This window comes from Anolis sagrei, chromosome 3 (genome assembly GCF_037176765.1).
Source record: "Anolis sagrei isolate rAnoSag1 chromosome 3, rAnoSag1.mat, whole genome shotgun sequence".
Taxonomy (NCBI): Eukaryota; Metazoa; Chordata; class Lepidosauria; order Squamata; family Dactyloidae; genus Anolis; species Anolis sagrei.
Window position 1 is genome coordinate 23,433,269 of NC_090023.1, and position 69,784 is coordinate 23,503,052.

General features: G+C 39.3%; 3 protein-coding genes across 3 annotated transcripts in view; all 3 read right to left on the reverse strand.

Annotated features, from left to right (window-relative positions):
• Positions 1-8,288: 8,288 nt before the first annotated feature.
• On the reverse strand, positions 8,289-19,867 carry LOC132772197 (stromelysin-1-like). The gene is made up of 10 exons (XM_060771045.2): positions 19,756-19,867; positions 18,114-18,352; positions 16,819-16,967; positions 16,603-16,722; positions 14,567-14,728; positions 13,641-13,782; positions 12,651-12,784; positions 10,078-10,237; positions 9,198-9,301; positions 8,289-8,506 (listed from the first exon to the last, which is right to left on the reverse strand). The coding sequence occupies exons 1-10, from the start codon at positions 19,861-19,863 to the stop codon at positions 8,373-8,375; spliced, it is 1,452 nt and encodes a 483-aa protein (XP_060627028.2). The 5' UTR covers positions 19,864-19,867; the 3' UTR covers positions 8,289-8,372.
• A 6,898-nt stretch (positions 19,868-26,765) lies between these two features.
• LOC132770077 (stromelysin-2-like) lies at positions 26,766-38,615 on the reverse strand. The gene is made up of 10 exons (XM_060766962.2): positions 38,485-38,615; positions 37,411-37,649; positions 34,735-34,883; positions 34,520-34,639; positions 33,606-33,767; positions 31,557-31,695; positions 31,284-31,417; positions 29,987-30,146; positions 28,639-28,736; positions 26,766-27,020 (listed from the first exon to the last, which is right to left on the reverse strand). Exons 1-10 carry the CDS (start codon positions 38,590-38,592, stop codon positions 26,917-26,919), a joined length of 1,413 nt encoding a protein of 470 aa, XP_060622945.2. The 5' UTR covers positions 38,593-38,615; the 3' UTR covers positions 26,766-26,916.
• Positions 38,616-68,378: 29,763 nt separating this feature from the next.
• LOC132772195 (collagenase 3-like) overlaps positions 68,379-69,784 on the reverse strand; it is a 10,218-nt gene continuing 8,812 nt past the window's right edge. Inside the window, exon 10 of the mRNA XM_060771043.2 lies at positions 68,379-69,784. This exon is cut by the window's right edge and continues 148 nt beyond it. The gene's annotated coding sequence lies outside the window, so the exon portion shown is untranslated.

The window sequence follows — 69,784 nt, forward strand, 5'->3', positions numbered from 1 at the left end:
AATTTGTTTATATCTGTATGTATATGTGATAAAGGCATCGAATTGTGCCTTCCTCTGTAAGCCGCCCTGAGGTCCCCCCCCCCCCCGGGGATGAGAAGGGCGGGGTAAAAGTGATGGAAATAAATAAATAAATAAATAAATAAATAAATAAAATATTGCTCAAAATATTTGAAAGGCATAATGTTTAAGAGATTTAAGGATCCATGATGCAACTAAGAGGGTTTGGGACTGATAATTAACTGGATGGGACACTACTTTGGAATACAACAGCCTGAACATAGAATTGTAAAGTTGTAAGAAACAGGGTGATCCAATCTCTATTTAAAACCTTCCAGAAAGGGAGACTCCAGCACAATCCAAGGCAGCATGTTCCACTGCCAAACAGTTTTTACTATCAGGAAGTTATTCCTGATATTTAAGTGGAATCTCTTTTTCTTTAATTTAAACCTGGTGCTCCATGTCTTGCATCCTCATCAGTTGGGAAAAATACCCTGTACTACAACACTTAGACTTCACTTGAGCCACGGAGCCTGCTGGCTCCCATCACACAATGTCGATCTACTTTTGGTGGGGCTCCATGCTGAAGTGAAGTCAAAGTGTCATAAGAGGTAATGCCAGCAACATGGGAGGCTTCCCGTGTTGCATGGGAAACAAGTGGGGGGAGCCAGACAGAATGCTTCCGCCATAGAATAAGATGAGGGGCAACCTAAGCGATGTGGGGTGCCAAGTTCCTCACACACCCACACCAGATTTACCATGATTCATGGCAAATGGGGACCTCCATGTGATGAGGTCTTTAGTCTCTTGAGCAGCAGAACACAAATTTACTCCTCAGTATGACATCTTTTCAAATATTTAAACACGGCTATTATTTCACCTATTATGTCACTAGGCTAAACATAACCAGTTCCCTAAGACTTCTCTGCACACTTTCCAGCTTGTCAATATCTTTCTTGAATTGTAGTTCCCAGAACTGGACACCACATTCCAGGTAAGATCTGACCAAATCAAAATAGAGTAGTACTATTACTTCACTCAGTGTTGATGCTATACTCTTTTGAATGCAACCTGGAATCACATTGGTTTTTTTTATCTGCCACATCACACTGATGACTCATGTTTAGCTTGTGGTCTACTAAAGCTCCTAGATCCCCCCCCCCCACCTATATTCTTATCAAGCCAAGTGTCACCCATCCTAAATCTCTGCATTTCACTTTTTCTGTCTAAGAGTGGAACCCTACATTTCTTACTGTTAAAATACATTTTTTGAAGATTTGGTCCAGTTATTTAAACTTTTAAGGTCATTTTGGATTCTGGTACTGTTTTCTGGAATAATTTGGCGCCATCTGCAAATTTGATGCGCCTGCTAAAAGTCATTGCTAAAAATGTTGAATAGCACTGGCCCCAAACAGAACACTCTGCATTCCACTAGACCAGTGGTTCTCAACCTGTGGGTCCCCAGGTGTTTTGGCCTACAACTCCCAGAAATCCCAGCTAGTTAACCAGCTGTTAGGATTTCTGGGAGTTGAAGGCCAAAACATCTGGGGACCCACAGGTTGAGAACCACTGCACTAGACATTTCTCTCCTGGATGAAGTAGCATTGACAGGCACCAAAATGAGACTTCACAACCTATTTGGATGCAACCCTATGGTCTCAATACTTTTGACTTGGAGTCAAAAGATTTTGACCTGGAGTCAAAAGATTTTGACCTGGAGTCAAAATGAAGTGGACGGCACTGTGAAATAGGTCTCCAAAGAAAAGGCATGGCATTGCATAGAATGCATTACAGTTTTTACATAGTGTATTCACAACTCCCAACTATTTTGCTGCTTTTGAAATGTCTCCGTTTCTTCTTTTTTTTTTCTACTTTCCTCAGTTATTTATGACTATTTTATTACATTTTCTATGGATGCTATTAAAATAGCATTAAGTTATAGTTTTAACTTATCTTGTTACCTGCTTTGGGCATTTGAGGAAAGGCAGGGCATCAATGTTTATATGAATTTTTAGAGGAGACAGATTTGTTTTTGAAATAATATTATGAAGTAACATTCGATAGGTTGATATTTCCAGAGCAATAGAAGTGGCTTGTATCACATCATCTCTTCCTCACTCATGTCCCATCCCCATGTCTTCATATGAGAAAGAGGAAATTTGTGGTTTACAAAATGACATTTCACTAAATGAGTTGTTTTGAGGACATTTTTCTTAGAAAGACATTTAAGGACATCATTCCTCTCTTGGAAACTGATGTCATCATATCATTTTGCGGTTGTTGCTCATAATCTTCAAAGCTCTTGTTACGGTTAAGGACAACAAGTACATTTCTCATTTTTGTGCATTTTGGTTTGATCCCAAAGACCTTCTTTGAACTTGTATTTTGACTTCTATTTTGTGAAGAACAATGGAAATCTATAGGTGTTCTTTTCCTCTCTTTGGTGCACCCAGACAGCCCCTTTATTGCAAAAACTTCCACAATTAAAAGGGAGCTGTCCAGATGACGTTCTGGGCAACCTGAAATTAATTTGCCACAAACGCAAATTAATTAGATAGAGGATTTATTCCGCACCTTCTTGAAAGGTGAGACATAAACCCACTACTTCTGGTGTCTGGACTGCAGTTCAGACACCATTCCCACAGTTTTCTGGACTAATTTAGTCTGGAAAACCATGGAAATCTGAACCCCCTGCCCAAAGCCCTAAAACCCCCTTTAAAAGTAAGGAAAACTTACCCAGACTCCAGTAGAGTGTTGCTGGAGTTCTCCTGGCATGTAGAAATGATGTGCCATGGGCAACCCCACCCCCCGCTCTCCTGGCACATCATTTCTACACAATGGGAGAGCTCTGGCAACACTCTACTAGAGGCCAGGTAAGTTTTCCATTCTTTTAAAAGGGGTTTTAGGGCTTTAGGGAGGGGGGGGGGGTTGAGTCTCCAGGTGTTCTCTTGGGCCAGTGCAGAAGAACATCTGAACACCCACCACAGAAAGCATGTGCTTTCGGGGGGGGGGGGATAGGGGTCCAGGAACATCTTTTTTTAAAAAAAAACCCCGGATACTCCTGGGATAAAGGGCTGTGTGGAAGTGCCCTGAGTCTTCACATGAATTCTGTGATTAGGTAAAACCCAAAAACTGTTTGGGTTGGGGTAATGCCATGTGTCTCCTTGAAGGGAGGAAGTCCTGTATCATCTTGGCAATGCTCCTGCTGATTTCTGTTTTCATCAGAATAGTTGGTACCTTCCACCAGTCTTTGATTCTCTTGCCAAACCCTGAAGTCAGATAATGTGAACACACCTATCTACAATCATACATAGGATGGGAGTGGAGGGAATGGTATGTACCTCACTCTCTAGCATGTAGTTTAAAAGTACATATAAGCAAGATGCTACTTGTTTGTATGTGGAGCCAGTTGTCTTTTGGGACACATGGCCATATTGGTTTTAATATTTCATTAAAAAGATTTGGTTGGATTCAGTATTTGTCAACCATTGGCAAAATGTTAGTTTTGCCACCAGATCCATCCAATGTGAGGATATTCCTCCTGCAGTTTAAGAAAGGCTATTTAGAATTCTGTGCCAGAGAGCTCTTGTGCTTCACTAAACTAAAACTTCAGAACTCAATAGATTGCAGCCATGACCGTTAAAATGAAATCATCAGGTTATAACAGGCCAAGATTCTCTTGCTCTCTTGTTTTGCTCTGCATATAAGGATTAAGGATTAAATAGTCTCTTCAGAGAGTTAACATTGTTAAATATGAACATACAGCAGTGGAAGAAATGTTTTAGTAATATAAAATAAGCTTCCTTACAATCCCCTGTAAATAGAGAAAAACATTCATTTTTCTTATCAAAACAAAAACAAAAATAATAAAAATGGAAAAAAATGTGTTCTACACAGGAAACCCATTTGAGCCAACAGATTTTCTATGTAATCTATCTATTTACAAGAGTTTTCTCCAAATTATAATTTCTCTGGAAAATTTGGGTACACTGTTCATCTACCATTAGCAATTTCCAAGTAAGTGACAAACATAGGAAAACACAGAAATGTGAATCTTTCAGTAAGGTTTCCTACATGACAAAAGAGAAAATAGCTAGATAAGGATAAGCCCAGGCATGTAGCCGGGGGGGCTTGAGGGGCTTCAGCCCCCCCCCCCCCCGAAATTCTCATGGTGGTTCACGAAAAGGCCTTACTGGTGCATTATTTAAACTGTTATGCATGGGGGTATTGGGGTAATGATACAAAAGGTTTGCTAGGCTAGACCCTCTTTCACTCAGACTCAACCCCCCCCGAAACTCAGCCCCCCCAAAACCCCCCCTGAAAAAAATCAGCTCCCCCCCCCCCCCCCCGAAACGAAATCCTGGCCACGGGACTGGATAAGGCCAAGACATTTTGGTGCCTGAGAAGAAACAAAAAAAAGTCATATAATCTCTTGAGTGAAGATGAATAGAATTCAAAGTTAGGGAAGTTATTTTGACACGTGAGGCCAAAAATTTAAAGGGCACCTAACCCCACCCCTAGTGGTTAGAAAAATGCAATCACCAACAACACAACTAACAATTTGCTACTTTTCCATGACATCCAAAATTTGCTGCCTGTGGCAGTTGTCGTACACTCCCTAATGACAGGTTGATCCTGGTAATGATGATCTAATAGCTCTTAATTACATGAGCTAAGAGGTTCAGATCCACAATTCCTAAAGGGAAGACTCTGCCAGAAAGACACTCCTCTTTGTGGGAAAGGAGGATGCTTCAGGGCAAAAGAGATATTGCATCTCTTTTGGTGATTATCTCACATCCATAAAAAGGAACTTGGCTGTCTTCTGGTGTGATTGTTAACCATGGAATAATGCATATCTACAGAGAAAAAGTAGTAGAAGCTACTTCAGGAGCACCTGGAGGCAGGCCCGTAGCCAGGATTTCGTTTCGGGGGGAGGCTAGATTTTTTTCAGGGGGGGGGTTGGGGGGCTGAGTTTCAGGGGGGGGCTGACCAGTAAGGCCTTTTCGCGAACCACCATGAGAATTTCAGGGGGGCTCAAGCCCCTCAAGCCCCCCCCCCCCCGGCTACATGCCTGCCTGGAGGTCCTATTTGAGGAATATATAATTAATTGCCATGGCTCAATGCTATGTAAAGCTGAGATTTGTAGTTTGGTGAGGCATCAGCATTCTTTGGCAGCCCCCATGATCCTAAACTGTAGCTCCCATAGTAGTGAGCCAGGGCAGTTTAAGTGGATTCATTCTAGAGCATAGGTTGCTTAATACACCCTGGACCACAGGAAACAATCCATCAAATTGCCATAACCATCTCACAATGAACTGGGAGGCATGAGGGAACGCACAATAGAGTTGTGTCAGAACTCCTGGATCATTTTCTTGTTTCCCCTGATAAAATCAGGGCAATTAGTGTGATTGATTTCTTTCCCATTCCCCAATTGAGCGTCACTTTTGTGACACCTTAAAGCTCCTATTGTGTATCTTGGATTCACCCTATTGTGTCCACCAGAGCCACTCTACATTCTTCCCCCATTGTGCCTCTCTCAGGAACGGATCAGTAAATGGACAGACACTTCAAAATAATCCAATGATAGTTTATTGAAAACTTTTGCCCAAATTGAGAACCAACCAGCAATGATGTTAGAAGGAATCCCAAACCAGCTACTGAGAGGATCATAGTGGACACTTCTTGGATCAATAAGGAGCTAGCACAGAAGTCTTGAATAGCTGTCAAAATGTAATAAATATGCTGTATATTCACAATTGTGATATATCCATTCTTTGAAGTGCTTTCTCCACTGACATCTTTTCTGGCCATTGAGGACAAATCTCTGATTTTGCCCTCCTGTGTCTCATTGGGCTTTCTGGGGAGCTAGACACACCGGGCACCCAAACCCCTGGTTCTTGTGGATGCTGAAATCACATAACATGTCCAGCTGTTGGACCAAGGCACTGTGGAGCTGTGCTTGTTTCTTCTTTTTCCCCAGAGCAGTGGCAGAGCAAAATAAGCTGAAACATGGAAGATCAGGTAACTCCAGGTATTGGACCAACACACCATGAATCTAAGCCTGACTGTTTTTCTCATTCTCAAAGGTCTGAGCAACTAGGTGAGCAATGTACCATTTGCCCCCAATAGATCAGTCCCTCATGAGTAATACTGTATACAGTTCACTATACCTCAAAGAAGATGGAGGTTGAGAGGCTACATTGAAGTGTATAGAGAATTAAACTTTGTACACAAAACTCTGTACTTCTTCCTGTTCATCACAAGGGTGCTGCCACATCCATTTACTGATGTGGGAGGAAGAAGTAACCAGGGAACACCTGTCCCAGCTGTAGTTCTGTAATGGGAGGAAAGGAAATGAGGTTGGTTTCTGGGATTTCCAAAATGCTATATCTCCCCCATCCCTGCCAGTCTATCCAAAACTGCATCAGCACCCCTTGGGCTTAAAAGCTACCACAAGATGTTTGACATTGCACAATGAGCTTATGAATAGCTTACTGTGCAACATCCACCACTGGAAACATGCCCATGTAATGAACAAGAGTTGAATAATTGTAGATCTGTCGAGATATTGAAGAGTCCAAATGATCAAAGGATTTCAACACACACACACCATTTTCAGGTATTATGATGACTGACAACAAGACAGATTAAATTAGTACTTTGAAACTATGGGGAAAATTAATATGTACCAAAGTGAACTTGTACTAGGGTGACCATCTCACTTCAATAATTCTTCATAACAAAAGAATTATTATAATGGTGATGTGCAGCATCATCAAGTAAATCAAGCTGCCTCCGAAAAATCCTGCAAATCTCTTAGGAAGGCAGGCAGACAAATGCCAGTGTGCTGGAAGAAGCAAAGACCATCAGCATTGAAGTGATGCTCCTCTGCCATCAACTCCGCAGGTCTGGCCACGTTGTCTGAATGCCCGATCACCGTCTCCCAAAGCAGCTACTCTACTCTGAACTCAAGCAAAGTAAGTAAATCAAGTAAGCACCAAATATGCAGTCATGACAAACTAAAACATAGGAATGTCATTCAATTGTTAAAACAAAATTGATATCCTTAATTTAATTTACATGATGGTGCTTGCGGGTACTGAACATAGGTTGCTTCATATCTGCTTTCTGTATTTTGCAATTGCCCTAGGGTTACATTTACTGACCTTCTTTGGCTCAGTGACTAATCTCGAGACGAAGATGGAATGTTTATGCTTCAAGGCACCAATTGTCTCATAGAACATAGGAATTAAATTGAGGTAAAAAAACAAATGAATCTATTACTTGCAGTGATGAGATGTGCCTTTTTCTGTTGCATTTATTTTTGGCTCAAGACAGAATAGATGCAGTTTGACACCACTTTAGCTGCCATGGTGCAGTGTTATGGAATCATGGGAAGTTGTAGTTTGGTAAGGCAAATCTCAGGATTCCATAGCATTGAACCATGGTAGTGGTATCAAACTGTATTAATTCTATAGGGTAGATGATTCCAGAAACAAGTCACTAAAAGAAAGGCTGCCCATGCATATTAAAAATGAATGCATATATGCTCATATAGAAAATCTTGTTCATATCTTGAAGACCATAAGGAAGAGCCTCCATGTTTAGAAGTTGACCACTGAGCACTGGAGGATTTAGAGAGTTCTAGACAGAACATATTGATCAACTGTGAATAATCAAATCTGCAAAAGTTAATCCCATAAATGTGGAGAGCTGAATGTACATGCTTGTGGGGGAGACCAGAGTGAAAGTGGATGAAAAAGACCAATGACATACTGAAAATTGACCAAAATCATATATATGCATTACATAATGTCAATAAGCACAACACTTAGCAGTTTTAAAACAGCATCTAATGAATGGAGTTGATTAGATGGGCCTTCCCTCCATTCAGATAAATAATGGTAAGAACTTATGCTTTCATAGAAAGGATTAAACCATGACAACATTATAAAGAAAAATATGTTACTTTATTATTGCAACACACATTAACCATCAGTCTGCTGTAATAATATATTAATTTAAACCTTCTGAGTAATAACAATAATAAGTTAATAAATTGATAATTTAAGCCACTTTGAGTCCCAGTCTTGGGAAACAAATAATAATAATAATAATAATAATAATAATAATAATAATCTATACCCTGTTTTCTTATTTACTTAAACATTTTTACTACCTCTTTTCCTTTTCTTAGAGTGATGTTAAATAAAAATAAATATATATACGTTAAAACATTAATACAAACAAATAAAAACATTGTTTTAAAAACATTCTCAGTGGCACTAGTTTTCTCTGTGAGTCAAAAACACAGGACAGACTGATAAACGTCCAAGACAAAGGCATGTTTTTGGGATGAAGAAGCAGAGATTTCATTATTCTGGTCTCCTTTCATTCTTCTTCGGTCTCGTGCAGCCAAACCAACTGTTAGCCTTCTTTCTGCCAAGAAATCTTTTGGTTCTGCTGTCAAACTCATATTGCTTTGAGCTACTGAATAAGTAGAGACGTCCTAGGAAACAATAAGAATGGTTAGTGCTTTGAATGTGATTGATGTACAAAACCTTGCAGATCTCATAAATGTTTTATTATGTCTTTGATCCCAACATGGACTATGGCGAAGGGCTGTTCAAATTACTTAACTACATTATGTTCACAAATATTGTCAGATACTTAGTTTTCATGAGTATATCTATGTTTGGATGACAAAAGTATGATCTGAAAGCAACATGTTGCCTCTGTCTGGTCCCAAGTGGTCAATATTTTTGCAGGGTTTTTTAAAAAAAATGGTCTTAAAATAGTGTAAACAGTACTTCCATCATGTTTGGAGATCACTGGACAAAACCTCATAATTTTGAATGCCTCAAAATGCTCTTTGTAGTATGGGCACACTCTGTGTCAATGTAGGGTCAAGATAGGCTGATGATGTTCCTCCTGTTTCTCCTTCTCCAGTTCTTTCTTTTCCCTCTTCTCCTTCTTCAATAGGTGATTTCTACTAATTTCTGCTCCAGTTGCCTGCCCTCTTGTCTCATAGAAAGTATTTGGGTGGGGGGGGGTGTAGAATTGGTGTTTGGTCGGAGCATGTAGAACAGATGATGTCCTTAGAAAGAAGAGCTACTGCATCTTCTATCCCTATCTATGCAGTCATTCTGAGAAATGAGCTTTTAATATCCAAATATTCATAGAGATCACAAAATTTTTACCATCTTGTTGAAAGGCAGCATCCACTCCAGAATCAATGCTAGGGAAGTCAGCTGCTATTGACCTTGGATAACTCCTTTCCATGATATTCTTGGTCTCATCATATCTAAAAAAGAAATGGGTTCAACATTAATGCAGCTTCAAAGGTGTTGTTCTTAATGTGACAGGCATCATTGTTAGGATTATCTGAAATTAAAGTGTGGTTTGGAATACAAACTTGTTTCAAGGTTAGTTTCGCTGCAATAATAATTCTTTTATAGGTTCAAAGAAGAGTCAGCACAAACTATTTTACCACCTGGAACAAACATGTTTCAACAACAATCATGTACAAGTGGTCAGGGAAAGCAGTTGAAGTTTTTTAGCTCACATCTTCCCTCTGTTTCAACTTTGTGATTATTTGCTTTACTGCAAAGCATTTAAGGCAATGTGTTTCAGACTGTAACCTGTGTAAGTTTTAAAAATTTATATAAATCAAACATTAGTGAAAACTATTTTACAGATTAGTGATTATCATGTCATGAGATCATTACTAGCAACTCTAAATTGTTTTTTTGTTGTTGGGAACTATAGACCATGAGTGGACAATTTCAACAGAAAGGAAAAAACCATGAAAATGAACCAAATCTGGCAATAAGGAGCCACACCTCGAAAACTGCTAGGCCATTCACACCTAGCTCCAACAGATGATCGTTCTTTCTCCCACCCTGGACATTTCCACAGATATATAAACCCCATTTTCCTAGTTTCCAACAGACCTCACAAGCTCTGAGGATGCTTGACATAGATGCAGGCGAAACATCAGTAGAGAATGCTTCTGGAACATGGCCATACAGCCCAAAAACCTTACAACAACCCGATGTAAAAACAGTTCATTTTCCTTACCTCCAATACTTGTCACCTGAAAAGAAGTATGTTTTCTTGGAGTTTTCATCATAAGCAGCTGCATCAATTTTCTTAACAGTTTTTGGAAAGCCAAGCCTGTGAATGTTCTTTGGGAAACCTGGCTCAATAATATCGGCCCTTGCTGCCCAAAATTTAGTTCCTATTTTTAAAAAAGAAAGAAAAACGAATGAATGAATGAAATGGAAAGCGCTTTGGGTGGATGGAGATCAAACAAACCAGAATTTGAAGCTTGGAGATATATTTATTCTAAATTATATGCAAAAAGAAGTGCAAAATGGGTTGCTACAAATGCTATTACTGATCATGTTGGCTTGGGCCATGCTGGAGTATGTAGTCCAAATGGTATCTTTTCCAAGCTCTATTCTTTGAGTTTGAAAGTAGTATAAAAAGGTTGGATGAGTAAGACTAGCCCGAGGATCCAACGGAAAGACTAGAGGAATTACTATACTATAGGTGATCACTTGTGTCTGAATATGTCTTCCAAATACGCAGTAATTCTCAATGATTTTTTGTCTGTAGTTGATTTACTAAGTTGTGTGAAGGAAAGTTACACAACACCCTAAATACATTTGCTTGATTGGAGGATTGCCTTTTGGGAACTAGCCACCTTAAAATTGTATTGTCGAAGGCTTTCATGGCTGGAATCACTAGGTTCTTGTGAGTTTTTTTGGGCTATAGAGCCATGTTCTAGAGGCATTTCTCCTGACGTTTCGCCTGCATCTATGGCAAGCATCCTCAGAGATAGTGAGGTCTGTTGGAATTAGGACAATGGGTTTATATATCTGTGGAATGGCTGGGGTGGGGCAAGAAAGCAGGGAAGAGCTCCTTGCCCCACCCCAGCCATTCCACAGATATATACGTCAGGAGAAATGCCTCTAGAACATGGCTCTATAGCCCGAAAAAACCCACAAGAACCCACCTTAAAATTGCCTAGCAATGCCAATATTTCTTCTACAAGTTCTGCCTAGTTTATTTATATTTTGCCATGATAGGACTGAAGATGACTTTCAAACGAAAAAGAAATGCAAGGAAAAATACATGAAGCAAATAACCTTCAAAATACTGTAACAAAAAGGAAAGAGCCAAGAGTTTTTATTGCTTGGCTGATGATGTAGCAAATGGAGATCCCATGATAGCTGCAGGTAGGAACCATTGCAAGATCTACCCTCCTTGTGGGATTTTCTTGTCTCACAATATTTGGAAATCGCACAAGGGCCAGACTAATAATAATAATAATAATAATAATAATAATAATAATACTTTATTTGTACCCCACTACCATCTCCCCAAGGGACTCGGTGTGGCTTACATGAGGCCGAGCCCAAATACAACAATACAAGCAATTAAAATAAAAAACGGACAATACAATAATGCAACATGAACAATAAGACCACACAATTAAAAACTATGGGAAGGCCAAATGTAAAATTAAAATTGAAAATAATGCTGGAATATGGGCGAAAAAGTGATGGGGCGTTTGTGGAAAACATACAAGCAGACCTAAAAAAATGTAAAGTGCTTTGAAGGACAAAGTGCTATGGGATCATTATTCTGGGAAGGCACCCTCTCGCAACACTTCAAGAAGTCTTATAAAGTCTCTTTCATATGTCCCAGTTTCTTTCACCAGCCAAATGTAGTCATCATCATATATCATAGGCTATCACTCACGACTGAATATGATTGCCTTCAAGTGTAGGGTCTTTGTGGGGAGTCCGTAGGTGACTGTTGAAACCTATTCTTGATTTGCAAGTTCTTTCTCAGTGAGGACGTTGAGTTCCAGATGGAAGGTGGTTCCAACAAGGGTTGACTTGACATGCCTTCCTCTTGACATGTTCCTCCCTTTTGCCCTCTATTCCTGCCTCTTCGAATTCTACAGCACTGTTGATAACAGCTGACCTCCATTTAGAATGCTTGAGATCCAGGGCTTCCCAGTTTTCAATGTCTATGCCAATGTCTATGTTTTTAAGGTTAGCTTTAAGCCCATCTTTAAATCTCTGTTGCTGTCCAACATTCCATTTTCGGTTCTTGAGTTGAGAATACCTGCTTTAGGAGATGGTGATCAGACATTTGGACCATGTGGCCAGTCCAGCGAAGTTGATGGAGAAGGATCATCACTTCAATGCTGGTGGTCTTTGCTTCTTCCAGAATGCTGACATTTCTCCTCCTGTCTTCCTAAGAGATTTGCAGGATTTTTTTTGGAGGCAACACTGATGGAATCATTCCACAAGTTGAGTGTAACATCTGTAGATGATCCACATTTCGCAGGCGTATAGTGTCAATAAATTATCAAAATTTTGTTGAGATAGTGCTTGCAATTCTGAAGGAACTATATTTTTTGCTTCTCATAGACTTAGCATGGGGATTTGGTTAACCAGTTAAAATTCATGAGTAAACCAGGTTTTTTTTAAAACTGAAAATTTTAGGTGGGGCGGGTGGGATTGAACCCAGAGAGGGCCCTTACCTTTCACAACCCATTTTATTCAATAGTGAGTTATCTTCACCCCTTACCTGGTCATTCAAAATTAACTTATTTTTATGGACTTAAAATTTACCTTTTAAAAAATAGACCATATCCTTATCTTGAATTGCATAGGCAGCATCTATGCCACTTTTCAGAACTGGCCAGAAAGAGGAAACAGATGCATTTTCAACTTCTTGCTTAAGAGGATTCTTTCGCCATATGAAGCTGAGGGGGAAAAGTGACAGCAAAGTGTTTATTTACTTTATGTTAAAGCAAAAATTCTGCCTTCCTTCAGATACATGAAAATGTGGTTTTAATCCTATGGTATTTGGGAGCAGAGCTTGGAAAGGCTGTGTTTTGGACTACAGCTTCTAAAATGGTCCACCTAAGATAGGATTCTGAGCATGCAGTCCAAAAAAGGATTTTTCTGGGTTTTGTTCAGGAGGACACTCCAAGGATTTGTGTGTGTGTGTGTGTGTCCTCCCACATTTTCAACTGCTCTAAAATGTCCCAGTTTCTCTCTCCTTCTCCCATTTCTCCCCATACTTCTCAGTTTACTTCAGTTATTTCAAACTGAGTCCAAAGTACAAAAATAGTTTGTACTCAATTAAATCACTGTGGAGGGGGATGAGGAAGAAGCAAACCATTTCCCAATATGTTCAAGCAAAAGTAATTTGCTGCAGCCTTTCCCGGCTTGTATGTTCTCCCTCATTTTTTGCCCTCTTGACTATATTCTGATGTTGCATGGGCATGCATGTCTCAGTTTTGATCTTTGACTTGTTGAGAGGTATGGCAATATACAGGAACTCCACTGGTCCAGTTAGTCCCCAAAGATTTTCTTGATATGAGCAGAAATGTACAGCAGTCCCTGAGCTTTTATGGGTGATTTCACACTCATTGATGCTAATAGTAGGAAGACCAACAAAGAAGCAGAGGAGGGATGAGAAGAGAAAAGTTTCTTCCGGCTTTCCTTTCATCCTGTCCATGTAAACTGAGCAGAGCTCTAGATAAGGTGGTCCCTCTGCATTTTCTTACACAACTGGGAGGGTCTTTCTGTTAACTAACTAATATAATAATATACCTGTCTTTAAAGAATAAGGTCTCTCCTCGGAGTTTAGTCACAGCATCAAAAGCCAACTGAGGGTCACACAAGTCTGTTGAGGTTGCCTCTTGTAAAATATTTACTGGTGGTTTTCTTGAGTCAGTGTTGACTTCAGGTTTTCCTTGAAAAGAAATTAAAGGGGTGTAAAAATAAACAAGACATGGCCAAGAGACATTTAAAGGAGCCACCTCCTCACATAAGGAGGTGGTCTGACATAGGGTTCATCTATGTAGGCACTATAACCTGAACTCAACCTGAGTTGGTTCCTGGATTTCCCTATGGTGTTGTGTTTTTTTTTTTTCAGTTTTGGTAAGTATCTTAGGTTAAGCCACTTTAGCCACACAATAGTAAATGTTGTGGGAAGCTCCAGAGTTTGCTTGAAACTCCAAAGCATTCCTGTCTCCTTGAGGTAGTGTGGATAACCTGGACTGCATCTGGTTTAGACTGATCATTGCCCACACAGTGAAACATCAACACCCTCTTTTCCCTATTCTCATCAATACAGGGAAAAGTGGATAGATCATGTCCATGTGGCCATCATAACCACTCCCAGCCAGCTGAAGAGCTGTGTCTGAGCTACTGATGATTAAGGGGACACCATGCTGACATAGTGCCAGGGAGGAGGTAGGGATATCAGCCCGGGGAGCTCATATCATCAGGCCATTAAGCAGCTCTCTGGGAGTGATGACAATGACATGGGCTGTCCAGCAGAACCAACATGTTCTTGGCCCAGCTGTACCATGTGGATACCTACCTGCCACAACAGCAGGTTCTGAAGGACAAGGTGGCCACCCCCAAGGCTGATCCAAAAGATTCACCAGCCAGTGTAAACACAGTTAAACTTTTATGCTTTTTAAATGTCAAATGAAAAATATCTCCCAGTCCAGTTACCAATGCTAACTTACCATAAAGAAACTGGATGCCCTCAATGTCATCTTTATGAAGCTGTAGAGTTTCGGGGTCTGTAGCTGTGTACAATGCAAACATCAAAGCCTTCAGAAAACTAGAATGATAGAGACCCAGGGAGTGGCCAAATTCATGAGCAGCAACAATAAAAAAGTTGGTGCCTAAAAGAAAACAGGAAGGGCATCAATGCTTTCGAAATTACCTCCTTGTAAGAGCATGAGAAATTGCACATGAGTAAGGCTGTTTCAAAATCTTGTGAGAAACTATATAGTTTCCACCCAAAAGATTCCCCACCACCCTATGTTACTATGTGTAAATAAAAACATCTGATTGCTAAATCATGCAATTGTTTAGCTATAGAGAATGGAAGAAGAAACAATAAAAGACTAGGTTGCTGAGAATTTTTCAGGTTGTATGGCCATGTTCCAGAAGCATTTTCTCCTGATGTTTCACCCACATCTATGGCAGGCATCCTCAGAGGTTGTGAGGTCTGGAAAACTCACAGCAACCCAGTGATTCCGACCATGAAAGCCTTCAACAATAAAAGACTACATGATAAAATGGACACAGAATTTAAGATCAACTTGTGATAAAGCAAATACATTTTGTAAGCAAACTCATAGGGAAATTAACATATTCAAATTCAAATTACCATTTAAGCCAGCAGTTTTCTTATTAGGATTGTTTAATGGTTAGATAAAATATTAATATGAAAAAATATAAATGTGTATGGTCACCTTAGTCAGAATAATTCATGCACAGTTGTGGAAAAGTATAGAGAACACTTTGGTGAATAACTAGATACAAAAACTATTTGACATGGCAAAAATCAGTTATTAAATATGTTGAAAGATCAGTAGATAACCTTCTGAAAGACTGGAACTTAGGTTTTTTTTGTATATTTGAGGGAGAGAGGGAGAAGAATGGCATCTGCGAAAATTAACTCTTGTTCACAAGGAGTTGGAGGATGACAGTGGAGGTTAATGTATCATTAAAATATGTATCATTTAGGGAAAAGTAGAAAGTCTTCTTTTTAATTCTATGCCCCCATCCCAATATTGTATAAGTACGTGTACCTATTTGTTTCTCATGCTGTTGTTATCATCATCATCATCATCACTATAGGGTTTTTGCTTGTATGTATGCCTTTTGCTTGCAATTTGTGTTGTTATTGTTTTGTTGGAATGGAATTTTAATAAACAGAGTATTTTATAATGTCTTGTGACCTTTTAAAACTGTGGTTCCGAATGAACCAGGGTGCATCTACACTGTCAAAGTAACACAGTTTGATGCCACTTTAACTGTCATGGTCAATGTTATGGAAACATTAGTGTCTGGGTCTCTGCCAAAGCAGGTTGTTGGCTCACCAAAACTACAAATTCTAGAATTTCATCACATTGGCCCATGGTAGTTTAAATGGTGCCAAACAGCATCAATTCTACAGTGTAGATACACTCTCAGACTGCACTTTCCAAATTGAAGAACAGCACATCACTGCCCACTGGAATGTGCAGTTTTCCTAATATTGTGCTACAGTTCTGAGCACAATAATGTATCAAGCCTTTGAAGGCACACTAAATACCCATTTTATTCACGTTTTAGTAAGTTGTACCTTCATACAGGACAATATTGAACTCCCTTACACACAAAGAGATGTAGAAATAAGTTAGCTTAGAAATGAATTAATTTGTTTGACCCTCCATCATTTTATTCTAGTGATGACTAACCTGTTAGACTTGAATCCCCATTAGAACCTGCCAGTTCTAAGAGCCAGGGCTTATGAGAGGTATAGCCCAACAACACCCGGACAGCTATAAGTTTACCAAACTGTCTTTATACCAAACAATAAACAAACAAACAATAAATAGACCATAAAACCAAGAATGACATTTTGAGAATCTTTTTGCAAAACTCAAAAATTCAAAGCATTCTGAGACTTGAATGGTTCTTTTGCCCTGATATTTTGCAGTTAATAACATCTTAGTAGGCATAACGAATAATATACACATATGTATACAGGTTAAAGAAAATTTACCTGTCAAATCCTTTGTCCAATTCTTATCATCATTAAAATGGACTTCTCCACCAAATGCAGGCGAAAATGCATGAGCTAACTCCTCACCACCTTTTTGAAAGGGACGAAAGTCACCATGATCTTGAAAAAAAAGAGTGAGAGCGAGAAGCGATACATTAAATTTCACAGCCAAGACCTTGAAAAAATATTTCTTCCTCTTAAAGGTGCTCTACTTACCCCCAGTTACAAAAGAGATCTTTATATCTGCGGAGCCATTGTAGACTCTGGTGAAAGTCAGTGGGGTCACATCGCTCCACATTTTCCAGGCTCTTTCAATTGCATCATCAATATCAGCAGGCTCCATGTCTCGTGTGTAGTTCTGAATACTGAGATATAAATGGAAGTGTGTGAAATGAATATTTGAAATAAAATGGATTCCACATTTTTCAAACCTTTTATCATCCAAGTAAGGGGAAACATGTCTCTAGATCAGGGGTTCTCAAACCTTTTCAGCTGCAGAGCCCTTTTTGAAGCAAAAGGTTCTCATGGAGCTCCAATAAATTATATTATATTATATCAGACATGGGCAAACTTTTCAACCAACATAAACTTAACAGTTTCAGTGGAAGACCCCTCAGGCCATCCAGTTCAACCCCCTTCTGCTATGCAGGAAAAGCACAATCAAAGCACCCCCAGAGCGGTGGAAGCAAAATTGTTTTGAAAGCAAAGAAGGTGAGAAAAAGGCTTTTGGGGGTGAGGGAAATGAAGAGAAAAGGCTTTTGGCAGTGAGGGAAGTGGGGAGGTGGAGGAGCAGGAAAGATGAAGAAAAGCCTTGCAGGGGGAGGAGGAGGGGGGAGGAGGAAAACATGGAGCCCCTCAGTATGCTTCATGGAGCCCCAAGGGCTCCATGGAGTACACTTTGAGAAACACTGCTCTAGATTATTATATATTGCTTTTACAATCTCCAGAGTATTAATCACTGGGACTTAGCACTATCAGTGATTCACATTCTATCCAAGAATCTAAGAATCAGTAAAGTATTTTAGATAAAGTGTCAGATTCCACTTTATTTTAGCAGAAAATTACAACTAAAAACCTTAGCTCTAATCTTCCAGTTATCTCTGGTTTTACCGAGAGCAGAAGTGGACAAAGTGACCCTTGAGTCCCACTTTTGCAGTCTCTAAAGCCTTTAGCAGTTCCTCTGTGCCCTGCAACACCTTCATTTTTTCCCCTAAATCACCACAATATTTGGTCAATTTATGCCCCAAATCACAAAGAAGCCCTCCTTCAATGTGATCATACCTTCTTGTTCATGGATGGTGCATGAGCATACAAACATATAGACATTTATTGCAGCAGCATCAAAGATGAAATTCCTTTTGATTTTAACTAGAACACTTAGAATCTTCTGAGTTATCATGGCTGGGCAGTTTTTGGAGCTGAAGTCCAAAATGTAATGGCTTAAATCTCTCACAACAACCAGGCAATATCTTAAGTCGAAGAAAGTGGGGTTTTTGTTTTTTGTTTTTTACCTATATGTCAAGTCTTTTACTCCCCATTTTGGAGACATAGGGAAAGTGCTGAAGTCTCCAGTATCGGGAACCCCACATCTGGGCTTCTTCATTGCTTCCAATGTGCTCAGATCTAGTTTGCCAGTTACTTTCAATCCAGAAGATTCCTGCATTTGCCTTATCTTTGAAGTAGGGACACTCCTTCGGCTTCGAAATCCAGTTGTTGGCTTTGATGCAGGATAGTACTTTTCTATGTATTTCTGATGGGAAGACAGATGCATTAGCCCAGTAAAATATTTTTATATACAATTTTGACATATTCTGCTATTAATTGTGTGTTTGTATTTCTAGACTATCGTTTTGCCCAAGAGGTGGATCCTTTTACAAAGGAGGATAGTATAACATTAATTCTAAATCAAGCAATGACAGATCCTATTATGCTGGTTGCAAAACACCTACCTCTAGGACTCCTGTCACTCACTCTGCCCCTGTTCCCCCAATTATTCATTTTCTGAATTGAGTTACTGGCCCTTAGGAGGATCTATTGAATGTCAGCTTGGGGCTGTATTGAATGTGAACTTGGGGCATTTGTTCTAAAGTTTTTGATACATATGGCATTACTTTGATTCAGGCTTGATAGAAAGCCAGAAAGAGTTTGAAAACAATAAGAATAGGTTTATTAAATATAGTAGAAAAATATAATAACCAATAAAATCTTAATTTCCCCAAATCCATAGATAGTTCTCCCTTCTTCCTCAAATCCAAAATCCTGCCTCTATCAGTTCAAATCCTCTCTATGTCAATCTCAAACCCTGTCAGTGCCAGTTCAAATGCTTTATGAATTTTCTCAGAGGCAATCCTTTGCCTTTTTAATACATACTGTTTTCCTATCCCTCCCCCTTCCTTTTCACAGACTTCCTGAGTTGTGCTCTGTTATCTTCATAACAAGTCTCCCTGGTGCATCTTTCCCACAAGGTAATCTACAGCAACACGAAATTATCAAAACTGAGCTTTTTCAGAAGTCTCGGTGAACTCTCTCTTCCACTTATTTTACAGATACAGGAACTGAATCCAACAGATATTAATTTGACCTAAGTGGGAATGAAAGTAATCTAGTGACTCTGCTGGCTAGGGATGATGGGAGTTGTATTTCAACACATTCTGAAAGCAGAGAGATGTCAAGCACAACCTCTGTGATGGAGTTGGAACCTGAATTGAAATGACAACATTATGTTTAGTTTATTAAAAACATTTGCAACTTTAAAAAAAAAACAATTGGCATAAAGTTGACATTTAAAAAATAAATTCAAAGAAGCAAAATCAATTTCCTAACCAGCATGTTTGGTGTGAGATTCTGGGGGTACAGTTCAAAATAAATAAATATTTTTTAGCCCAGGAGCGGGCATCACATAACGCTTCAGATGTTGCTTAAATGCAACTCCCAGAAGTTCTACTCAGCATAGCACATAGGAAGGAATGCTAGGAGTTGCAGTCAAACAACATATGGAGGGCCACGTAACTACTACTGTCACTGCATTAACATATAACAACAAAGAGAATTATACTAAGAATAAGATTGCCCATTAACAGTTCAACTAATTGTTTAGTGATGCATCATAGTTCTTCCCTGAAACCACCATCATCCAATGCCCTCAGACATTACCTTGGCAAGCTCCATGTCCTTCTCTGAAATGTCCTCAGCTTCCCGAGGTACAGGCAATGCATGAGAAAGTGCTCCATAGAGTGTGATGATTAGTAGAAAGCACTTCATTTTGATGTCTTCTTCTGTGTCCTAAATAAATCTGTTTGCACATCTCAAGTCCTTCTCTCTATATATATACTTCTCAAACCAATAGAATCATGACTCAGAACATCTACTCATTGCCATAAGCTCATGGCCATCAGATTTTCTAAGAATTCTTCTTTGAGAAGGAAGATTATAGAGAACAACCTTATATGGTACTGGGCCCATTGGTCCATCTAGTTCACATTTTTTACATCAATGAAAATTACCAGAGGGCATCACTCATGAATCATTTCCATAATGGTACCTCTGATGTTTAAAGCATCGAATATACTTTTGAAATATATAACTTCTTTGAGATTTTCCAACTGAGAATTTCTCCCAGTTTCCTGATACAAAGAGCTTGTTTATACCTCATGCTCACCCCGTATTGGCTGCTATCCTAATGCAAAACATTTAGGATAGTTTGTATTCCAATCTGCCCTTAAAACACTTCAAAAAAGAATGGCCTTTAATACCACATTCTGGTTGAAGATCAGAATGAGTTACATTTTTAAAATGTGGCTGCCCACAACAAGTTGCTGCTGATATTAGTATATTTATATTATCTATGTTTATTAAAAAGGAACTTGTATACAGATTTTTATGTCAGTATCATACAGTAAGTGTATGGTAGGAGCCCCCGGGGGCGCAGTGGGTTAAAGCACTGTGCCGGCAGGACTGAAGACCGACAGGTCGCAGGTTCGAATCCGGGGAGAGGCGGATGAGCTCCCTCTATTAGCTCCAGCTCCTCATGCAGGGACATGAGAGAAGCCTCCCACAAAGATGATAAAATATCAAAAAATCATCCAGGCGTCCCCTGGGCAACGTCCTTGCAGATGGCCAATTCTCTCACAACAGGAGCGGTTGCTCCTGACACGACAAAAAAAAAAAAAGTAAGTGTATGGTAGCTCTGCATAGCAGGATAGCTAAAGACACTTTAAATGGAAATATTAATGTTTACATGCATGATGATACAAATGGGAGGAGGTTTTCAAAAGCAAATTCACTTTGAGATCCTGGAACGCAAGGACCCTGTGTGGATGCTTAAGACAAATTCAACCTGGTTGTATGATGGCCTAATGAGGCGAATGCGGGGTGTACATAGATGGAAAACTATGGGGGTAAATTAGGATTTTCTTTCAATTTTTATTTTGTTGATTTTATTTACTTTGTTTTATATGCTGCCCTCTCTCCCTCATAGGACTCAGAGCGGCTTCAAGTGTAGATAGGCTTAAAGAGCAATTAGAGAGTGTAAATTACCATAACCCACTCATATAATTTTGTCAACATATTGACCTCCAATACAAATCTTTCCATTGCATTAAAAATATTTGACTTTTTATTTAGGTGATACATTACCTATTAGTAGTAGATTGAGTGAAGTTGAACAAATTGAAACATAATCCAGATAAAATAATCTAGAGTACTGGGTTCCATCTACACTGCCATGTAATCCAGTTTCTGAATCCAGATTACCTGCTTTGAACTGGAGAAGTTTAGACTCATATAACCCAGTTCAAAGCAGATAATCTGGATTCAGAAACTGGATTATCTGGCTGTGTAGGTCCAGCCCTGCTTATTAGTCAAAAGGTAGGTCTATAAATAAGGATTGATTTTGTGCTGGATGCAGTCACACTCCCCTTGAAGATGCGCATGTATAGTTTGGTTCTATGCTTGGATTCACCTTGGTGGCCATAGTGGTCTTTGCTGACCCCTCAGCAGGGCCAGGCTCCATAGCTTCCTCTCTGTTCCTACCGATCCTGCAGCTGCACATCCTCCTGCACCAGCAAAATGTACTAGCTATTTTCCCTTCTTCCCTCTCTTATGCTTGCTGCCCAAGGAAAGCACAGAAGAATATTGGGAAGAGGAATACCTCACTGAAAGCTTAATATGAGAGCGGCTGGGAAAGACTGAGTGAGTAGGTGCCAGGCAGCAGAGCCTCTGTTACATCTGAAAATAGGTGGGTTCAATTTGGCCTGACATTTTCCTGGGATACAGTGTCCTCATGCAGTAATTCCCTTACTACTATTGTGCAAGAGTGGGGTCAGGGCTTGCAGATGTATACAATGCTACAATGCAAGGGGCTAGGAGTGGGGAAAATCTCCTGACTGCACCACTGAGTTGATCTTCCTGATAGGGCCATTCTTTACTATTTCCCTGTGTCTGAAGCTGTCTTACATAGAGGGAGTTGGGCAATATATTTCAGGGAAATCCCTAAGATACCAGATCCCATCTAATCTTAGAAGCTAAGCAGGATCAACATGCATGAAAGACTGGCAATAAATATTAGGTACTGTAGGCTATATTTCAGAGTAAGGAACAGGATTCTGTATGGTTTGGTGTGGCAGGAGGTCCATGGGTTGACTCCATGAGTTATCTCACTGGATGACATCAACCCTGGTGACATCACTGCGAATTGTCATGTGCGGTTTACTGAACAAAAATAGCACAGTCTCTCTGGTGTCACTGGTTCAGAACTAGAATTTCATACTATAGAACATGTAGAAAATGACCCATTTGCTATCCATCATTCAACAACCTTCCAGTAGTTCAGTTCATTTTTAACTCAAGAACACTGAGCATATAGAATTATGGGATCACTTCCTCCTTAACATGGAACAAGCAACTTCCTGGTATATTACACTTTATATGAATTTGTGTTGCATCACTCCATCCATCAGCCAGTTTCCTGGGTTCTTTATCTCAGCACAATTTAGTGGTTTGACCATACATGGCAAATTTTGGCAGCAACTCCAGTTGTGACAGAAGTGGGAGAAGTGGAAGAAGTACTGTACTTTTGGGGCGGTGGAACTGGAGTCATCACCGGAAAAAAGCCTCCAACAGCAACATAAAACACTTCCTGTCTTGGGTTGTTGTAGGTTTTTTGGGTTGTATGGCCATGTTCTAGAAGCATTCTCTCCTGACGTTTCACCTGCATCTGTGGCAAGCATCCTCAGAGGTTGTAAGGATTGCCCAGTGTTGCATTGCCCTCAATGTGGCAAGCTGGCTGGCAGATGATTCCTCCCATGTGATGGGGAGGGAGAAATCTGGAACGGTGCAAGATATGGGGGTGATAGTTCCCCACACCTTCTGACAATACTGGCGGTGCATGTGACAAGGTAGCAGGACTCTAGGAGATAGAGTTAGAAAACCTTCTGGACAACAGAAACCTATTATATGATATTGTATGAGCGTCAGTGCAAAATGGTGGGAATTATTTTTTGAAAATTGCCTCCAGATTTCCCTCTTTTCCTAATTTCTTGTTTAATATTATAAAGTTTAAAATAAACACTTTCAGAGACCTCCAATGGCTCTCCGTGTCCCTCCTCTTGAAACCAGCTGGAAACCAGCTTTGTCTCCATGGGAGCCTGAACAGCTGATCAGCTGTTTCAGGGTTTTTAAAACCAACATGGGCAGGAACAAGACTCCACAGGGGCTGAAGAGAGAAATCCCGAACTTTACATGACTGCAGGGCCACACAGTCATAGGAAAATCTACTTTTTCACCCAGGAGAAAAGAAGACCTTTTTGAGTTGGGGTTTTCTTCAATTGCTGTGATTGAGTGCGCATCTATCACAAATGTCATCTGGCCACCCCACCTTTAACCCATTCTCTCCCAAATTATAGGTACTGTATGAAAGTTCCTATAGAAAGGAAGAAAGAAGAGGCTCAGAAGCATGCAGAGGTACCATATTTACTCAAATCTAATGCTCACCTTTTTTGGCTAAATTACTTTCCCAAAAATAAAGTGCACATTTGATTCACGTAACATGTCAGTGTTAGTGCTGAGGCAAATCAAAAGGGGAAACTACTTCAGGAACCTGAAGCTCCTATTTAGGGGACATTTCTCATTTGATGACCATGGTTCAATGTTATAAATGCTGGGATTTTTATTTTGGTGAGGCATCAGCATTCTTTGGCAGCCCTCATGATCCCAAAACAAATACTGTTAAAGTTAATGTGGCTTCATTATAAAGCATAGATTCATCTCAAGGCTGTCTTTTCAATTGCTAAAAGCTGTGGTGGTCTAACCCTTTTGTTTTTAAAGAAGGAATTATAAGCACACCGCTGGTGTAATGCTCACCTTTTTTGTTCAAATTAAAAGTGTTCACTTTTTGTTGCTGCACATTATATTCACTAGCAAATACTACTTTTGGTTTCAGGGTTTCCATCTGATTTTTTCTTATGTTCCTAGTTTTATTAGTGAACAGAGACAGAAATGTAGCCAGGGAACCATTGCAAAACAAGATAAAGAATGCATGCAAAAACCTGTCTCTAGCATACCTGTACTAATGTTATCATTAGTTTACTCAGAGATCTACAGAAAGGGTTGTTCTTGTAATGTAAACTCTTAAGTTTAGCTCCATTCCTATGGTTTTGGCTAGTACTGACAGCACATTTGATGCTCACTTGAGTGTGTCAATTATCTCCCTTTAATTGCTTGGCCAAGTGCCCGGTTCATAATATTTAATGTCATGGATTCCTGTGGCATCAGACTGCTTGTCTTCACCTGCCTAAATGATATCTTCAGGTGATAGCTGAGTAAATATACACACATAGATTTCTGTATATTCTGGGGGAAGTTGTAATTACCAACTGGTGAGGCAATAATAAACATGCCCTTTATATAAACAAGACATTTATGAAAGAAAATGTTTCACTATGATGTTGTGAGATATGATTCTTCGCTAATTTTTTATCTAAAAGGAAATAATAAATTATTATTAGCAATTTTCTCCCACTTTAAGAAGGTCTCCAAATTCAACAGTTTTTGGACCTTATTTGCAAAATTTGCTGTGCAAAATTTGCTTGTGGTCCTTATGGTCTCTTCCGACTCTATGATTTTGTGAACCCTGCCCCACACTGTTTTCAATCTGGCAAGACTTTTCAGACAGGTAAGGGGATTGCAAACCCCATCAAACTGAAGAGCAGTGCTCGACCATGCTGTCCTATCTTGTAACACAGTGGAATGACTAAAAAGCTTCAATTGCTACCCCCTAGCTGTTAGTGGAGCCCCCGGTGGCGCAGTGGGTTAAAGCACTGAGCTGCTGAGCTTGTTGATCAAAAGGTCGCAGGTTCGATTCCGGGGAGCGGCGTGAGCTTCCGCTGTCAGCCCTAGCTTCTGCCAACCTAGCAGTTCAAAAACATGCAAATGTGAGTAGATCAATAGGTACTGCTCCGACGGGAAGGTAACGGCGCTCCATGCAGTCATGCTGGCCACATGACCTTGGAGGTGTCTACGGACAACGCTGGCTCTTCGGCTTAGAAATGGAGATGAGCACCACACCCCAGAGTCAGACATGACTGGACTTATTGTTAGGGAACTACCTTTACCTAGCTGTTAGTAGGATCTGTCATGATTAGGAAAATATGAATTTTTGGAAAAGGAGATGTTAAGATCACTGCTTCTTACACTGTGGGTCCAGATCCTAAATGGAGTCACCTTAGCTCAATGTTGAGGCCCCCAGGTCTCAACTTTGCAGAACCTAGATGTACAGAAGTGTTTATAATAATATGCTTATAACTGTATTTATGTTTGAATTGGTTGCCCTAAGGCTGGAGCGGCCTAGCTGTGAGAAATGTGTTACCATGGAAACGAGGCAGAAGAGGAGGTGGGAGGAGCTTAGAGAGTAAAGGTTTTAAAAAGTGACAGTTAGAGTCAGTCAGGGGGGAAGACTCTGAGAGAGCAGCAGAGTCAGTTTTTAGACTCTGAGGAGTGAAGAAGTGAAGAGTCAGTTTTTAGTGTTCGTGAATAGTAGAGATTTCTTCAGCTAGGAAGCTGAAGGGGAAAACCTTGTTAGTTGCTTTAGTTAGAAAGAACTAACAGAGGCTTGCTAGGATCGCTAGTCGGAGGAAGACTGGAGATCTGTGATTTGATCAAGTATAGATCAAACAGAAAGACTATTCATTGCAGGGAACACTGGTTAATAAAGCGCTTCACCACAGCAAGAGTTCATAAGTTGTAACATCGAAAGTCTGAATTGTATCGCAACCAAGTTACATGTAACCATCAAGTATTTGCCAAGCTTAACATCTTCATACTGCAACCATACGCTTTGTTTAAAAATAAACTTGTTCTCTTTGGTTTTTAAAACTGCCTCATCTCCATTAATTTTACGTTCTGCGCACCCACTCTACCAAAATTACCTCACAACACAAACAGAGCTTTACTACCAGAGCCTTTTACAAATCAGTGGCTCCTCTCTCCTAAACCTAGGCGTTTCCTCACTAGTTGGTAGCGTCTCTCTACAATTGGGTGGCAGCTTCATTACCAGTGGCGGAGGTTCTTTACACTAGATTTTGGAGTTTTGCAATTTTCCTTTTTAAAAAAAGATGAAGAATGCAGAATACAGAAAGGGTGGGTACTACACTCACCCGTGTGATCGCTTAGAACAGGGAGGATTACAGTATACACAAATAAAAGTACATTGCGTATGATGAATGTGACTGTCTTATCCATTTTCCTTATAAACAGAATGGAACGAAATGCAAGGTAAGAATGCAATTCCCCCCCTACCCCCATCTTGGGATGAGGTCCTTAGTGGCTGTTTTAGGCATTTATATGAATCTGTTGTGCAGTGTTTACAGTGGACTCTATGGAAGATGCTTCTGTGTACTCCATAAAAAGAAAAATCAGCCTGTTTGGCAAGTTTTGCAAATGCTGAGATATTATCAGTATTTTTATGTTTATACTTATTTTATATGCCTTTATACCCAGGGTCATATAAAAAAAAATTCAGGTGGAAAGGAATCTTGAGTATAAAAGTTTAAGAAGCTCTAGTCTAGATAATGTCCCCTCTTTAGTTATACAGTGCTTGAATTTATATTTTTCCTTGATCCAAATGAAAACAAACCATGGCAACCTCTTATAGAAAGATAAATCACTTTATTATTTGGCATCATAGAAATGAATAAATAGTCTGAGGTAACAATCTGCACATTTTTCTTTGAAAGAGTAACCAACATAACAGGGCTAGGTGTGTGGAGAAAAGGGGAACCCGCTGTTTTCAGTGACTTCTCTCTCTTTCTTGCCCAAACATCAGTGGCAGCCAAACCAGCTATTGGTCTTCTTTCTGCCAAGAAACTGGTTGGTTCTGCTGTCATATTCATATTGCAGTGAGCCACGGAATAAATAGATGCGTCCTAAAAGAATAGGGGAAAGATTATAAATTGAATAGGGCCAGGAAACCCAGAAATCTTATTATGAAAGATTCATCTCCCTGCCCCCCGCCATCCTGCTTTGTTTTTATTTAAATAAAATATTGGTATAATATATTATAGATCATCTGATCAAATGGACAAAATTTTATGCATGCCTGGTGATTCAAAGTGTTTGCTATATGTTTTAGTGTATTTCCATCATTTTAATTTGTATGTCATCTTGAATCCCAATCCTGGGGACAGGAAGGGTAGAATGTTGTTGTTGTTGTTGTTGTTGTTGATGATGATGATGATGATGATAATAATGGCCAATACATCTGGACCTGTCTACCCTAGTGTGGACAGAAGTAAATTAACAGGATCAGTTCAATAGGATGTGGTTCTTGATGGTTCCAATATAAATATTTGCTTGTTTTTGTGTACATAAGCTGTGAATTAGAATATACCTATAAACCTGTGCATATACATTGGCAGGGAAAGAATAATAGTTTGATCAAATCTGCATGTTCATTTGGGGAGGCTGGCATTTGCAAGTATCAACCTATATGGATTTTACATTCAGGTCAGATGTTTTTTTTGCTAGAAGTATTTGTTGTTGTTCTTGTTGTTTACTTTAGGATGTTTTCCAACTTATGAAAACCCTTGAATAAACCTATCACCAGGTTTCCTTGGCAAGATTTGTTCAAAGAAGGTTTGTCATTCTTTTCCTTTGAGGTCGAGAAAATGTGATTTGCCCAAGGACACCCAGGGGATTTCTGGGAAGGATTCGAACTCTGGTATCCCAGAGTCCTAGACCAACACTGAAACAATTATTCCTCATCATTCCTCATATTTAATGCTCCTAAATTTAATGGATACTTCTTTAATCAACGGAACACATTTGAATAATGCTACACTGCTACATTTAGCTGGTATATAACCAAGTAAGTGATGAGAATATGGAGAATAAAGTGAAAAAGTTTCCATCTCTCTCACGAAAGGTTATTATTATTACCAATAGAACCTGCAACAAAATTTAATGGAAACTGAGCATGCCCTGCTTCACGATTCTCAGTTCAAGCCATACTATATGTAGTGATCAGATCATATTATATGGCCACTGAATTAATTCATTCCACATTGGACTGCTTTATGGGGATATTATATTCATAATATCACTACCTTTTGCAATCTAATAGACTAGAATCTGGGAAATATTTTCAATTCCTTCTAGTTAAAGTTTTCTATAGATATCATCACATCTGTTAACAACTAAAGACTGTTGATTTAGTGAGTTCTTTACTACATATATCTGAAAAGGGGCTAGAAAGGAGATGACTCTGCTATAGATTTTGCATATGAATCTTACATTGAGGAACTTGCACCAACCAAAGGGCGTGAGTAGACCAGGAATGGGAATCATGGAGCTCTTCAGATTTTTCTGAAATGCAAATTCAGGTGGTACTGGCCTAACTGCTAATAGTGGAAAGCACTGGGATATATAGTTCACCAGCATCTGGAGGGCTCACATGATTCCCACTCCTGGATTTGAAGAAATCCAAGTTCTCTTCCATCTTTTCAGTTCTTTACAGTAATACCTTTAAAATCATCTTCTGCTTACCATTATGCAGAAAAGCAGCATCCACTTGAGGACCAACTTCATGGAATTCAGTTTTAATGCTCCTTGGGTTCTCCATGAAATTCCTGGTTTTGTCATATCTAAAAAAATTAATATGCTCAAGATTTACTGACATCGTAACTATCCCTAAATGATGTAACAAGATAGTTGCATCCTGCATTGTAACTATCTCTAATAGGAACTAAGAGAAAACAACATCTAATCCATTTACATATGAACCTGTATATGTGGGCGAACACATAATACCAACAAAATTGTGACATTTAATGTGTTGATATTCCTCTGATCCATATTAACTATATTCCAAGACTTTGACTCCCTTCTCATGTATAATGTGGCAGATGAAGCTTCTGGAGTATGTCGATACAACACAAGCATAGCAGATCAATACCACTTTGGCTGCCATAGCTTCTTCATGCAAAATTTTAAGATTTGCATTTTGGTAAGGTACTTAGAATTTTATGTTGGTGAACTTTCTGGCAAAAGTCTTTCTAGCAGAAAATTGTACATTACTCACCAAGCTAACAATCCCAAAGGATGGAACCATGACCTCTAAAGTGGCATTCAACTGATAAAATGCTGTAGTATAAATCCACTTCAAGTTTACAAAAGACCATGTGCATTAGCCTGAGTGGCGTCACTTTCTCAGCTATTGTCATAACTGTATTCTGTTTTCTGGAATTTCATGACTTGATGTTATATAATTGGGAATGGGTTTCTTTTAGACTTGCAGTTTAACATTAATTACATTTACTCTCAAGTAAGACCAGCTGAAACCATTGGGTCTTATTGCAAGCATATGTAGGGTTGTAATTTAGGGCACATGACAAATGTCTGAGAAGAAAGCAATGTGATGTGGCTTTGGCTTGGTCAATTTCCAAAGCCCAATGCACATCACTACCAGCAAAAGACACCTGAGGACAATAGAAATTATGATCAGGGAGACTGAATAAAATGGAAATTATATGGGATCTTCACAAGACATGTGACTGATTTCAGGATACATGTTCTTTAGGTTTTGGTTGCAAAGGTTTCATAGAACTTAGAAATGACATTCCAGGACTGCTAGTAAAAATGTAATGTATTTTATCCCCCTTCCTTTTATATGCACAAGATGCTGAATATATCTATACGTATACTTTTATGCAAACAAAAAATGAGATGGATTACACTGCAAGGGAGTTGACAGGTCCAAACTCACCCAATGAGTTTCATGGCTCAGTGGAGGACACAAATGTGGATTTCCCAAATTCCAATCTAGCACACCTAACACAGCAGCATATTAGCTCTCATTTTTCAGGTAATCTGGGAAGTGTATAGTTTTTCTTACCTCCAGTAATTGCTGCCAGCAAATAAGTATGTTTTCTTTGAGCTTCTATCATAAAAAGCTGCATCAATGCTCTTCACAGTTTTGGGGAAACCCAGGCTGTGGATGTTCTTTGGAAAACCTGGCTGAATAATGTTTCCTTTGGTAGCCCAATATTTATGTCCTATAAAGAAAAAAACCCAGGAAAGTCATGCACGAGGATGAACTAAAGGTCTATTAAATGAGTGGCTGAAATCAAATTGGGTGGATACAAATGTCTAAGTGAGAGTTAGATACTCATGACTGCTTCATATTAATGATTACTACCAATCTCTTCCTTTATGGGACACATAGGGACCTTGAAAGTACATATGGCAATTATTCAATGCCTTAAGACACATACCAGTCTAAAATAAATTAAATTAAAATTAATACATATTAAGCATTTAAAACATTACATTCAATATTAAAATCACACCATCCCTAAATTGTGGTCCAAAGCTGTTCCATAGTCTTTGCACATAATCCAAGACTATTATTGCACTGCACTATTCTGCAAAAGCCTGATTCCAGAGCCAAGTTTTTACTTTCCTTCTGAAAGCTAAGGGGAAGATACGTTGGGACACTAATACTAATAGGAAAATGTCTTGGTCTTCACAAACAAGGTTTTGTGAAATAATATTTGATAACTCAAGCCTATTGACATTTTCATAACACATTCTAGTCAATAATAGGACATTCTTCTATGAAAACAGGATATTCAAGACTCCTGAGGCCAGAACTGGAAATTCCAAACAGTAGACACATTGCTTCAGGGCACATCCACACTGCAAAGTTCGGTTTCATGATAGGCTTTTGTCCTATGGAATCTTGGGATTTTAACTTTGGTGAGGAACTAGAGCTTTTGGTTTAAACTTCTTATAACCTGGGTCAGACTCTTAGCCAGGATTTTGATTCGGGGGTGGGGTGGGGGGGGGGTGAGGATCTACCCTAGCAAACCTTTTGTATTGTTATCCCAGTACCCCCATGCATATGGCATATATTGAGCATGGTGATCACATCATGATATGAATAAACATAACAGTTTCAATAATGTACCAGTAAGGCCTTCCCGCAGACAATCCTGAGAATTTGGGGGGGGGGGGGGGGCTACATGCCTGACCTGGGCTGAAGTCATGTAGTTAAAGTGATACCAAAGTGCTATAATGAACCCGTGTAGTTATACTGTTATTGACTGAAAAATCAAAACATGCACATCCTTTTGATTCAGTGAGTGTACTCTAACTGGGATTAACAATTGAATTAATGCCAGAACACTTACCTTTAAATAGAAAGACTGTGTCGTTGTCTTCATCTTCATAAGCAGCATCTATGCCGTGGTTCAAAGTTGGCCAGAAAGCAGAAATAGGATCTTTCTCAACCTCTCTTCTCAATGGATTTTTTCGCCAAAAAAATCTGAGGAGGTTGGAAAAAGAAACCTTAAATGTTTAGTGAGAAACAATGGTAGAGCCCAAACGACAAGTACAGAAGGCCCCAGAAAAAGGTCTTTTAAAACTTAGAACTGAAAGTGCCAATCCATTTAGACACCATTTACCTGTTTTTAAAGAAGATGGTTTCTCCTCGGAGACTGACAACAGCATCAAAAGTCAGATTAGGATCACATGAATCTGCCAACAATTGTTCATTTTTTTCTGTTGGGGTTTCTGGTTCACCATTGTCTTCTTCAGGGGGTCCTTAAAACATGATAAAAAGAATTGAAGGATGAAAAAAATGCACAAAGCTGCAGTACAAAGGGTGTTAGAAGACACTTGGGTCTAAGTTTGAGAGCTATGGAATTTATCTCAATGTTGGCTTACCAAACTGTATTGATTCAATGAGTGTACTTCACCTGGGACGGACAACTGAATTTGAGCATTGATTTCTTTGAATTGATAGACTCAATGGAAGTAACAATTTAATTCCTCTTGAGATTCACTTCAAAATAAAATACTATTTGCATTGAAAACCTTCACACCTGTAATACTTGTGGGCCGCTTCAATAAGGTTAAAGCCTAAATTCAATTGCTCCTCTCAGCTAGAATAGACCTATACAATCAATTATTTTTCTTTAAACTGCACTGGAATCTATGAGTTGTGATTGCTTTTCATGGACTATAGACAGGAAGGGAAGGGTTCCCTCTCCCAGAAAATACACACAAACACACACATCATACCACATTATCAGAGGCTGACCTTCTGCCAAGTGTTTCTCTTTTGAACCATGACTAACTAATGGGTGACGCCTGGCTCGAGAGCAGTACGTGTGAAAAAGATCTTGGAGTCCTCGTGGACAACAAGTTAAACATGAGCCAACAATGTGATGTGGCGGCAAAAAAAGCCAATGGGATTTTGGCCTGCATCAATAGGAGCATAGTGTCTAGATCTAAGGAAGTAATGCTCCCCCTCTATTCTGCTTTGGTTAGACCACATCTGGAATATTGTGTCCAATTCTGGGCACCACAATTCAAGAGAGATATTGACAAGCTGGAATGTGTCCAGAGGAGTGCGACTAAAATGATCAAGGGTCTGGAGAACAAGCCCTATGAGGAGCGGCTTAGGGAACTGGGAATGTTTAGCCTGAAGAAGAGAAGGCTGAGAGGAGATATGATAGCCATGTATAAATATGTGAGAGGAAGCCACAGGGAGGAGGGAGCAAGCTTGTTTTCTGCTTCCTTGGAGACTAGGATGCGGAACAATGGCTTCAAACTACAAGAGAGGAGATTCCATCTGAACATTAGGAAGAATTTCCTGACTGTGAGAGCCGTTCAGCAGTGGAACTCTCTGCCCCGGAGTGTGGTGGAGGCTCCTTCTTTGGAAGCTTTTAAGCAGAGGCTGAATGGCCATTTGTCAGGGGTGGTTTGAATGCAATATTCCTGCTTCTTGGCAGGGGGTTGGACTGGATGGCCCATGAGGTCTCTTCCAACTCTTTGATTCTATGATTCTATTAACTCTCTCATTTTCAGATGACATTTATTTGTTAAAATAATTTATACATTTCCTTTCTCCAAGCTTGGGATTTTAAAAGTACAATGCAATTTAAATTGTTTACTACCAAAGTTGAAAAACAATTACATGTCTTTACTTGCTGGCAAAAAAAATAACAGGAAGGGAAAAAAACGGATTTTCAAGGGAAGATACTATGGTCAATATAATTGAGGGCTACTGGAAGGTCCAGCAAAAGCAACAGGAATGCATTCCACCTCTCTGTTCTCTTTTGTAAGCCATCCACCAAGGTAACTAAAGCTGTCTCTGTCTCTTAACCAGGCTTGAACCCAGACTGAAACAAATCAATATTGGAGCTTTTCAAACATTTTATCTTGATGACACACTTGTTAGACATGCATCCTTTTGTGACACAGTAATTCAATTTTACTAGCAAACTGGAGGTTAAACCAGCTCCTTGTAAATGTACACACTGTAGCTGGCACACACTAACAATTCGTGACACACAGATTGGAAAATTCTGATCTAGATAATCCATTTTTGTAGCAGACCTACCTGAGTCAAATATCACAACACTGCCCAAAGAGAGCTCATGTTGCTATTCAATGTAATGCTTACATGCATAATTAATCCAGACTTTCATCTGATAACTTTCACTTACCATACAGATGCTGGATGCCTTCGATGTCATCCCTATGAAGCGTTAATGTTTGGGGGTCCCCAAACTGGTAAGTTGGAAACATCAGTGAATCCAACTCCCTGGAATGATAAAGACCCAGGGAATGACCAAACTCATGGGCAGCAACAATAAAAAGGTTGATTCCTAAAAGGAAATAGGAAGAGCATGAGCACTTGACTTTGGCTGGACAACAGTGAGAAAACATATGCATGCCAAAATCCATTCAAAATGACCCTCTTCAACTCCCAAAACAAAGTGCAAATCAGAACATCACTCACTATCCATCAGTTTTTTTCCATGAAATGTTTTGCATAGTTCTTGACAACAAAACATGCCAAAATGCATTTTAATGCTTTATTTTTTATTAAATTTCAATATTTCAGAAACTACAAATATTGATAAAGTCACTCCAGTTTTTTTCAGACATTGTTTATTGCCGGAAAAAGGTAGAGGGGATTTGACAAGTAACTTCGGCTGATCAGGAGCCATTTAAACATGATCAGTACTATTGGTTTTATTTGAACCAGTTACTATAGACCTTCCGATATCTTTATGCCAATAGTAAGAATGTGTGCTCTTCTGCTTCTTGTTAGATTTGAATTTCCAGTCTCAGACAGCAAGGTAGCTGTAGCACAAAAATATCTAGAAGACCAGAGGTCTCCTGAACCTTCTTTGAAGGAACACTCAGAGATGGCTTTAGAGTTCCATCCTCTGAACAATAGCCTGCAGTGCCTGGTATTCAGTGTTGATCCTGCTTAGCTTCCAAGATCAAATGTAATCACATGCTATCACATGGTTTGGGGCTTTTTTTTTTTAGGACTTCCTAATAGATGTCAATTTTAACAGACATAACAAACATCATGCATCATTGAATATATTAAGAGAGCTAAAAACACCTGTTGAAGATGTCATCCAAGTTTCATCCTCATCGAAATGGGCATTTCCACCATAAGCTGGAGAATATGCATGAGCCAGCTGCCCACCTTGTCCATCAAAGGGAATAAAGTCACCATGATCTTTGAAAAAGAAAAGAAAAATATACATTTAATACCTCAAACAAGACTTTGGAAGAAATCTCCTGGTGGTTTTTTTTTACATGTGATTTACGTACATCTAGAAGCAAAAGAGATCTCTATATCTGCAGAGCTGTCAGAAACTCTCGTGAAGGTTAATGGGGTTACATCACTCCACATTTTCAAGGCTCTCTCAATTGCATTGTCTACATCGGCACGCTCCATGTCTGGTGTATAGTTCTGAATACTGTAGAATAAACAGAAAAAAGAACTAAGTATTTGTGGTGGGGTATCTACACTTAAAAAACACAGAAATCAATACAAAACTTCAAAGGATAAAATGAAATGAGTATATCCCTTGAATCCTTAGCCAAACAGCCTCACTCCCCTAGCCCTGCCTCGGTTGACTGCCCCTGAGGTACATCAATGATCAGAGAAACAAGGAGACCATCCATACTGCAGAACTATAGCTGTTTCACCTCGGGAAGTCTGACTTGGCCATGGTAGTACACTCTCTGGTCACATCCCGCCTTGACTACTGCAACGCTCTCTATGTGGGGCTGCCCTTGAAGACGGCCCGGAAGCTTCAGCTAGTCCAGCGCGCGGCAGCCATGTTACTAACAGGAGCGGGACGCAGGGAGCACACAACGCCCTTGTTGTTCCAGCTCCACTGGCTGCCGATCTGCTACCGGGCCCAATTTAAGGTGCTGGTGTTGGCCTACAAAGCCCTAAACGGTTCCGGCCCAAAATACCTTTCTGACCGCATCTCGGCCTATGAGCCCACGAGGACCTTGAGATCGTCTGGGGAGGCCCTTCTCTCAATCCCGCCTGCCTCACAGGCATGCCTGGCGGGGACGAGGGATAGGGCCTTCTCGGTGGTGGCCCCCCGGCTGTGGAACGCCCTCCCTGTAGACACTAGACAGGCGCCCTCCCTTATGACATTCCGCAAAAGACTAAAGACATGGTTATTTGAGAAGGCGTTTGACTAAGTGCTACAACGATTGGCAATGATGACTGGAACGGAATTGGGATAACGAGATTGGTTTATGATTCTACGATGAGACGGCGCGGATGATTTAGTGTAATTGTATTGTTGATAGTTATGTTGATATTATTGTTGTGATATTCCCTTATTGTAAACTGTTTTTATATGTTGTACACCGCCGTGAGTCGCCCTAGGGCTGAGAACGGCGGTCAACAAATGCAGCAAATAAATAAATAAATAAATTTTAACTGCATGGCTTCATCCTATTGAATCCTGCCATTCATAGTTTGTTGTAGCACCAAACATCTCTGGTCAATAAAATATCTCACAAAGCCATCACTTGTAGAATTCCATAGTACAGAGCTATGATAATTTACGTAGTGACAAATTGCGATAATTTTGCAGTATGGATACAGCGTAGGATGTGCTCTAAATCAGTTCTACTCAACCATGCTGGTCTGTGGAAATTTTCCAAGAAAGAAAACAACAGTGGTAGCAAATAAGGATGAGCAGGTTAACAATCCCTGCTTTGATGGACAAAATGATTGTCAGTCCATCATGTAGAATAGCTAGGTTTTGTTTTGTTTTTGACATTTATCATTTTCTGGCCACTGAAAATGCTCATTCCATATTGGATCATTCTTCAAGTTTGCTTGATTCATTTTGATATCACCTTTTCAATTGATTCCAAAATTTCTTTCATTGCAATGCTTAAACTTCAATCAAACACATACATCCAAAGAAAACACATTCAGATGTCTAGGTATGAATGCCTCAATATCTTGCTCTTTGCAATCCTAGAAATTTGAGGGCTTGAGAATTAAGGAAACAGAATGCATATGAACATGAAAAGCAAAGTCATATTTTCCCCCAGCAGGTATATACTTGTTGATATATATTTAAAAAGCAACAATGACAACAAGCAACAAATTATGCACACACAACAATCTGCTATGTATCACGGGAGCAAAAACCACATGCCCACAAAAGACCCGAGGGTGAGTCTACGACATGATTTAAAAAGCCTCTCCCTGAAGCTGGTGTTAGCAATCTTCACAATGCACAATGACAAGAATCTAGCAAGAATTGGAATTTCTACCCTTTAACTCAAACTTGTTCCATGGTAGGCAAAGTAAGCATGACACTCTGGAGTGTCCTCAGGATTTGTGGTGATGTGGACAACTGGATCAGGTCGATTTCAACCTGATCCATTGTCCGCAACACATATGGCTACCATCACTCTTTCCAAGGAAGATGGATTGCTCCTGTGTCACTCCACTGCTTCTCACTATCTAGGAGCTCTGGGAGAGCTTAACCATCATGGTTGCATTTGCTGAAATCAGAAAAGGAGATGGAGCTGTGTGATCAACGTGTCTGTCACTCTCCCCTTTTCTTATTGATCATATGGGTGCCCCATTATGACTTCAGCAAATATGACCACGATGCCCAGGCTCTCACAGAGAGATCCTTAGTGAAACCGACATGAGGACAAAGAGAACAGGCAAAGTGAGACTAATGATGAGCTGATCTGATTGACCTAACCAACCAGCAACTTGTTATTATAGAAGATTTAACTCAGTGCATGTAGTCACCAATCCATCATAGTTGATCATGATGGTTGATTTAGGGCTAGCCTGAACTTAAATTTCCAAAATCCCTCAAGCATCATAATAATAGCAGTTGGGGAATAGTTCTCAGAGTTGTAGTTTAAAGAACAACTTTTCCAAGTGATAACAACAATTATTTTCATGTGACATCTACAATCAAGCAAGCATATTTGAAATCTTACCTATATGTCAGGTCTTTCTTTTCCCATTTTGGAGACATTGGGAAGGTACGATATTCCGCTATATCAGGAACCCCACATCTGGGTTTCTTCATTGCTTCCAAAGTGCTTGAATCCAGTTTCCCTGTTACCTTCAGCCCCAAAAAGTTCTGCATTTGTTTTATTTTTTCCTTATCAACACCTTTTTTACTTCTCAAAACAGGTGTTGACTCTGATTCGGGATAGTAGTTTTCCATGTATTTCTGTCAGGAACATATGACATATATGTTATTGCTGGAAACACTGTTTTTCATATATATGTATATACACACACATATAATTTTAAAATGTCTCTTACAATGCCCTGCCTATGCTCAGTATGAGGAAGATCATCCATCTTTTGCTCCCAATTTATAAATATAGCAATACACAATAACTCCCCTAAACAATTCAACAAGGTCTACAAAGTATCTGGAATACAGTCTTAACTATATATATATTATTTGTTACTGTTGCCTTTGTCTTTTCTACTGAGCTCAAAGTATTGTTCCTTTCCTTGGAACAAACCTTGGGGACTGAGAAAAAAATGACACAGTACTTTTCATATTTTAATCAAGACTAGAACCCAGATTTCCCATATTCCAAACACATTAACCAAATAAGAAACAGGATGATATTGGCTGTAACTTGTTGAAAAACTCCCCTTTCATTACAGCTACCAGAGTCCTCTAGCCAGGATTGCTAGTAGAAATCATTTAGCCCGAAATTGCCAGAAGAAATTGTCTCACCATGATGGCTAGTAGGCAAGCTTCAATGGTTAGCTAGCTGTAGTTATCTATTTCCAAGAACCAGTGTAGTATAATGGATTAAGTTTCAGGGAACCCAGGGTTCAAAACTCCAAACACAATAGAAACCCACTTGAGAAAGATACTTTCTCATTCTTACAGGAATAAATTGTGCCAAAAAAAAGCCCTGTGATAGATCAAAGTTGACTTGAAGGGACAGAACAATAACAGAAATAATCTATTTGAGGTAAACCTGTTGTCTGGATTCTCCTCTGCATAAGTCAAGCAACTACTATCTCTAATAATTCATTACCTTGGCAAGCTCCATGTCCTTTTCTGAAATGTCATCAATTTCTTGGTTTAAGGGCAGAGCGGAAGACAGTGCTCCGTAGAGTGCAATCATCAGCAGAAAACATTTCATGTTGGCTTTCACTCTGGATCCCAGTTGCTAACTCAAAGAACACCACAGTTTGTGCCAATGGATCTGTTCAAGAGTTTCTAAGTGGTGTTCTATATATACTCCTTGTTTGTTCTATAAAATCAACAGAAACATGACTCAGATCATTATAACATCCGCTGACCTGTCAAACACAGAAAATTATCCTTTTAGCCGAATGACAAATGACAAACACAGGCTGCTAAGTTTAAAACCCCTGATTAGGCAATTCCTGAGTAAGGTGCTAGATTTAAAAAGGGGAGCTTTCTCAGTGAAAGGAATGAGATGATTCCTCTTCCAACAAACACAAGGAATAACACCTTTACTCCAGAGTCATAGTGTTGCATTTAGTAGGAGTTTGACCAGTACATTTATTTTCATTTGAATTACCCAAATTATATACATTCTATATTACAGTCAGCCCTCAACATTCACTGAGGTTGGGGGCACAGGGCCACTGCAAAAATGGAAAAGAGCATGAATAAAAAAATCTGCCTTTTAACTTGAGATAATATTTCTCTTCTCTACGTCCTCCAGTAGCACTCAGTGGATGCAACTTCTGCTAATGTGATTATTTCTGGATTTGATTAAACTTTTATTTCTTGGAATCTCTATGTCCTTCAGTGCAATTCTATGGTCCATTTCCAGCATAAGTTAAATAGAGAATCATTTTGGAGACATAGAAATTCCTAGAGAAACTATTTTAATCAAATTTGTAAATAATTCAAATCTGTAAAAGTCAAACGTGCAAGTGTTAATAGCTGACTGTACATATAGAAGAGTCAATGTATATATTATAATTCATACTAGGAATTGTACAAATAACCATAACCCTAATCCTAACCCCACATACTTAAACGTAAAGTACAGCACAGCACCTGTATCCATGGACTTGGTGTCCATGGTTTTACTTACTAATGCTCCAAACAAATATCCACTCCCTCAGAAGTGTATTCCAACTTTTTGGATCCTTCAGTGAACTTCTATAGTACACTTTCAACCCAAGAATAATCAAAATATGCATTTCACTATTATTCATGTTTTGATGTATTCATAGGAGGTCTTCAAATATAACTCCTGTGGATACACGGGTTATCCCATACTATACAATAAGTATTGGCAACTAGAATCTTGTTAGTGAGCAAAAATTTTACACATACTGAGTGAAAATCTTACTGTTATGTAATGGATGTATTTTTACATACACAGCGATGGAGGCAAAGTTGTGCAATGGTAACATCTAGTTGTGCAATGGTCTCATTTGTCTAAGTGCATTGCATAATTTTGCTAATCTGAAGCAGTGTTAAGTAGCTCTGCCATGTGTATCTTAACAGGTAAGTACTTGATTATGCTATGTTTAGAGGATGTGGGATAACAACCATACACCATCAACAAACACAAAATTTTGATGACGCTTCTATAACGGGAAAGATTCAATCTATAGTGCTGGGATTGATCTTCTATGAGAAAGAGTGGGAATTTCCTACAGGATGTTAGTCTTCAGCACCACAAAATAAAAACTAATATCTTTTTTTTCCTCCTGCTGGCAGAAGGAATATATTGTGATTGGGTTTTGGCAATTCAGTACATGCTGGAGAAGGAACTTTTAATGTGTTTTATATGCTATGCATTTGGTCTCATAGTTTCAGTGCTTTTAGGTTGCTTTTAAATCTGTGTAGTTTTTATGGGATATTTGACTCAATTTATTTAAAACTTCCAAAATTATAACAATTGTGCACGTATAAGCCACATTTATCTCTTTCTCTCGGAGATAAATGTGGCTTATACAGACACGTGTCTCCTTTTTGTACAGAGTTCAGGGAGCTCCAGCCAAATCCTTCATCCGAGTCTGTGTTGTTCCCACGGCTCTGAAGCAGTAATACGGGCACATGCTATTTGGTGGTGGAGGGAAAAGAGGTGGAAGGTAATTCATATGATGAGAATGTGGATTTCTATGGGAAGGAAAAGTAAAATGCACTCTATTGTGAATTGATTCTTTTTCCTCCCCCTTTCTTGAGCTGAGATCAATAGCTTCTTTACTGTATTTCTTGACCCCAATCCACATTCATGAAGAGCAGCAGTAGGAATCAGGGCACAGTACTATATGTTCATTATGATTAATCTGCCCAATGTATAATATCAGTCATTGTGTTTGAGATGCCCTTTGTTTTAATCTATGCCATTTACTCCCTTGGTCAGGCAGGATATTTGATAAGTATATGGATAGATGAATGAGATAATAGACAGATTAAGCCATTATAGAAATCCTTGAAATGACTTTCAACCAACATTCTCAGTCAGAATTGCAACTTTGGGAGTATGACAGTGGGCTAAGAGGAAGTTGATATGGACCACAGCCCTTTTCACTACTAATGGCTGGTGCCTCCAATGCTAGTGCATGGGTCTGAGCTGTCCAAAGTGCTGAATCTTCTCCCCTAAGTAGATTCATCACCTTGAGATAGCTTCTTGGAAGTTCAAAGTAAAACCTGGAATTGGTTAGTTACCCCATCAACAGGAAAGCCACTGGGTACCATTGATCCAAACCACATCCAATTTAGAGAGAATTTAGTTTAGTTTTGAGGCTACTTTGACTGATTTTTCTCCTTTACTGTGATATTTTCTATAAATTAAGACGAATGCTTGTGGATTTTATTCCAAATTATTAAGAACTTGTTGGAATATTATGTCTCATTATGGTTTGCTTCCCTTCCATGACGTTTTCATCCTGAATTGTTGCTGTGTGCTTTCAAATCATTTCTGAAATATAAAAATCCCGGGGCTAACCTATCCAGGGTGTTGCTGCCAGGATTTATTCAAAAATGTGTTGCTTTTGCTTTCCTCTGAGGTTGAGAGTGTGTGGCTTGCCCAAGGTCACTCAATGGGTTTCCATGGCTGAACAGGGATTTAAACCCTGGTCTCCAGAATCATGGGCCAATGTTCAAAAAACTCTACCACACCAGCCGTCTTCATCCGGTACACTGCAAGCTTAGAACAGTCAATTGTGGCCCATTTAATCAAATAATTGGTTATGAAAAATCTATAACAAAATCTTGTATCAGCACTCTAGCCAGAAACCCATAATGATGCCAAACATTTTATTGCACATCAGCAACTAATTATGTTCATTTCTTGTAAGAAAACATTCCTACGCATATACACAAATAAGTCAGCAGATATGTAAGACACGTATATATTTGACACACACATAAGCATCATTGTTTATTGTAAGCATAGCTGTGGCTTTATGCAAATGTCCAAATCCGGAGGGGCATGTAAACACAGGCTTGTTCATGCAGGAATTGACTTCGCAAAAGCTCTGGCTGACAATTCACTTCATGATGATAGGACTGAGGGCGAGGAGGGGGGCGGCGGAAGGGTTTCAGACGCTCCTTTCTTTGCTAAGGAGGGAGTGGGTGAACCCTTTCAGAGCACCTCCAATGTTACCTTTGATCCCATGAGGTAGTAATCTTAATCTGTACTTGGCACTGGAAGAACAATGTGAGATAAGACTCAATTTTGCATTGAAATACAACATTGTCACATTTGCAGATATTTGATTACCAGATTTCAAGGAAAGCCTACAGCATTGGGTTTATTTATTATTTATTTCATATATTTCTATCCCGTCCTTCTCACCCCCAGAGAGGGACTATGCCCAGTTCACAACTGACAACCATTAGATGCCCAAACAAAGACCATTATAATAATTGTTTACATTTATTTAAGCAAATAGTTAAAATATCAAATATAAAAACATCCAATTAAAATTATGCAAACTCAAGTCATAATCCAGGTCTGTCCATTTTCTTTTGTGGACAGTCCTTGTGACCTGTGATTAACCATCCATTTTGCACTTACTAGCAAATTCATCTTTGTTTCCTCCCTTTATGCCAGTGGTTCTCAACCTTCCCAATGCCGCAACCCCTTAATACAGTTCCTCATGTTGTGGTGACCCCCCAACCATAACATTATTTTCATTGTTACTTCATAAGTGTAATTTTGCTCCTTTTATGAAATGTAATGTAAATATCTGATATTTAAGGATGTATTTTCATTCACTGGACCAAATTTGGCACAAATACTCAATACGCCCAAATTTGAATACTGGTGGGGTTGGGGGGGGGGGTTTAATTTTTATAATTTGGGAGTTGTTATTACCAGGATTTATAGTTAATATAAAATCAAAGAGCATTCTGAACTCCACCAACGATGGAATTGAACCTAACTTGGCACACAGAACTTCCATGATCAAGAGAAAATACTGGAAGGGTTTGGTGGGCATTGACCTTGAGTTTGGAGTTGTGGTTCACCTACATCCAGAGAGTACTGTGGACTCAAACAATGATGGATCTGGACCAAACTTGGCACGGATACTCAATATGCCCAATTGTGAATGCTGGTGGAGTTTGTGGAAAATAGATTTTGACATTTGGGAGTTGTAGTTGCTAGGATGTATAGTTCACCTACAATCAAAGAGCATTCTGAACCCTATCAATAATAGAATTGGGCCAAACATTCAACACAAACCTCCCATGAACAACAGAAAATACTGACACCCCTCTGACACCCCCTCGCGACCCACTTTCCAGGGGTCCTGACCCCCAGCTTGAGAAATGCTGCCTTATGCTATTGGAGATCCTCTACTACTTTTCTTATCCAGTCCTTAATAAATAGTTCTTTTTCCCCCTTCCAAGATTTTTCTATAATGATTCTTGCTACCACATATCTATATTGCCATATTTCTACACTGTCTTAGCCAATTCTCTCCTGAAACAAACTCAATAAGCACATTTCTGTGTTTTTCTTAATCTTCTTAGCAATCATTTATTGGTTTCTTTAGCCACCTTTTTCCAAAACATATTTACCACCATACGGGTCCAGCAAACATGGAAGAAGGCAAAAGGAACCTTTCCAAGCTCTCTGTTGAGATTATGAAAATCGTTTGTATAAGAAGGCTTGAAAACATTTTTTCTTTGAAATTGTCCTCCATTAGTACTGTATTTCAAGAAATGTATGGCACTCCATATGTTCTTGGACTATAATTCCCATGCTCTCTGGTCAGCATAGCCAATGGTGAGTAACCATAGGAACTGCAACACCTAGACTTCAGGAAAGAAAAGTGTTTCACATTCCAGTTCCTGCTTGTAATATTAAAGGAACGGTATTACAACATAATTTTGGAAGCATTTGTTCTGATGTGATCACCTTTTAACTTGTACCTTATCTACCACTTACTTTTGTAGGTCTTTTGGAGAAGGTTCAGCCTAACAGAGAACTTTGAAATGCTTTAAGTTCATAAATGAATAAGATGCAGTTGAACAAAGGAAAGCTGTAGTAATATAAGAAATTCTTCAAGTTAAACTAGAATTCAATAGTAATTTATGTGTTCCACTTTCTTCATTATTGGGATGGAAGAAATTAACATTATTTTAAAAGGGTATGTGGAAGAAAGTGAAATGGAAAAAAATCACAGGTGCTTACTGCTTACTTTTAAAAGTTAGGCAAATCCTTGGTTATTCAACCATATTTTTATAGCTACATTTTGAGTGAACATCTCTCTCTCTTTTCCTTTTTTAACATAATTTTTATTATCTATATTAGCAGATACAACCTGCTGAGATTAGTGAGAATTGTATTTGGTTCATTTTTTTATAAGAACTTGCTGAAATGTGTATATTTCTTCCTAAATAAACTAGAACTGGAGTTGCAAAGGAAAGTGTATCTAACAGATTTTCCCATTCCCAAATTGACAAATGCACGTACATAAACCCAGAATTTGTAAACTTAAGGTTTTTGGATGATTACTCTCAGAATTCCCCAGCTATGGTGGCTGGGAAATTTTGAGAGACGTCATTAAAAAAACAGAATTTTTCCAAGCTCTGTACAAATCTTTGTTTGCCAAAAGAACAGGAATGTAAGCTAAGAAGGTGTTGAGTGTTCTGTCTCCCAATTTTCCCCAACCTATTTCCTTTATTAGCCACCTTTTTGATCCAGTTTCAGAACCTGCCTTTGGTTTTTTTAAAAAATGCTCTTTTCAGGGCGAACCAGAAAATTATTTGAGCACTACTAGCCAGTTCCATTCTACTTGATTCTTCCTTTCATGTGCTTCATGGGGGAAATATGGGATTGAAGCACTCATGTTGGTTACATAATCTTTAGTTAGATCCATATAAACAAAACACAAGTTCTGAACTGCAGAAATATATTTAGCTTTAGTGGCCAATGACTCCCTTTTCTATCAAAACAAATGCACATCAGTTGACACAATGACACATGAAAAGGAAACTAACAAAGCTAAAGGATTGTTGGAAATTTTATGACTAGCTTTTAGGATTTCCATTCGTGAAGATTTCTCCCCAAATTGGTAAACATGTCTCAAAGCCATTTTTCATCCCAGGACAATTACACCTTTCCCCATTTTTTGTTCTTATTATTTCTTATTTTTCTATTTTTTATTAAATTTCCACATTATATTCAATTAGACATTGTTTACAATATCACTATATAGTAACAAACCACAATAAAAAATTGCATTATCTCCCCTCCTCCCCAACTCACAGATGTTTACAGACTGCTTCTTAGGACCTCATCACATGGAGGTCCTTGATGTGGGGGACAGTAGAGAGGAGGGTCTATAGGGAAGCAGGGTAAATCGTGGGGCAGAAGGCCGAATCTGTCACCCAGTGCCACACATTGCCCACATCACCTGTTTGCCCATCACAAGCATACCTTTTCGGCGTGTTTCTGCACCCGAGTTCAAAATTCCAAATTGTAGTTTATAATAATAATAATAATAATAATATTTATTCATATCCCACCTCCTCTTCTGGAAGGTACTCAAATAATGTGGTTCATTGCATCGAGTCGCCTTCGGGCTGAGAGTGGCGGTTAACAAGTGCAAATAATAAATAAATAATAATAAATATAACAGTGTAATGTGGTTCATTGCATCATATAACTTTGGACCAAAGTTAGTGAGAGATTGATTATAGTGACCAAATGTTTCACTGGATGCAGTATTTATTTATTTATTAAATAATAAATACTTTCTCTACCATGAAGGGGACACAAGGTGGCTTTAAATATGGCAACAATTCAATGCTTTTGGACAACTAACAGTTAGAATACACTTAAGTTAAAAATTAAAATTAAAATTAAATGCACATTAAAGTAAAGTGACAGTTAAATGGAAATGCAGAAATGTGGGTCCTTGAAGAAAAACCAGACCATAATATACTGCTCATGAGGATGTTGGAGACATTTGTGTAACTGCTGCTAAGACTAACACACTGAAAAAAAATTCCCCCAAAAATACCCCTTGAGCAATTCAGTAATCTACAGCATTTCAGACATATAATGAAGCATTAATAATTAAATCAGTCTGTGTCTTAAAAATCCGAGACATCAATCAAGGAAATTTCTGAGAAAATGTTGTTTCACTCCTACTGGTTTGGATTGGTTTCCAACCCAGATGTCTTGTCTATGAAACCCAGATTTGCTGCTTATGATCACCCTCTTTTGCTCAAATCACTGACTAAACCAGGACATTACGTACCTTGAAAGAAGGGAAAGGCCAAACCCACTCTGAACAAATCTTTCAGTGACAACCCTCTGGTAGGATTGCCTTAGGATTGCCGTAAGTTGGAGGTAACAAAAAAAAGTGCATTATATATAGGGGGGGGGGGGGTTTACATGTCAGAAGCGACTTGAGAAACTGCAAGTCGCTTCTGGTGTGAAAGAATTGGCCGTTTGCAAGGACATTGGCCAGGGGACACCCGAATGTTTTGATGTTTTACCATCCTTGGGGAGGCTTCTCTCATGTCCCCGTATGGGGAGCTGGAGCTGACAGAGGGAGCTCATCAACGCTCTCCCTGGATTTGAACCTATGACCTGTTGGTGTTCAGTCCTGCTAGCACAAGGGTTTAACCCACTGTGTCACCGGGCTCCAATATAATGGTGCAGTATTTTAATAAAAGTTCTGTTTGCTGTGGTTATTCTAAAGTATGGTTTGGATAGTTTTAACGAGTCTCAAAATAATGCATGCTGTTTATGAAATTCAACCTAGGCAATGAGTCAAATTGCAGTAGGTATGGAAACTCTGATAACAAAGGGGCTTGGAAACTCAAAGTAAGAGAAAAAATTGAGGAATTCCAACCAGGGCCATACTTTAGGGCAGTTTTAGAACAGCAACACGTTTGTAAATTACAATAAAACACTTTGCTTGTAGGAACAAGAATATGGGGTAGGGGAAATACCACTATGCTTTGCATACTGTGATATTTCAAATCTGCTTTTTCTCATTTAGCCTCTGGTATCAGATTGTTTTTGTGTCTTTCCTTTGACCAAGTCACTGATTTTTGGATAAAGATAGTGTGATGCCTCCAGCTGAGGAATGTCTGTTATCTGATCCGAGATAAGACTATCCCTCTACGCAGAGTAAAGCGCATGGTTAAGTGTGTTGCTGGTCATTTGCATCCTGCTGCAAAATTGTCTTAATTTAATCCAGTCACACAAGAGATGTGGATAGTTAGTTGGAAGTTAAAAATGGGAATTGGACTGCAGCCCTCTTGACATATAAATATACACACATTTTAAGAATTCTGCCAAATAGTGGATGAAAACAGCACATTCACATTATCACACCAGGGCTTTAAAGTGGGCGGTCCTGCATTTCTGCTGCCCTCCAAATTCTGCGAAATGTAGTTTGGGAAAGTGAGGGCCCCTGGGTGGTTTTGAAAGGTCTTCAAGGAACACTTCAGGAAAACCCAGGCACTTTAGGAAAGCAAGCAGTCAATGCCCTCTTAAAAACTGTCAACTTCTGCTATTCAGAATAATCTTGGTTTTTTAGGCTGGGCTAAGTAATGCCCTGGTTTAGCCAGTGATTTCAACAAAAGAGAGTGATCATAAGCAGGACATCTGGATTTCATAAGCAGGGTATCTTGTTTGGAAAGGGATTTCCAAACCAGTAGGACTGAAACAACATTTTTTCAGAAATTTTCTTGATTAATTTGTTAGGTTCTTATGACACGGACTGATTTAATAATTAATGCTTCATTGTATGTCTGAAATGCTGTAGATTACTGAATTGTTCGGAGGTATTTTCATTTTTTCAGTGTGTTAGTCTTAACAGCAGTTACACAAATGTCTCCAACAGACCTCTCAACCTCTGAGGATGCCTGCCATAGATGCAGGTGAAATGTCAGGAGAGAATGCTTTGGGAACATGGCCATACAGTCCGGAAAACTCACAACAACCCCGTGATTCCAGCCATGAAAGCTTTCAACAATACAGTCTCCAACGTCCTCATGAGCAATATATTATGGTCTGGTTTTTCTTCAAGGACCCACATTTCTGTATTTTTATTTAACTGTCACTTTACTGCACCCAGTGGAACATCTGGTCACTATAATCACATCTCTCATTAACTTTAGCCCAATCTATGCTGTCATATAATGCAGTGAATAACATTGTTTGAGTCGCTTCCGGGAGAGGGAGCAGAATATAAATAAAACTATTATTGTTATTGTTATTGTTATTATTATTATTCTGACACAAAAACACAGAATGACACAGCAAACAAGATATATATGCTGGATTTCATACCACAAAATCACAAGTTGAACACATTTAGGATTCTGTGATGTATTTTGAATGATGATGATGATGATGAAGATGATGATGATGATGATGATGATGATGATGATGATTTTAGTCTACACTGATCATTTCAAACTGCATTATATACCAGGGTGGTTGGGGCCTTTGAGCTTATGTGAGATCTACTTAAAAGCATTTCCAAAAGGGCCCTATTGTCAGAAGGTTAGTTCAAGGTTGTTCTTTTTTTGAACTACACATGCAAAAAGTTCAAGATGTCTACTATTTTTTTAAAAAATTAATACTAATAATCTCCCCAACCATTCCCTCAGATAAACAGTTATTTGTTACCAATTTTCATTAAAACTGTTTAATGATACCAAGTTGTTTTTTAAACTTTGTGTTTTAAAATGCATTTTAACTGTACCTCAACTCGCTTCTGACACAATAAATAAATAAATCTTGGCATGGAAACACTTCACCACAAACTTTCATGAAACCCTTCAGAGGTTATAGCTCTGGTCTGAGAAGCCACGTTTTTTTTTTTCTTGAAGTATTTAGGAAATGTCTGGAAACACTCCAGCGTTTGCTGGAGACTTTGGTATATCCTGCAGCTTTGCAACAGACATGACAGCTGGGTTTTGGATTGGCCCTGCTTTCCAGATTGTCACGAACACCCTTTCCTCCACTGAATGGGGAGCCTGGATCATCAGTAAGAGGTCCATTCTTCTTGCTGATTATGGAGGCACCCCATTCTGACATCAGGAAATGCATTTGGCAATGGCCAACACTCAGATGGAGTCCAGTGGCTGGTCGGAAGTGACACGGAGGTTGAGGGAAATCTAGCAGGACCAGTGTGTTTCTGACGTGTTTGGACACTGGCCCTGGTTTCGGCATGTATGTGCTTGAATCCAGGCTGCTCCAGAACAGATCGACACCAGAGTAACCAGCCCAATGTAGATGCACCCTGAGCCTGCAAGACCTTCTTTGGAGGCTTTTAAGCAGAGGCTGGATGGCCATCTGTCAGGGGTGCTTTGAATGTGATTTTCCTGCTTCTTGGCAGGGGGTTGGACTGGATGGCCCACAAGGTCTCTTCCAACTCTATGATTCTACAATTGTATGACCTGAACGGGACTTTTTTTTTACCTTTCTCAGTAGCATTAGGCAAAAGAAAAGTACTGAATCTTCTCCTAGTTTAATGTTTGCCTTCTTAACCACACTGATGATTCTTATGGTTCAGTATTTATCTTGAAAATAGAATATTCATTTTTTTTCTAATTTGAAGTGGGGTTGGGAGCTCTTAGAGGGGCTGCTTGTAGCCTCCTGCACTATATCTTACTCACTGTTCTATAAAATACTCCAGATTTGGTGTCCATAAGTAACACTCAGTGTTAATTGTTTTGTGCAGAAAATTGTTATTTCCCAATGTTGTGGATGATGAGATTGGACAACATTTTAACTAGGAGATGCTAATGATTTGTGTTTTTATTTATCTTGTTATGGTTTTATATTATATGTTAATATTTTTAAATGTATTTTATGGTGTTGTTGGGCATTGAATTGTTGCCTCTGTAACTGCCTTGAATTGACTGTGAGCTGAGAAGGGCGGTATACATATACAATAAATAAATAAATAAATAAATAAACTGTGCTTTTCACTCAGTATTTAAAAAGAGGGTGTGTAATGCACAGGTTTTCTCCAAGACATACAAATAATGTAGTGAATCTTGACGTCTTGGCTCAAGGAGAAAAATATTCAGCTTCTCTCTCATGAACTACACAAGGATTGCTTTAATTAGAATTTACATCCCTAAATTGAGTCGGTGGTGAGCTCCAAACAGGATGGTGGTGTTATTAAAGCCTCCTTCCCTCAAGACACAATCCTGATCTCATTTGGACCCTCACATACTAGCTCTTTCCTCAAGAAAACTCATTCATGTGGGCGAAAAAGGAAATGAAAAGATCTCATAGCTAGTTTGACCCGAAGATGTTGAGTCACAAACCTTCTCTTTAAAAGAGTGCTTAAACTTTGTGCCTTATTACACATTAAAATCTTAATCCTTCCTATCACACCCCAATTTAAAGGAAGGCTCAGTCATCAGCCGATTTTTCATATGTCATCATTACAAAGCCAGGCATACCCAGCAGCTACAAAATAAATACATCAGACAAGAATAATCCCCCACTAAAAACTGAAGGGAGAAACTGAGACTCCCATCCTAAGCATGTCTTTAACATGACCTTAACCACAATGGTGCAAATACCACTGGGGAGGAAATCAAGCTATCATAATTTAGTACTCACCCTTGACCAGGTCAAACAAGTTCATAGTACATGATCAGAACCTTATTGCATGAGCTCCCTTTCCAGCTACAACTATCTGTTAAAATGCAATTTTTCCTTTGCTTTCTTTCCTACTGCACCTTCCAAACCATCGTGGAAGTACAATGTCCCTGCACACTGAAATCGCACACACCATTTTGGACTGCCCACACACTACCAGGCTTTATTCCTGACCTCTTCCATTGTTTTGCACATACATATACAGATGCCCCTCAAGATATAACACACCAATGTGTTGTAGTTTTGTAGCCTTATAGTATTATAACAGTGTCTTCTCCCAAACTGTAATCTGATCCCAGCAAAAGAACAAACAGCCGATGGCACCATCCAGGTCTAACACTTGTCCTTCTGCTCTACACCTTGGGTTGCTAGAACTTACTTGACCCTCAGAAAAAAGGGTTGACCTTCAGAGGTGAGTGCCACTTTCTGAGAGCTTCTATCATTGTTATTGTCACTATTTTCCCCACCTAAACATGCCCAGTGGACTGCCTCCTGAACATCCAAGATCAGAGAAAAAGCACAACTGAACTTTTATGTTGTTTATTCATTCAGTCGCTTCCGACTCTTTGTGATCACATGGACCAGCCCACGATAGAGCTCCCTGTTGGCCGTCACCACCCCCAGGCTCCTTCAGAGTCAAGCCAATCATTTCAAGGATACCATCCATCCATCTTGCCCTTTGTTGGCCTGAACTTTTATACAGGAAATCATACCATGACCTGGATAGGAAGGGAGGTCATCAATGTTATTCTTTAGTTAGTAAAAAGAATTGCCTTAAAAACCATCTCCCATGGAATAAAGCTCTCTTCCAAACCAGTGCAAAAGAGAGTGATTATGAAACAGTGGTATAAGAATAGCCTTGCTGGAACTGGATAACGAACTACAAGAATTCGTAGCTTATCCTGCATTCTTATCTCTTTCAAGTAGGAGCCCTTTCAGGCTATGCAGTTGTAGTGTTATAGCACTATAATTTTGGTTTCACTGCTAGAATAATTCAGGCCTAAAAGGACATAGCATTTGGGTTTTAGGAAATAGATGACAAGGGGAAAAAAGCTCTTGGTGTCAGTATTGATTCTGAGTCAGAGGAAGTGGAAAAAAATAGGGCACATTTTTTGTTTATAATGACTTCTTGATTCTTTCTGTCCTGCGGTTGTTGTTTTCAGTGTCTGGGATTATCACAGTGACTTGGCATTCACCTTATATCTTCCTTCCTCTCACTGATACCTTTGAGTTGGGAAAAATGTGTGATGCCCAGTAAATTTATCATTGCATAAGAAAATATGCTCCAGAGAATTCCCATCAATCCATTTCACTTCCTGCATACCCCCAAATAACAGACCTGCATATATATAATTTGTTTATCTTCTCTTTGCAACCTTCCAGTATTGCACAATGTAAATATTTACGGTTGCCTAGTTCATCCAGGGTAAGGCTAACTGGCTGGGCTGACACTGTCATTAGAAAGAATGAGAAGGTCATCTCAGGTAACAGATGTTGAGAGGGAACATCAGACAAAGGACAGGGTTCTGCATTGCTAGCCTCCTGCCCCCAGATGTGGCACAATAATCTTTTACAAGACCAGTGCTGAAGTAAGACCAGTTCTATCTTTTACAAGACCAGTTGCTTCAGGCAAAATATTGCTTGCACTTAGTTCCTTTTCTGAAGATCATTTTCTATGTTCCAAAAAAATGGCTTATCATGTGGGTTGACTCAAAAATAGTCTAGAGTAGTGGTTCTCAACCTGTGGGTCCCCAGATGTTTTGACCTTCAACTCCAAGAAATCTTAACAGTTGGTAAACTGGCTGGGATTTCAAGGAGTTGTAGACCAAAAACCCGGGGAACCACAGGTTGAGAATGACTGGTCTAGAGGCTGGATAGCCAACTCTTGGGAATATTTGGATTGTGCAATCTAGCATGGTAGAGGGTTGGATTACATGCCCATGTGGTCTCTTTCAGTTGTATGATTCTACTATTCTAATATGAGCCCCCAGTGGCACAATGGGTTAAACTACTGAGCTGCTGATTTTGCTGACCGAAAGGTCACAGGGTCCAATCCGGGTAGCAGCATGAGCTCCCACTGCAAGATCCAGCTTCTGCCAACCTAGCAGTTCGAAAACATGCAAATGTGAGTAGATCAATAGGTACCACTCTGGCGGGAAGGTAAAGGCACTCGATGCAGTCATGCCGGCCACATGACCTTGGAGGTGCCTATGGACAACGCTGGCTCTTTGGCTTAGAAATGGAGATGAGCATCAACCCCCCAGAGTTGGACATGACTGGACTTAATGTCAGGGGAAAACCTTTGCCCTTACTTATTATTCTAATCTACTAATCAATTGGTTGTTGTGCAAATGTATACAATCTGTTGGAGAATATGAGAAACATTCATAGCTTCCTTCAGCAGAGTAATCAAATTGGCAAGACAAAAGCTGAACAGCCAGTCCCATATCAACCGATCTATCTAAGTTTTTATAAAGAAATGATATAGTTTTATCATCTTTCTATTATGATTATGATTATTATTAAATTTTTGTGCCATTAAAACCCACCTGATACAAAAATTACAATGAGATTAAACAAACAAAAATGTTAAAAGTGATTAAAACAAATGCCATAAAATACACTCACCAGCATAACGATTAGCAAGGTCCTATCTATGTGCTTCTGGATTTGCCTCACTTTGTAATAGTCAACTGTTTTAGAAGTGTAGAGAAATATGGGGGGGGGGGGGGACTAGAGCTGGGGAGATATTGTCCTCTGCGCTCCTGGTGATGTGATTCACTATACCATGCTTTTAATTTATTGTGTTTTAACTGATTTCATTTCTTGTATTATCTTATGATTTTTAGTTCATCCTTGCTTAATTTCTGTTGTTTTACTAGTTATGTTGAGTTTGTTTATTTTTTGTTTCCTTTTGATTGTTGTTTGTTTACCTTGGTATTTAATGTTTGCCATTTTTAAAATATTTTTGGAAACCACGCTGAGTCCCTCCGGGGAGAGCGGGAGGGTTATAAATAAATTCTTCTTCTTCTTCTTCTTCTTCTTCTTCTTCTTATTATTATTATTATTATTATTATATGGTGCATGTGGAAATGGGAGAAAATGGTTATTTACACATGGTACAGATCTGTCAGATTTGCTTATATTGAATTGATTCAGTGATGTGGAGGAATGGTCATTCCTATGGGCGATCTCCTACTGAGCATTGATGCTCCACTTCTTTTTCAATATCCTGGCATAGTAACTTAAAAAATTAATGTAATCATTAGTAATAGTACAATTTCAAGATATCACCACTTTGCTTTGACGCATTTTCTCCTTTATTGTAATCTTGGATTTGCAATTGTGCTAATGCTAGCTTTGTTAAAAAGAATGTGGAATGGGTGGCAACTGCACTTACTCATGTGATAGAACAAAAGCACGGTTCATTTTGAGAGAACAGGTAGAAAATAAGAGAATGTGACAGGATTTGAAAAATAAAACAATGTTTTATTAAATGCAACAGGACAGTACGCTAGAAAGATGTTCCCCGCCAGGTCCGTAGCCAGGATTTCGATTTGGGGGGAGCTGAGTTTGTTAGGGGGGGGGGGCTGAATCTGAGTGAAAGAGGGTCTACCCTAGCAAACCTTTTGTATCATTACCCCAATACCCCCATGCATATGGGATATATTGAGTAGGGTGATCAGATCATGATATGAATAAACTTAACAGTTTAAATAATGCACCAGTAAGGCCTTTTCACAAACCACCACGAGAATTTCAGGGGGGGGGGGGGGGCTGAAGCCCCTCGAGCCCCCCCCCCGGCTACATGCCTGATCCCCGCCTTTAACTTTCCGCAACTCATTGGATGAGGTCCAAATGTTATAGAGACCTCGATAGGTGTTCCTTTGTGGAGAGGGGGAGAAGTGGGAAAAGGCAAGGCTGACCCTATCCAAATGTAATACATAATGAGTACAGACTAATTAAAAAACTTGCTGTTCAGTAATATCTGGACTATCATAATAAGGAGATAAAATTGTTTCTGCCTTCAAGCCAACTCTTGAGGAAGTAACAAATGGCAAGGAAAATCCAAGAAAACTAATTCTGGGCAAATAATCAGAAATGATTAATGTGAAATGTGTAGGGTATTGAACACTGAGGCTCATTTATTGATTGATTGACTGACTAATTTTTAATTCTGGATAAAGGTTTATACAGAAATTCCAACTTATGTCATACACTTTAGCTAAAAAATAAATTTAATTAAGTAGTCACTTTTCGTCAGCAGATTTCTAGAACTGAATTTAATTAGCTTTCACATTTCCAGCCAAATTGTACAACTTTTGACACTTGTAGCTTTTAAGCACTGCCAAAAAATCTCCTGCGTGTTTTCTTTGAGCAAGTTGACAATTTTGACGTTTTGCTTGCGTCAGCATTTTAGCATTTAGAGGTGTGGCAGCAAAGCCAACAAACGGTACTTTGAGAGAATTTTTAAGCAAATCTTTACTGGCAGACACTTTAGCTCATACAAAATGTGTCAATCTGCATTTTTAACCTCTAATACCAGCTCATTAATACTTTCTCATGCTACTTAGGGTGCATCTACACTGTGGAATGAATGCAGTTGGACACCACTTGAACTGTCATGGCTGAATGCTATAGATTCTATTCAAGTACCTTCTACAGAGCTGGGTATGTTTAGTCTACAGAAGAGAAGGCTGAGAAGAGACATGATCGCCATGTTTAAATATTTGAAAGGCCGTCATAAGTAAGAGGCAGCAGGCATTTCTGTTGCCCTGGAGACTAGGACTCAGAGCAATGGGTTCAAATTACAGGAAAGGAGATTCCAACTGAAAATTAGAAATACGAGGGTTGAGTGAAAAGTAATGCCTCCACCTTAGTTACTTGGGTTTGGATGGGAATATTTTAATAAATCAAATGCAGAAATAATCCTTAGAATGTGCTCTTTAACTAACACTATTCACTTTTCCACAGAATCACCAGACAATTGGATACATTTCTGCCAATGATGAACAAGTTTTCTGAAGCCGTCATGGAAGAAGTCGACACTCTGTTTCCACAACCAGCGTCTCACAGTTCTCTCATCCTGGGTACCCATCGTGCACAGGTCTTCCGATAGCCAAGCAAAGCAATAATGTGACCCACACATTCTTGTGAAATGCCGATTATGCTTGAAATTTCTCTCTGAGTGATACAACAATTGTCCTGAATCAATTTGTCAACCTTTTGCTTGTGGTTGCTGTCACAGGACATCCAACTCCTTGTTTGTCACACAAGTCAGATGTTCCCACCTGAACATCTTTAAACTTACTCACCCAACAACGCACAGTACTCACATCAACACAATCACCATAAACAGCTTGCATTTTCTGATGAATCTCCTTTTGGGGTGACACCTTCTGTTATCAAGAATTCAATGACTGCATGTTGCTTAAGTTGCATTGACCGACCGTCTGCACAGGGTTCCATACTTCTCACTTTAACAATATGACCATTCAATCCTAAGGCTTCCTGTCAAAATGGAACTGTAGAGGAGAGTCTACTGAACAAGCCAGTACCTGCCGCATACCAGTACTGTCATCAGTTGAGGAGTTACGAAGGTGGGGGCATTACTTTTCATTCAGAGCCCCCGGTGGCGCAGTGGGTTAAACCCCTGTGCTGGCAGGACTGAAGACCGACAGATTGCAGGTTCGAATCCAGGGAGAGACAGATGAGCTCCCTCTATCAGCTCCAGCTCCTCATACAGGGACATGAGAGAAGCCTCCCACAAGGATGATTAAAAACATCAAATCATCCAGGTGTCCCCTGGGCAACGTCCTTGCAGACAGCCAATTCTCTCACACTAGAAGCGACTTGCAGTTTCTCAAGTCACTCCTGACATGACAAAAAAAAAAAACAACCCTTTTCATTCATCCCATGTAACTTCTTGATCATATGAGCTGTTCAACACTGGAACTCTCTGCCTCAGAGTACTTTGGAAGCTCCTTCTTTGGAAGCTGTTAAACAGAGACTGAATGGCTGTCTGTGGTACCTTGATTGTGCCTTTCCTGCATGGCAAGGGGTTGGACTAGATGGCCCATGTGATCTCTTCCAAGTCTATTATTCTATTATTCTTTTACCATGAACTACTTTTAGGGGTTTCAGATGTCAGGACCTAGCCCCAAATCTCCAATTTTCAGCTTTTTTTTTTAGTTACAACGTATGTGTCTTAATTTCCTAACATGAATACACAACTTTTGGGGGCAGTTGTGTATTCATAATATATGGTTACACACTTGTAGCTGCTACATATTCTTGGGCCCTACATATTTCTTAGTTTAGGGATTATGTAGAGGCTGTAAATGTCACTTAAACCCTATTTCCTGATTAGCAGTTGTTGGGATCAATGGGGACCAGTTCCCCTGTTGATTGAGAAGCAGCCTGTGATAGATCTACCTTTTAGTCGGCTAGGCCGAAGCCTGCATAGCAGTGTCTGGCATCTTGGTATTCAAGCCGAGCAGGAGGAGGAGTCAGGCTGACCCCTGATTGGGTGTAGCAATTGGGGGAGGAGTCAGCTTAGAGAGGGAAAGCAGCTGTCTAGTTTGACAGAAAGAGAGGGAGAAGGGATTTTAACAGTGAAGAGGGTAGATGGATTTTTAGGCTGGGGAGCTGAGGAGAATTTAGACACAAGAAAGTGAGCTTTTGGGAGTGAGTCTTTTAGTCAGAGAGAATAAGATAGTGACAGAAGGCTTGAAGTTTACTGTACAGAGTGTCAGTAAAGAAGACTTGTTCACTTGATGCTTATTGCTCTGAGGAGAGTATTAGTTAGAGACTAATTACTCTGTGAGACAGGAGAGACTGTTCTCAGTGATATACTGTTTCGGAAGGAAGTTGAACAGTATAGTTAAAAGAGACTCACAGTAACCCAAAGCTACATTCTTAGGGAAAACTGTCTAAACAGCTAAGCCTCTGTAACTGAATTACGCTTTATGTGCCACTCATTTCTAATGAGTTGTTGTTAATATCAAGTTTAAAATAAACTCTTTATTAGTTTACTTTTAACTGGTGTATGCCTCAATCCATTCGTTGCCTCAGTACTCATTCTTTCAACACATTTTTACACTCCAGTCAGCTAGGGAGGAAGCCATAGAAGCCCAAGAGCTCAAACACCCTTTACCTAAAATACATTCACACCCTTTTGGTTCCTCAGGCCAGCATTTTCTGAGGTGGTGGCAGCAAATACTACCAAGTAATTCAGTCACTTAGGATCAGCCTTTGATCTACGCTATATCGAAGGGCGGAAGTGTGATCGTGGTGTCCACCCTGCTCAGACAGCCTCTATCTTTACTATATTGGTGGCAGCGGTGGGATTCGTTTGTTTCCCCCCTGCCCCAGGTATCTTTAATCCTTTATACAGCCCTTTGATGTTTACACTTCCACATAAGAAACCAATCTTGGTCACAAATAAGATTTGAAACAAGTGCCCTTTTTCTGCCTGACATATCAAAGATCATTCCCAGGATGGGGGTGGAAATAACTAGCAAACATTTCTCTATCAACGGGGAATGGACTGCCCGAATCCACGATCTAGACTCTACTCATGGTGGTACATAGCATGGAATGGTCAGAAAGGTTTCTACTGATCTTACATGTGTATATATGTCTGAATGACAAGTTATGAGCAACTATACTACAAAAGAGACCCAGCATGGTATAGTGGTTTGAGCATCAAACAATGACTCTGGAGACGAGAGTTGAAATCCTCATTCAGACATGAAATCCACTGGGTGACCTTGGGAAAGTCACAGTCTCAGCATCAAAGGGAGGCAAAGGCAAATCCCCTCAAAATAAACCTTGTCAAGAAACTCTCATGATGTGTCCACTTTAGAGATATCTTAAGTCAAAAGTAATTTGAAAGTACACAAAAACAGCAGAAACAACAGGATAGCTACAAGACATAGAATCCCTCATGAATAAGCTCACCTCACCTGGTCTGTGGAGAAAGGAGGGAATAGTAGATAGAAGTCTACCACTTTTACAGTAGTTTGGATACACAGCATCAGACCACCAAGGGATACCAGGACATTCTCTGGAAATCCCTAAATTTGTCATCTTCACTATGTATCAAACTATACAAAAAGTCAACTTTTCACTGTCCAGGGAATGCTTGGGTTTGGGGAGCTGCAGCTGAGAAAATACATCATTAACTGGTACATTATAGTGTTCTTCTGTCAACTTTGTGAACTTCAGCAACCCAAGAGGGTCATGGTTAGCTTTTACAGCCCTGAAACTGAAATACAGAGCCACCACAAGCTCTCTCTAGCCTCCGAGTAATGTACAATGCAAACTGCATATTTTACTGACTTGTCTTGTACTTCCAAACCTATCGTCGTATTTGACCTACATACAGTTTTAATGCCCTGCAGAAATATGGAGCCTAGCATAATTGAAATGATTCATTTGTACCTTTCTTGTGTTTGGAATTTTTTTTTTAGCATCACTTGTTATACCTTCAAAACATGATTATGTAGCTCAAGTACACAATGGATTTTTCTAAAGAACATGAGTCATGAACAGGAAGAAATTATTACTATGAATTTGTCAATTTGAAAGGATTATATGTGTGCATGTATATATGTCTTCAAGTTCCCTAACAATGTATGGTGGCCTGTGAATTTCATAAGGTTTCCTTAGGCAAGAAATATTCAGAGGGGCTTTTGACAGTTATTTGCTTTCAAATATAGACAACAACACGGTGATGGGATCTGGTACCTTTAAGGTACAACAATAAGGGGAATCTCTAGGTTCTCTTTGGTCAGCTTCCATCATGCTGAAAGGCCTAGAGCAGTGGTTCTCAACCTGTGGGTCCCCAGGTGTTTTGGCCTTTAACTCCCAGAAATCCCAGCTAGTTTACCAGCTGTTAGGATTTCTGGGAGTTGAAGGCCAAAACATCTGGGGACCCACAGGCTGAGAACCATTGGCCTAGAGATTCCAAGATATAACATATTAATTAAATATGTGAAGTCAAATCTGCAAAAATTAAACCTGCAAATATTGAGGTCCAACTGTACACACAAGCACTTCTGTTAACGCATGCACTTCTGTTCCATGCATATTTTGTATTTCAACCATGCCTATTAATGTGTGAAAGATTTGTGTAAAAATATCTGCACAGAACTGGGTTGAAGACTTGGAAATGGGAAATGGTGGAAGTTCTCAGAAACGTACTTAAGGGATCTGCCACTCTTATTCCAGCCTAGTCTTTACAAAACCACTGTTACTCCTTCTAAACCCATTCCAGCCCCAGTTTTTCTCTTAACCCATTTTACATCTCAGCTTTAAATCCTATAGAGGTTGGCTTGTCTAAAAATAAAATGTTCAGAGTCTGCCCACTCTCTGTTTTCCTGCCACTACTAGATGAAGAACAAGCTGCGGGTTGGCAAAGATGAAGATAAGTGTACAGGAACCTCCTTTCTGCCCCATTTGATGGGACCATTTGGATTGTCACTAAAGTTAGTCCTCCATGTTTGCATGTTTAAATTTTGAAAATTTGATTATTTACAAATTAAATAAATAGAAGACTTGGACATTCCTAGAAGGAACAGCTTCCAATCAGCATCTGAGCACAATTAAAAGTGCTGATTTTAACCTTTAAATCCCTAAACGGTTCTGGCCCAGATTACCTATCTGAACATATCTCCTGTTACAAACCATCACAAAGCTTAAGATCATCAGAGGGGCCCCTGCTCTGGATCCCACCACTCTCGCAAACGTGGTTGGTGGGGACAAGAGGTAGGGCCGGATGTTTAGCACAGCTGGTAAATCATCAGCAATTATAAGATCTATCAACCAAAAGGTTGCAAGTTCGAAGCTCCGGGTTGGCGTGAGTGGCCAACTGTTAGCCCTAGCTCATTTTTTACCTAAGCAATTCGAAAACAGATTTAGGTGATTAGAGAAATTAGGTACGGCTAAAAAAAGCGGGAGAGTTGTTTTATGATGCCATAAAGAAGGAAGATCAGAGAATGCTGGGTGACCAAAAGGAAGGAGGAAGTCCTGACGGTTCTTCGTCATAGAGGATGGAGCAACAACACCACCTGGACTCAAACCCAACCTTCCATGGCACCTCCTGTTCTGTTCTGCTGTCTGTGTATTGTCTATACAAAGTGGCATTGAATGTTTGCCGTGTATGTGTACTGTGATCTGCCCTGAGTCCCCTTTGAGGTGAGAAGGGCGGAATATAAATAAAGTATTTTTGTTGTTGTTGTTGTTGTTGTTGTTGTTGTTGTTATTATTCTTGGCAGTGGCTCCACATCTGTGGAACTCCCTTCCTAAGAACATCGGGTTGGCGACCTCCCTCCTGTCCTTTAAAAGACAATTGAAGACTTGGCTTTGGGACTAGGCATTCGACTAGTGGACAGCGGCAATTAGAAAATAAATTTACGACATCAGCAACCTTGGATTTGCCCGACTTGGCCTTGGTTTTAATCAGCATGTTTTAATTTATTTTTAATGAACTTGTGAATGAATTTGTATAATGTTTTTAATGATTTTTACTGTTTTAACTGTAATCTTTGTTGTTATATGCTGACAGCATCACATGATGCTTATGGGAGGCTGCCCTGAGTCCCCCTTTTGGGGGGAGAAGGGCAGGGTAGAAACGCATGAACTTAAATAAATAAAAATAACACTTCTGCAGGCATTTGTAGGTCCTCCTGCGCAATTATATGGTCAAATTCTGGTAGACACTGATCATAGAGCTATGCTGAAGGATGTAAAGATCCCTAGAGAAAATTTTTCCCTAGAGAAGATTATATTCAGGTAAAACATCTGTGCTTTTTCCACTTTCATTGGGGTCCTGCACCCTCAATCCTCTCAAAAGTGCAGGGACTAGAATCCTATTGTGGTAGATCAATTGAATAAAAGGAATTTACTTACGTGTTGATTCAATAGTTGAATAAATGAGTACATTCAAACTGGCTAATAGGATTCGGGTGACTGTGTAAAAAATACAGAGGCAAAAGTTCTGAGTTTTGAGGAATAATCCTTTCATGGAAAATGAAAAATACCTAGGTTGGCAAAACAACAAAACTATTGCAAATTATTGTACAGATTATTTTTCTTGAAAAAAAATCATGCTTGATGTGGACAGAGTAGACTTATGAAGGAAAATGTACTGGAAATAGAATGATAGTTTTTTTCCCCCTAGCTACGGCCTTATCCTAAATTCAAAAAGCTACTGTGAAGTGTTGTTGGTTTTGGGACTAATTTTAGAAGCTACATTTGAATAGTAGAGAACAACTCTGTCAGTTGAAGAGTGGAGAGGTGGATCAAAAGAGTGAACAATGTTCCAGATGTTAGGAATTTAAATTTCAAAGGAAAAAGAATACCATCTGTTCATCTTCAGGTCTTGTTTACTTTGACTGGTGAGGTCTGCCTGTAACAGCAAGTATTGCTCCACATTATATAATATGGCAGATACATCTGTTCTTCTTGATTAATTAGGTTGTTGAATCCCCTAAGATTTCCAAATTTCTTTTCTGTCTTTTTTAAAACCTTGGTTACTACTAAAATGATTTTATTGTTAAAATATTTTCAACTTCATAATTCAGCAAGTAATACATTTTCATTCTGTTTCTCTTAATGGAAGGAAGTTCAATGTACTACCCAAATTTTGCTTGATCAAATTTGGTATCGAAATTTAGACTGCAATTAAATAAGAGAATTCAGCCTGGCAAGCAATATGCGAGCAAAGTTCCAGATTAAAAACTCACCAGGAGGCGAAGGCAAAGACAGGGGCATTTTATTGCAATCTTGGCCAAAAATGGATGCATGTGGGTTACTGCCTAAAAGTACATGCATAAGAGAACATGTGCTATGCAGAATACTGTCATACAATTAGACTCCCCATTGTTACAGTTTAAATTGTCCTTCTTCAGTTTCTGGTTGTCCAGGAAAAGAGGCTGAGTAGAATCCACACCAGGATTGGTCTAGAGTAAAGGTTGCAGAGCCACCCCCATAGGAGGGCCCAGTCTGGAAATGTGGCTTTTTATTAGGGGTGGGGGTAGCAGTGTTTGATAAATATCTTTTTAGTCTCCCCCTCTTCAATCCATCCTTTTGGAATTAAGTATCTGTGTAAACTGCTTAGTTTCTTTAAATATCAAAAGCTTTGACTCCTTTTTATCATATTCTTTCCTAAATGTATGAGGCATATGGAGGGAGTGACTTTTAGTGGTTGTATGCTTTATTTTTATAGGTATGTTTTAAATTGATTTTATTTCAATTGAGTAACCACAGAATTGCATCAGTAATCTACCCAGTCTATATCATTAAACTCAGTACATCTGACTATTCCTGTATATGACAAAGGTTTTTTTCCCCCATTACATACTGTCCACACATAGCCTCATAAGCTCTTGAGGGAAAGAGGAAATTGTGGTTGTATGGGGATAGTCACATTCAAAAATTATTTTTGAATGTGACTAGACTTTTTTGCAAAGTCTCAAGGGTTCCCATGTTCTGTCCTTTTATACTCATGAGAGAAAAGGAAATTTGTGGTTACAAAAGTATATTTTACTAAGAGACTTGTTTCAAAAATTCTGTTTTTCCATCAAAACATATTCCTCAACTACTAAAAAACTGATTGCGCAATATAATTTCCTTGTTGCCACTCATAAGCCTTCTAGGGATATCACGGTCTTGTGGCAGTAAGGACAGTTTTCTTTTAAAGTTTTTTCCGACATGGTAAAGTGTACCTTGAGGACATGACAGACATTTTGTGCATGTGCAATCCCATCTGTGTAAAAGATCCTAGAATTATGTATATAAGCAATGTTCAGACCACTACCAATTTCACCTAGTTAGACATGCCAAGATTCAAATACCATGCTCTTGGACCAGTTGTTAAAAATGCAAGGCCAGTGGCTGCCTTTATCCTCAATGATTTTTCATATTTGATGAAGAAGAGAACTTTCCATGGGATTCCAGGCTTTAATCCTGCTTCCCTCCACAACAGTGCGCTGTCCTCCAGAACCAAGTATAGCCCAGATACTTGAGGATTTAATTCCAAGACTTGGATCTATAGCTAACACAAGGATGAGAAAAACTAATTTGAACTATTTAGCTGGTCATCTTCATGTTGCTTCCGCATGTCAATGTTCAACATGAAGATAACCAGCCGACATAATAATCATACAAGACTATGCTTATATATTAATGGGAACCATTAAATGTTTTAAAAAATAATGCAGAGGCAGAACAAGCTATTAGGTTTTCCCTGAACCCTTCTTCATAGGTTGCAAAAACCTTAGGAGATGGAGAAGAGGCAAGAAATTCAAAATCTGTCTGGATAGGAATGCTCATTACTCCATGTCATTGAAACGATTCAACAAGGGCAAATTGAACAGATCTCATCCAACAGGAGCCCCCAGTGGCTCAGTGGGTTAAACCTCTGTGCCGGCAAGACTGAAGACCGACAGGTGCGAATCCAGGGAGAGGCAGATAAGCTCCCTCTATCAACTCCAACTCCTCATGCGGGGACATGAGAGAAGCCTCCCACAAGGATGATAAAAACATCAAATCATCCAGGCGTCCCCTGGGCAATGTCCTTGCAGACAGCCAATTCTCTCACACCAGGAGTCACTCCTGACACGAAAAAAAAAATCCAACATGTTTCTCACACTTTCTCCCATCTCCATGTGCATTGGGAGCTCTGAAGACACTTTCTAACCAGTTCTAGTCCCTACACTTCAGAGACAGTATACAGACAAAGCAGCATGGGTGAGAGGCCAAAGTCTCTTTGCATCATATAATGGGATCCATGTTGCTTCATCTATGAACTGTTTTAGAAGTGTGTGGAAATGGTGAAGAATTTTCATGTGATGAGGTCCCTAATCTCTGGAACAATAGGAAAGAAATTTGCTCTATTGATATGATATTCATTCAGATATTTAAAAATGGATAGCAAGTCATCTTTCCATCACCTATTTGTTAAGCTTTTGGTATTATACTTCCTTTCATTTAAAGAAAGAGAGCTTCCCTTCTGTTTTTTGTTCTCTAGAAACAGAGATGGCTTTAGTTTTAGACTTTTGTTGCACTTCTGAAAATGCCTTATACTGATGTAGCAGAGCATTAGTCCTGCATAAATTAACAAGAGGATTCTGGTTTCAGAATTGGTCAGAGAAGATCACATTATCCATGCAGTCCAGAAAAGAGTTCTGCTCAGATTTCTCCTGTATGTGTATGTGCTTCAAGTCGCTATCAGCTTATGGCAACCTCATTCATTCCAAGGATTTCTTAGGCAAGGAATACTCAGAGGTGGTTTTGCAAGTTTCTGCCAGACTTTAAGTGGAAACATTCACTGCTATTGCTACTCCTCCTCTTCCTCCTGGTAATCAATTCCTGCAACTGATTTGGAATGCAAACATAGAATATTTCAAGCTGTGAATGATAAGTCTCACCCCCTGCAATACTAAAATTTTTGCAAGTGGAGGAATAAATCATGGGTTGGGAAGAGGTAGAATTGAAGGGGCAATACTTTCATTTTGATCTTTCTCCCTAGCAACACCACTGCCCATACCTGAAGGCTTTGTGAATTATGGTTCAATTAATTTAGTAGCACACAACATGTCAAGAAAGTTACAAGTCACTAGGATCGCTCAAAGTGGTTCATAATCAGACAGGAGATGGCACTCAATTCTACCAAGTTATAAGATATTTTGTGAGTAAACCTAGGTTAATGAATTTTGTCTGCTTCTTCTTTTCTATGGAGCTGGGGGAAAATACATGGGGTAAAACTGGAGAGTGACTCTGCTCCTGGTCTTTCACTTGCAAGGCTGACATTTGATGCAATAAAGAGAAAATTATCTCTAGGAGGGTTGTGGGGAATATTACCAAAGAAGAACGGTATCCCTGGCTGACCCCCTGGCCTAGAAGTCATGACCCCTCCCCATCAGACCAATTTTTGAAAGTATCTTTCTTCTCCCTCATGTTGAGTTAACTTAGGGTCCTTCCACACAGTCTTATATCTCAGAATAACAAGGCAAAAGTGACCCCTAGTGTTTCCTTGCAATTTTTCATTTACTGACAATAGGACTGGAAATAATTTCAACTAGATTGGTATGTCCTAATGAAATTGTCAGTTTTCCAAACCTGAACACTCAATGTAAAAAAATATTTCCTTTGAAATTCACACTTTTCCAAAAATGCACATACTACTTCAAACATAAAATGCCTGCATGTTGTGCATACAATTCAATTGTCGTAATTTGGCAGGGACAGTCCTGGGTTTTCCTACTTTTTCAGCTGCTTTCAGCTGTTTTCCTACTTTTTCAGGGGCCAAAGGCGCCTTCCACACAGCTGTATAAAATCCATGTTATCCACATTGAACTAGATTATGTGACAGTGTGGACTCAGATAATCCAGTTCAAAGCAGATAATGTGGATTATCTGCTTTGATATTCTGAGATATAAGACTGTGTGGAAGGACCCTAAGTTAACTCAACATGAGGGAGAAGAAAGTTTCTTCTCGTTGGATAAAGAGCAAGTTTTCAGAATCCTCACCATCTCTTACTCCAAATGTTTTTAGAAACATTTTTTCCCTGCACTTCTCCCAATGAGGAACATGGACCAGTTGTACCACATTTCTGCCACACACACACAACCGCCCCATTGTTGTTGTTGTCTTTCTTTCTTTTTTGTATTTCTTTCTGGTATTCATATAGAGTTCTTCTGGTTCAAGGTAAGTTAGACTTACTAGTGATTATCTAGTTTTTATATCATTTTAAAATTCTATAGAGATGCTCTTCAAGTGATGCCATGATACTTGATTTAGTGTGTGGAGTTTTTTTTTTTTTAGCTTTACCTTTGGAAACTAGCAGTTCATGGTCTGTGCAACATACTGCTCTTGGTATTTTTGCAGAGGGATTGGAGCTTCTCCATGTTCTGATTCCAATTGTGTAATTTATTTGAGTTCCATATTGACGATCACATCATGCCCATGTATACGGTTGTCTCTTTGGTTGCTTGAAGAATGTGCTTGCTATGAACAAACTGTTGGTTTCACAAAATTCAGTCAGATGTTGTTCTGCTTCATTTCTTGATCCTAAAGCAAATTCTTCAACAGTCTTTGATTCTGCTTTTTTTCTACCTTCACATTCCAATTGATTATGATTTGGTGTACAATTAATTTCCTTTGGGATGTCAGCACAAAATCTTTCTGCTTCTTTTTCTTCTGCATCTATAACTGAAACATAGACTTGGATTGTGTTTGTACTGATATGCTTTCACTGAAATCTTATTGATATGATTCACTCAGATTCTGCATTATGTTTTGCCTGCTTTTGCTACATCTGTCCTCATGCTTAATGCCACCCATTTCTTCTTATATTTTCCTAAATGTAGTTATCTGAAATGATACGTTCAATTTCTGTCCATTTTAGCTTGCTCACCCCAAGTACATAATGGGTGGTGGCTAGGCACTTGGACAGAGTCCCATAGCTGGTCAGAAGTGGCAGTGACATGGAGGAGGTGGCAGCTCAGCACTGTGTTGGCCAGCTCTGATAATGAGGGAGTTACTGGAAGGGCCAGCAGATGACGTGGAGGTCAGCAGATCCCAGAAGTCTTCCCAACCTAGCTTAGGCACTGATGAAGGCAAGCCTTCAGCAGCAGAAATCACTCCCTAGCATTCTGAGCAAGCTGAAGCAAGTATATCCTAACAGGTTAGAGAAGAGTTAAACATACTTCCACCTTTGGATCATTGAAGAGAGTGAGCAGAGTATCACAGATCTGAGAGATTAGCAGAAAAAATTAGCATTAAACAAGCAACAGCCGTTTAATCATAGGATAAAGAGTGTTGTGTCTTATTGAGGCAGACAATGACATTGCTTCCTGATTTGAAACCTAAGTGCTGTTTTTAAGACGACTGATATTTCTGACCTTGGACTATGAGCCTAGCTTTCATTTGTTCCTGACTTGACTCTGTTCTTCACCAGATTGACTTCAGCTACTTGGACCATGGAACTTGGCATCAGCTCACTCCTATCTTGTTTATGGTTTGTACTGCTTGTTATTCTGGCTTGACTTTCAATTACTCCTGAATTTGGGATTTTCTGGTGTCAGACTCTTGACATTGGCTGATCTTCCTGTTGGTTGTTGAAACCTAAGCTCATGATAATATAATCATGTTTGTGCAAGCACAGTTTTATGAACTGGGTTCATCTAAAAATAGCTCAAGATTTAGCACGTTTAAACTGGATCTATGACTGCACTGAAGCAGATTTACCCAGGACTGACCCGCCCAATGTAGATAAGTCCTTTGAGGAGATAATGTTATGAGGAGTCACCTTGCACACTCTATATCACAATGCTTTTAGTTGGAGTCTCCGTATGGAGAGAAAAAACAGGATATAAACATAATAATAATAATAATAATAATAATAATAATAATAATAATATCCTCCAAATACATTTCTTAGTTCAGTTTCTTTTCTAATCTATTTATTTCCTCTTTTTTCATGTACTTTTAAAGAACCTACAGAGCACCAAGAAATGCTATTATTTTTCTAAAATTAGTTTCCAGGCAAAGTACAAAGTGCTGGTTCTGACCTTTAAAGCCCTACATGGTTTGGGTTCAGATTACCTACAGGATTGCCTTCTCCTCTCCAATCTGCCCTGAATACTGAATTTCTCTGGAGGGTATATGCACCAGCCTGCCAGATTCCAACTAGCAACCACCACCCATAGGACCTTTTTTGGCATCCGTCCCATGACTGTGGAACGACCTGCTGGTAGAGCTCTGACAGTTCCTGTTTTACTTTAAATAGCATTTGTTCCAAGCAAAGCAAGACACATTACATCTGTGTTTTTTCTATGTTTTATTTAGCAATGTCTAAAACCAGGGCTTAAAGACAAGGTGTAAATAGTACCTTAAATGTTGCCCATGCTGAGAACCTCTAGAGAATTTTGGAAGAAATACAAAATAAGTAGAAAACATTGAAAAAGTAGATCTTTCCCCTTTTCAAAATAAAAAAGATTATAATCTACATTGTTACACACAGGTTGATCCAAAATGCTCAAGACCAGAAATGTTTCAGATGTTTTTCACATTTTTAGACTATCTATATTAGGAGATGTTCACATGCATTTGAAAGGGCTTGGGGTCGTACCTTTGGGTAATTTTCACCCAAAATCACTCCAACTTTTTAAAAAAGAACAGTGAGGTTCAAGAGGATTTGGAAGATGGGAAGGGGACTCCAGGGCCACAAATGTGGGGTTCAGGTGCTGCATGTGGTCCTTGGACTTCCTTTTCCCACTCTTGTTATACAGGCAGTTTGGGTTAGCTGGGATATTGCGTAAACTGGATATGTTATTCTTTAGACCTCCCAGCTAAGATGGTCACTAGTTCTGTTTCTTCTTCCAACCCAATGTGACAAAAGTATACAATTGTTCAATAAGAAAATCCCCACTGGTCAGAACATCATGAATGCTGGGAGGAACATTGCATCTCAGCACTTCTCTTCAACATGCCTATTTGTTGCTGTTAGTCACCTTGGGAGGAAAGGAGAAGGAACCCTTTGTAAACCATCTAGTCTGGAAAGAAAACAAAGGCTGGATCTCTGCTGCCATATAAAATCCATGTGGATAATCTAGATTATATGTCAGTGTAGATCCAGTCTGAGTGGCTGGCAGAAGGTTTCTGGGAGCTGGCATTTCAAAATTAAATGTTTCTAACTTTGCAAATGGTTAACAAATGTTTTAAATAAATAAATACATAAACTAATACAGTCTGGTTAATGCAGATAGGAGAAGAGGCAGACAAAACAGAATGCTAAATTACAAGGAAGAAAAGAAAGCAAGGAACCATTCCAGTGACACATTATACAGCTCTAAGCATTTAAAGTAATCTCTGAACTTTCAGGAGATTTGGGAATGACTTTACCTTAAATGTGCTAAATCCTTTTCTCCAGGTGCTAATTGATCTTCAGCTCTTGAATACTATAATGGCACAGACAAAATCTTTCCATCAGAACTTGACATTAAGATTACTTTCTTCGTCATTCGACTTCTAAATAGTGTAAGGCCCTAAATACAAAAGTGTAAGGCCCTTTTATCCATTTAACTCAGTTCCAGACTGATGTTTGTTCTACTAAACAGTCCCATATATACAATATAAAGTCAGTGGCTACAGTGCCAGGGCTTGTTCACAGAATCAAGCTTCTGGGCTACAAAACAACAGCAAAATCTCAACACCCAGATTCTTCTTTTT

Coding starts and splice junctions, on each gene's coding strand:
- LOC132770077 (XM_060766962.2), bottom strand. CDS start 38,592: ATGAAATGTTTTCTGCTGATGATTGCACTCTACGGAGCACTGTCTTCC. Junction 34,884..37,410: donor AAGAAAGACCTGACATATAG/GTAAGATTTCAA, acceptor TTTATTCTACAG/TATTCAGAACTATACACCAG. Junction 33,768..34,519: donor TTGGATGACATCTTCAACAG/GTGTTTTTAGCT, acceptor ATTTCCTTTTAG/GAATCAACCTTTTTATTGTT.
- LOC132772197 (XM_060771045.2), bottom strand. CDS start 19,863: ATGAAGTGCTTTCTACTAATCATCACACTCTATGGAGCACTTTCTCAT. Junction 16,723..16,818: donor GATCTCTTTTGTAACTGGGG/GTAAGTAGAGCA, acceptor TTTTTTTTCAAG/ATCATGGTGACTTTCGTCCC. Junction 12,785..13,640: donor ACCTTATTCTTTAAAGACAG/GTATATTATTAT, acceptor TTTCCCCCTCAG/CTTCATATGGCGAAAGAATC.